Raw genomic sequence first — 72,089 nt, forward strand, 5'->3', positions numbered from 1 at the left:
TCCCATAGATCACGATTGTGCCAGGTATAGACGCTGTTTGATTTTCTGCACCAGATAACACAGGGCGTATTTGCACATCGGCTGCCATACTGTAAGTTTTGGCAGCCAACACAGATGCAGCACCATAGAAAGTATGGCTCAAGAGTAACAAACATATTTTAATTAAGTTTAAATTACTGATTTTATAGTCAATATTGCATTTGCTATGTTGAAGCCCGAAAGTCTTATATTGACCAGCAACAGCTTCACAAAACTCGTCATAGATACTACAGCGGGCAGTATTTTGGCTGTGGGCAGCCCTCAACCCAAACGAAAATTACATAGGATGTAAGCGGCATTGGTATCAACACCCTATGAGAAAATGCAACCTGCTCCCCTGCTGCTCGGGCGCCAATGCTTCATTCTGATCCATAAAGCCTTTTTTTTTATTTGCTGCTATTGGCAAACGTCATTATCCGAGCTGCTGTACAACCACAAGATTGGGAACAATATATGGCACGCTTCGCCCCCCCCCCCCCCGCTTGGCGTGCCCATAACAAAAAAAAAAAAGAGAAGGCCGTGATGAAGCCCATGTATGTGGAAGTTTGCGCTACTCTTAGTCGGCACATCACTGGTGCACTTTTTCATATTTATTTTAGTGCTGCCATACTGGGTCGCCCGCAATGCCAAAGTACTGAGGCTCTAGCCGACAAGACTATGTTGTCTAGATAAGAAGTTTTTGTTGAGGTAATAATATTACTTTGGCTCCTCAATTCACTGCTTGCAAGGTTTCCTTTATAATTGCTTATTAAGCAGTTATTTAAGATATCCTTATTATGTGCCATATTTTGCACGATATCGAGTTCCTATGGGTCACAAAGACGCATAACCTGCCATAATATCAAAAAATAACCGCAAATAATTCACCTTTTTATAAAATTCCGTGCAGCTGAAACAACACACGGTATTTGTGACAAGAAGTCACACAGCAACGAAATTATAAAGAGACGGTTAGCTAGGACTAGAAGAGAGTGTTTTTATTCCCCACCGCGAAACTGATACAAAACTGATAAATGAAACACTATACATACTGACGTTAAATACGCAGAAACAATTTAGCGAAATAAATTGCAACCTGTTCATTCCTACAATTATGATGTAGTATGTTGCTAAAGCTGCAGCCTACAATTCTCCGGCACTAGAAATCTGCTAAATCGGGTACATGAGCTCGGGCTGCTGGTTACCGGAGCTTTCTGTACCATTTACGGCCAGTCACGCCGGCGGAAAGAGGGGGTTTTCAGAAATATAAGACCCCCCCCCCCTTCCCGTTACTACACCACTGTCCAGCAAACCGCCAAATGGGATGCCTGCACAAATGTTAGTGCATATTTGTTTGTTCCTATGATAAGTAGAAGCAATAAATACAGTAATGACGTACGCATATCCTCGGCCGCACATGCATACGGCCTGTGAAGTACTGAGTGGGCTCAGAGGATTCGGCCCATATTTAAATTGAATGAGAAACTTTAATGAGTTCATAGTTCAAGATATCAGTCTACGAAAAAGCACCCGTTATTAGACATGCAGCCGCAATATGATGACAACGTCAAAAGTATCTGAGAATCGGACGACACACAACGCACACACCACATCCGCGACATCGGTTCATCGCACACTCACAAAGCCTACGCTGACGGCTACAAACATTACGAATCTCTTTACTGTTAGCTTGATGCCTGTTTGGAATCCGCTTGTCACTGAAGTCGTTCAAAGGATATATTGTTACAATTGTATCGGCGTTTAGATTTCTTTATTGCCGCAAAACTGAAGTAATGACAACTGTGAAGGCTGTCTTAGGATTGCCGATAGCGGTTACGTAGGTCATATCATGTGGTCAACAAATGCGGAAGTATACACTATGCGCGTACTAAAGCCAACAAATAAGCTTTAAAGCAATATCAGCAGTATACAACCCTGGTCGCGTAAACCTACCGTAGCTGCATATTATCCGCCAGTACCTCTGCTTGGTGTTGTGACTTCGGGGTGGAGGACGAAAAACAGACTCGTTCAGTAGACGACGAAGAAACGAAATACTTTATACAATACTTACAGATAGCGAGTGATAGCGTACAGTTAGCGGTAAGAGCGCGTCAGACAAACTGGGCGGCTGGAAGCGACTCTCTCTCCTCACAATTGGGCCGTCCTCCCTTAAATCCCTTCGGCGACACCTCATCGGCAGCAACCAGCTTGGGCGAGTTCTCGTCGGCAGGAACCAGGCTGGGCAGGGTGATGACGCCGCCCCCGTCAAATTCTTGATTCGTCGCGGAGATGGCTGGGCGCTTCTTGAAGTCGCCTCCGGTGTTGAATTGTTCATTCGTCGCCAAGTGGGAGCTCCCGTTGCCTCGTGGTAGCCACGTGGTGCTCGTGGCATGGCACAACAATGGTCACAGTGTACACGACCTGGGCGGAGATTAACAACTTTTTTCTATAGTCAATCTATAGACAGCATTAAACTTGAAACAATAAACCTTTTGCAGTATCGGCTGTTTTCTGGTTCATATCACGCCTTACCACAATCAGTATACGGGCTGTTCGCTCAAGGTAACATGACATTTGGTGAAGTCCCACCCTGTAGCCTTCATCGGGGGGTTACAGGAAACTGGGGAGAACAATAATAAATGCAAAGAAGTATGCATACAGAGTGTTTGATTTAACTTCAGCCGAACTTTAAAAATAGGCAAATGCTACGTAGTTGGACTGAGCCAAGGTAATGCTCTTCGTCGCTTTGAGATACTCAGATTATTTGTTGCATTTCACCTGATTAGATAATTAGTCCTAATAAATGAATTCCTCAAACATTATATTTAGATGAAAGTTTTAATCAGAAAGTTGTAGAGCGTCATGAAAGACTCCTAATACAGCTTTCTCTTCATGAATACGTGCGAATAAAAGTATATTTCAGAACGTGATAAAGCCCGCAAATGGACGCAAAATTCCCGCGCGACTAGCCACTCGAGGCACTTTGTGTGCTCGCGGGCTTTTTGAGAATATTTGAGAAGTTGAATAATAATTAAACTAAGTATGTAATTGGGCAGAATGAAAAAAAATATATTGATTATCGCCAAGCGACGGCAAACACCATTATCTTTGTTCTGTCTAGCTACATGACATTTGCATATTTTTTAACTCTGGCTAAAATCAGCCGGGAGAACCTGTATACGCTGGCAGTACCTTGCGATTTTAAGTTGCGAAGCAAAGGCATTCCGCACACTATATAATTACATCCACGCAACGCGTGGAGACGGTAATGGCCAAACTGTAGTCCCCAATGATGGCGTTCAAATCACTATTCTCCTGAATTAGGTGGTCGTACGGGGGACAAGTTACCAACATATGGTGTGACTCGTCTTTTTGACCACCACAAGCACACGATGCTGATTTAGCGCGTCATATTTTTTATAGAATGTGGATTGTGAAGGTATCACTTAGGAGAAGTTGATTAAAACAAGGTTCTGGACTCCTCGACAAGATAACAGGATTTCTTAATTTTAGTGCAGAAACCACATATCTTTTCGATGCATGGTCGAACCCTGCTGTCGAACATTATTCCATGCAGAGTTTCTTGAATATGTGTTTTCCGTCACTGATGAAGAGCAATGCATATTTCAGCTTGTCCCCAGTTTCATTCTGCTATAGCGTCGGGCCAGTCATACCCAGATAATGTACTGTGGCACACTTTCAGCACATATCTTTAATTGAGACAAGGAAAGATATATCCGTCGACCTTCGGTATTGCTGATACATATAGAACCGTCAACACTGCGAATGTTCTTGTATAGACTGCTTCCAGTAGCGATGGCCCCCATACTGAATGAGAGAGGAGAGGGAATGGCGGCATTCCGCGCATATGTTGGAATGCGATGATGGAAAATTGAGATCGCGGGAGACGTTGATTGTCCATCGCATCTCAAGGCTAAAGGTAAGGCTATCATTCCCCTTCAGCGGGGGAAGAAATGCATGAATAGTTTTCGTTACTTCTTTCATATAGTTGGAACCGATCACACACCGAACAATGCGCCAGTCAAATATATTGGCCGTAAGGACTGGTTAAATTCACAAAGTAACAAAAATGCTGGAACCACCGAACGCAACACTACTGCCACAAAGATCGAAAAGAAAGAAGAGGTGCAGTAAATGTTGGACAATTGGAGGAGTTACCAGCTGCAGAACAAGGAATGTCACTTAAGACAACGGTTCGACAAGGGTACGTGCTGGGTACGACAAGAGTGCTGCTGAAGAAAAGCCCCTTGTCAATGCTTCGGTTTCAATGCTATTCATTCTTCTACGACTGTTAATGTTTCGTCAGAGGATTGATATCAACAGGGAATTAAAATAAATTAACGCCCTTTATTTTATGAAGGACGCCTGGCGCAGTACATACAGAAGTTCCACTTTTATAGGCCTTCGTACTGATAAACCGGTAAGCTTTCAGAGGTGAATAGGTTGCTAAATTCAGCTGCTCCAGATTTCTTTTATAATACACTAAATCTCAGTCAGCTTAAGATTTTTATTTGCCTTATACTGTTACGATTACTCGCTTGTACATAAACAGAAATATGTGCAGGTATTTACGCGAATAAGCAGCTATACGTTTATCAAGGAGAGGAAGGCCGAAGTGTGATTGCCTGTAACAGTGGGCTCAGTATGGGTAACGGCCAAATTTCTTTCAAGAAGTATGTCAGCGGTGGATTTTGTAATTAGATGCCTCCAGGAGCAAATGTGAGCCAGAGTAAAATGACGTACGTAGTGGTTTGAGGCGACAGGCGGATGTCTTCTAGAGATCATAACTGTGGCTGCGTGACTGATGAACTATAGCAGTTGTGGGACAGTTCAAGCTCAAGGACACTAGACACGCAATCAAAGAGGGCTGAGCAGGATATTAAAAATCTAAGGCAAGTATAACGTGCTAAAGGCATTCTTCCAAGACGGCAAACAAAACAGTCGTTAGGCGCCCCGCGATGCCAGTGTGAGCGGTGCACATACCAAGCCCAGTAGGCGTTTCTCCATCGGCGACGCGGAGACTGTGTGATCCAGGGGGTGTGAGAACTTTGTTCAGGCGTCGGCACAATTGGGCACTCATCACGGATACGTGCGCGCCAATGTCAGTGTGTGCTGATTCACTGACGCCATCGACTACTACATCCATCAATTTGTGTTTGGTTTGCAAAGTTAACAGAGGGTTTTGCGGTCGAGTCATCAATGCAGCGCCACCTCCGAGAAGAGGCGTCGCTTAGGTTTCCGGAGAAGGGCACCTGGGATGCATCGGGGGCGGTGGAAAACGAGCCCGCGGCGATAGGGACCATAGTCTACGAGCTGGTGGCGAACGGGACTGGTGAAGTCGGGGAACCAGCATCAATGTTTGGCTGTTGCGGTGCCAAAAGAGGTGGTGCCAAAGCACGCTTGCTCTGTTCGAGGCGATAATAAGTCGTGAATAGCGTCACAGAGGGGAGGAGACAGTATGGTTGTTGCAGTGGCGCGCAGCGTAACTGATGCGCCGGCCAGCAAACCAGATTGGCCGATCGTCTACGGCTCGCTACTCGGTTGGATTTCGGTTGCATGCAGGATACCGTGGACCCCTCGATGGACCTCGTGCATGATACATCTGTGAAACGGCAATGGCAAATACAGAATAAACCCCAAGTTTAGCATGCACTTTGCCAACTATTGCCTGCAGAAATGAGGCTGTAGGCAAGTTCGGCTCAATGAGGCTGAAAAAAGAGGCTGAATTACTGGCTTCAAGTTCTCGCCGCACCATACGCGTCCCGTCATCTGACTATGATGATCGCTGCACTCCTAGCCTGTTGTCACAAGAGGAGGTTGCAGCTGTGTTCGGCCAACGTGCGAACGGCGTTACCATGCGGCGGTTCTTGACCTGCTGAAAGCGGTAACACCGTTATGATGTCCTGTGCTGCTACACACTTTTTGCACATGACCAGGTTCAAAGCATCGTCCTGGATCTCCTTGAGTACATTTCCAACCTTTACTGACTCAGCCATATTGCTGTCTGCCTTACGGCACAGAGCTACCACGTCCTGTATGTAAAAGACGTATGATTCAGGGGATGTCTGGGCGCGGGTCGCTACTTCTTTCTTAGCGGCGCTCTTCCATCCAGCGGAACAAGACCCTCAGCTGCTGTTTGCATGTGTCCCAGTCATTAGGCTCTTCCTCGTGGTTGTCATACCACACCGTCATATGCCTTTTAGGTAGGATATCATTTGATGTGGGCATTTACACGCTCATACTTGGTGACGCGATTCCCACATCGATGTGGTCGGTGCCCCTGAACGTTCCTCGATCCCGTGGCGGAGCCAGCACAACCATCACTTTTGTAAGCGTTCGTGTGGGCCTCGCCATTCCGGGTCTCTTTCGACCGTCATGTTGTCTACTCCGAGGTGACGGCACCTCTCACCAATTTATTACGTTGCGGAAGTCACACTAAAGACGTGTTTACAGTATTTACAAGAAAGGCAATGATGCATAAAAAAGATGGCTGTTGAGACCGATTCCAGCTCCCCACGTCAAATCCTCTTCTTCTGTTTGGTACCACTCTTAGTTGGCAGTAACAATATCACAAGCAATATTGAAGATATTAGAGGCGAGCTCCACCACTGGAAAAGCAAGCTCCACCGTCGGCGTGACGTGGCATGAGGGATCACGGGGACACAGCGGCCGCGTAGGCTGCTTCGGAAGCGCCCAAGCGAGCTGAAAACGAAATTTTAAAGTCCTACCTGCGCCGCGGTTCTGAATAAGTGGTGAGGCTTTACCGCCTTGGGTGTCTGCTTGACAACCTTTGAATGTACTATAATAGGCAGTGGCTGCCTTTGGAGGCGTGCAGCATGGTAGGCTACTGCTTGGTGCCGCAGTGCCGGACGTACGCAACGGAGCCCGGTGTCAGCCTCATGCGCACGTAGCCGCAGGGCAAGGAGCTGCGTGAAGCTTGGCTGGAGAAACTCAGAACCGGAAGACAGCCATCGGCTACAATTTGTGTATGCAGCAAGCACAGACGCGAGCAACATTTCTGCTACGGCGCCGGGACTGCGCGATGTTCGGTGTGTAGCAGAAAACGCGCACTGAGACGCTCGCCCGCGCCCGCTGTCCGGCTAATGGCACGACGGTTTGGTTTATGAACTTGTTATGCTAGATACTGGCAAGTTCACTGGAACAGAAAGGGAGGGTTGAGACGCAGATTAAAAACAGGCACTGCATATGGTCATGTTTGTATTATGAATTAATGCGCTGGATTACGAAAAACAAGCAGAGGGATATAGCACGCTTAGAAGACCGATAAACATATAGTGCGACGCAACTTGAGAAATAATATGGAAATGTCGAAGAATTTAGAAGAGAAAAAAGATTGAATCGTCGCGAAGGCACATCACAGTCGCCGTAGGTAGGCATCGAAGTCTATAACGGAATTATTTATGAACAGTTCTGATAGCGTCCACGCAACAATGGCTGCTAGTGTACTGTCAAATGCTCATAAGCTGCGGCCTTAAGCTCACGGCATGGTGAGAAAACGCGCTCACAGCGAAAGCAAAATATCGTGCGCGGACATGCATGCGGACGCGCAGTCGGTCGCTGTGAATCCGGGCGATCGCTGGATTGAGGCTCCCTTCTGTTATGCTCCATTCGGTTATACAGACAGCCCACTATAAGGACATACTTCACATAGTTTACTTTCAGCGTTTGGCTACCTTTCACGCAAGAAGCCGGATCGGAAGACTCCATCGCGGCGACCGCGCACAGTGGTGTTCACTGTACGTATTCGGTAAAGAGATAGCGTCTGTAAACAATTCTGTGCTTTCCATTTGCCCAAGTTTATTATATCGACAGTCAAAAATTTTCTCGTTTTGAGACTACCTACGTAAATGTCCAGGAGGGCTGCCGCGTGGTGTTTTTATTGAGCGCTGTAAGCGAAACCTATGAGGAGTGCGCCGCGTCATCCCTCATACTACGCAAGGGAGGTGCTTCCGACCGATGGCGACTACGTAATTCCTCGCCGCCAATAGTAAAAGTAGCATAAGAATTCTATACTGACCTCTACAGTATCTAGACATGCCACACTACCTCAATTTGAAGTACTAATGAACAGGATACATAGGCCCTTTCAATAACTATTGATAAAGTTAGAAGAATCTTAGGAGACATGAACCAGGGAAAAGTGGCAGAAGACGGAGTAACAGTCAATTTAATAAAATATGGAGGATCTACCTTTCATGAAAGGCTTGTGCCCATTTATACAATATGTATTATATATTCAAGAGTAATACGCACTGGAAGAATGCCAACATTATATTAATCCACAAAAAAACCACACATTCAAGAATGGAAAAATATTCACTGTCGTATAAAAGATTCATCAAGATAACTTCGAAGAAACTAATAGCAACAGTCGACATAAGTCAACCAAGAGAACAGGCTGGCTTCAGGGAGGAATACCCTACAATGAATCACATCCATCTCATCAATCAGGTAATCGAGAAATTCGGATAGTAAAATCAACCTCTCTATATGGCTTTTATAAATTATGAAATGGGATTTGTTCAGCATATATACCAGCACCCATAGAGGCATTACATAATCAAGGAGTACAGGAGGCATACGTGATTATCTTGGAAAATATCTACAAAATACGACTGCTCCCTTGATTCTCCACAACAAAACTGGAAATATGCCTATAAGGAATGAATTCAGACAAGGAGACAAAGTCTCTTCAATGCTATTCACTGCGTAATTGGAAGAAGTATTCAAGCTATTAAACTGGGAAGGCTTAGGAGTATAAGGATCAACGGCGAATATCTCGTGAACCTTCGGTTTGCGGATGACTTTGCCCTGTTCAGCAGCACTGGGGAAAAACTACAACAAGTCATTCAGGACCATATCAGGGAAAAAGTAGGAGTGGGGTTGAAGATTAACATGCAGTAGGCAGAGATAATGCTCTATAGCCAGTCCCGAGAACAAAAGGTAAGGATCGCCAGTCAGCCTCGAAAGTACGTGTAGGGGTACGTTTACTCAGGTCGATTATTCACAGGGGACCCTGATCATGAGTAGGAAATTTACAGAAGAATAGAAATGGGTTGGTGGCATACGGCAGACATTGCCAGGTCCTGACTAGGAGTTTACCACTAACATAGAAAACAAAGATATACAATCAATGCAGTCTACCGGTGCTACCATATGAGGCAGAAGCTTGGAGGTTGACAAAGAAGCCCGAGAACAAGTTAAGGACCGCGCAAAGAGCAATGGAACGAAGAATTTCAGGCATAACGTTACGAGACAGGAAGAGAGCGGTGTGGATCAGAAAGCAAACGGGCTTAGCTGATATTATAATTGACATTAGGAGAAAAAAGGGAGCTTGGCAGGCCATGTCATGCGTAGGTTAGATGACCGCTGGACCTTTATACTTACGGAATGGGTGCTAAGAGAATGGTAGCGCAGTCGGGGACGGCAGAAAACTAGGTGGGGTGATGAACTTAGGAAATTCGGAGGCTGAAATTGGAATCAGTTGGCGCAGGACCGAGCTATTTGGGGATTACTGGGAGAGGCTTTGGTCGTGCAGTGGCTGAAGATGGTGACAATGTTTTCCGCTGCATTTCTGGCAGCCCAGAAACAATTTTAACTCCATAATGTTTGACTATTGTGAGTAGCGTTGTCTTAGCAATTGGTATTTTGTATAAGTGGCGAAAGCGCTAGACTCAAAAGTGCTTCATTTCAGATATGAACACTCGAATTTACTAAATGCTTAGAATGGTTATTAAAGAAAGTTTGACGCTTGCGACACATTCCTCATGCTTCGAGGTTCCCATGGATTATTTAGTAAGCATGCTGCATGTGATTTGAACATCAGAACGCAGTTGGCAAGATAACGAAGATAGACAGGTGTGTAATGGAGGCAGCTTACGTTGGGCAAGATACGCATTCCTTCCTTTAAAATAAGTCAACATGTTCGAGAGCGTTACGCCCGTCGACACATTTCAGAGCAATAGTGGTACATGCATAAAGGTAAAACTAGCCACGAAGTCGTGAGAACGTTTAGTACAAATGGGCTTTGAGGGGGATTCAGCGGAACATAGCAGATGTACGTGCAGAGGAGTATAGTAACCAACGGAGGATACCAAGCGAATATCGGACTTGGCTACTTTGGTACTTAAGTGCGCCTTTGGTTAACGTACGTAAAGCTGAAAAAAGTTCGGGATTTTTTAACACCGAATTGTATATGAAATGTATTCACGGAAATAAACTGTAACCGATATCTTATTTTCCATGTACGTGGAAAGAAGGGAACGACCCCTCTAGATATCAATAAATTTTCTTACTTCATTTTCATCTCTTTTTCGCGCAGTTATTGTAGCAGAGGTTTTACTGTTGCACTCTGTTTTCTGAAGAGCGTTGCAAAGCTCTCTTATTAGGAAGTTATGAAAATGCAAAATTGCAGTAGAGCGAGAATGAATCACATACATCGCTGAAAAAATTTATGAGATCACGAGAGCAAAGAAAGCAAGAAACATAGTAAAGGAAGGCAGCAAAGTGCATTCTTAGCTACTGCAGTGAAATTGAATTCCAACAGAGTATTCTGTAACATTACAGGCCACAACCGTACAACTTATGACAAAGTTATCGACGACGACTAAAGCACCACCATCGCCGGTCTCTAATTTCCTTGATGTCACGGAGTAAAATATGTTTGGAGTAATTCGCTGAAAATACAGCTGCCGCAAATCAGGTTTCAATGAGAAGTATGGGTTTATACTGAAAGAATAATAAATTATCAACGAAGCCGTAAGTTCTTCTATAAAACCATGATAAGTTTGGAATGACATAAGAACCAGTTTACAGAATTCATTTATTATTGATGATGTAGTGATCACTGTTATTGAAACTAAAAGTAGTCATATTAAAATAAAGTGCTACGATAACGTGTTTCCTGTTTTATTTAGGTTGGAACACTCAAGTGTGACTTCCGTAACGTGGTAAATAGCATTTAATTTGCAGCACCGGGATCGTCTTCGTTAACGAAGGAGTAATTCGTGCTGAGTACTTTGTTACAAATTACCATAGCAGTTATTGTAAAATTTGCCTCCACGAGTTCTTCATAATCACTATCTCGGCTTCGTTTGAGCTCGGCAAGTAACTCGGCAGATTCGTGGTGTTACAGGTCATTACTGTGGTGGTGTTGCTTGTATTAGGATGTATGCCCACAATCCGTTTTCTTGTTGTAGTAATGTAGCGTAGTAATAAACAAAACAAAAGGGACTGTTGGATGTGTCTTAGGCATTCTACGTTCTTTTTCGTTTTGAAATCGTTCCCATTACAGGCTTTTCTTTTTCGTCTCATACCCTTCATTTTCGCGGTCTTAAGTTCACTTCATTAAGTACACCAACCCCCGGTGGCGGGCCTGCGATTACACTTATCCCCTTGAAGGAAATGAATGTCGCCCTCCTGCGCCTGCTCCAGCGTAGGGCAGCTCATTGCGGTCATCTAACAATTTTTTTTTGTGTTTATCATGCTCAGAATAAGCCTCCGGAAGAAACGAAAAACGGATTGCGAAAATTAATTAAACCAACTCTAGATTACTCCCGTCGGTGCGCTCTTCCTGTAAGTTCCACTTATGCGTGGAGTCTGCATTTACTCTGAACCCTCAGTCCACTACTGCTTAAGCTTGTAATAACGTTTTGCGGGTGATGAGAGTGATAGAAAGAAGTGGCCTCAGCGAGAGAGCTTTACAGAGGCCGTTTGCACTGAACCAGGAGACCCAGTGCGGTGTAAGCGCAGGAAAATTACGGAGGCATACCACCATGAGTCTAATCCCTACAAATCCCAACGTATCAATTTTGTTACGCTGACATTGATACCTCGAACAGCGGATTTCACCTAGGCAACGTGGGGCTCAACCCATTCATGTGTTTTTTGGGGCACGCTAAAGAAATCTTTCAGTAGTGGAGAGCTCAGCAAACCAATAAAGATATTACTTAGAAGAACTATTATTTCAATTGGTACCATTGATTTAGTACGGCTATAATCTACAAGGCGACAAACAAAGATGACCAAGTTGTCCTAATATTGTTTGATGTAGAAAGCCTTCCGGGCTTTATGGAGTTATTTCGGACGTTTGCAACTATTTCCACAATTTTACGAACCAGGTACCAAGTTTCTGCTCAATGCCAAATAATTCTAGCTTCAAGAAAAACAGCTGTACGTGTTTTATATTGATTCATCTGCTTGAAGTGTGCCAGATTGGAGTTATTTAAACACTGGTGTATCAAGTCTAGCTGGAGCGGAAGTATTGGCCATCTAGGATATATACCTTGCTAACTTCTCAGAAGTTTTCTACCGTGTCTTTCTAGGCCCCTGCCTTCTGCAATGCGAAAACCCTAAGCGTAAAAAAAAATTAGATGAAGTGGCCTAGCTGGTAATGTATCTTCTTACTGCAAAGCTACACCGTGGAAACGCGCAAAAAAATGCAGGGTAGTAATGAAGAGCGAACTTGTAAGGAAACACATATATGTGACCGAGGCTTGTACAACCACAGGTCAACTTATTATTTTGTCATTCATCGTGCAGAGCTGGTGATTCCAGCACCAATGGCGATATGGTAGTGTCTCAGGCAGCCACAAAAGAAAAACTTGTCGCCAGTTTCCCCCAAAAAGCCAATCATCGACTGTGATAGCAAGTTGGAGGGAAGGTATACGAAGCAAGAGTAGTAGTTTGATCGGCCGTACAAACTTGCAAACGTTCTCAAACTTACTAAATTAGCAAGAATGGTGTCATGCGCGCACAACGAAAACATAAACCGATCTCACTCGATGACCGCGGAAACTCGCGGTCGGACTGTGTCCCCTTGCAACTGGATTTCAAGATACGCCCGCCTGCGTGCGCCCGCGGCCGCGAGGGTTGCCAGTAGTAGAACGCGCCACCCCCCCCCCCCCCCTACACTCCCCCAGTGGCACATATTGAAGAACTAGAAGGCACAGCGCCTAGTAACCGACGTTGAACGCTATTGGCTGAAACGCCACCGGCGACACTCTGATGTCACACCGTAGCAATGGCGCGGTACATCAGCACCATTTTGTGCGTGGTGCCCATGCCGCGTACGCGATTTCATTTCCAGTCTGGTGGCTGTCACATTTCCACCGCGGACGCTGTCGATCTGTGCACCAACGCCCTTCCGTTTTACCGAGGAGGATTACTGCACTTGAGTGTCTCGCCCTGCCGTTTTAGAGGAAATTATTGCCTTTGCGTGTATCTGGCAGGTGAAGTGGTAGCCAGATGTGAATTAGTGTTGTTTCATTAAACAGTAATAGTTGCTTAGCTTTATGTTATGAACTCTGCATGGTGTACTTCACAGTTAGTGTTATGTTGACATTGTGTGTATATTCGTGTTATATTTGTTTTCCTGTTTCTTTTTCATTCGCTGCATGGTCAATCAATATTCCTGCACTCATCCCCCCCCTAAGGTACCTTTATATAGATAATACATATTGATGTACAGTGTGTTGCATAAATATACAAACCAGTGTTATTACTTTTGGAGTTTGGCGTTGTACCATCCTGCTTCAATTATTTCTTACTGAATAATTAAAAAAACAATTTGCCTTTCTTGCTATGCTGATTATGCAGTAATACAGCACTGCATGAAAAGCATTTTACTTTTTGCGGCTATAGACTTGAACTCGGGTAGTTACATATTAGGCTGTTTTCTTTGGTATAGTCAATCAGGTATTTGATTGAGTGAAGCAACCAATCCACATTCGCTGCAACCTCTAACATCATATGTGTCTTTCACTGACTCCCTTCAAGCAGCATGGGAGTCCTCCATTTCATGCGTCATTCCTGACTTCGTTTTGTGCCTACCCTTGGAAAAAAAGGTAGTCAGTGACTGAAAAAAGAGAGTCGAGGTAGTCGTGACCATCTTTTGATTCTCTTTTTTTTTTAGAGTGAAGACTTCCATAAGTATTCACAGCACACACACCGCGATAGACTAATGAGGCTAGCGCTAAAGTTGAAGTTCACAACACCATGTTCAGTAATCGCTCACTGATCTATTGGGGCTTCCTTCAGGGGCAGACGTGAACTTTCAGATTGGTGCTTGCAGCTACATTTGGTGCAAGAATAGGACTAGGTACAGGCACCACTTACGCGCAATCACGATAAATAGACACACATTTCTCCAGCAATTGCCGCTGAGCGCGGGAAGAGCGAGGATCTTGTTGTGCTGTCACGGCCACTTTGTTGCAGCGGCATTTCGAATACTGCATATGCGTTGAGGGTAGCTATACGGGCTTGTTGATAGGTCATCTTGCAATTTGTTGTATAGCGCGCGCAGAACGACACGGACATTAAACGCATACGAGTTAACACAAAGCGCTGAACGACCAGCTGCGATTAGCTGTTTACGTCCGCTTTGACTCCCCGCATTCAACTTGAGGAACCACTGTTGCGCACACCAAAATAAATTCAAACGTCGAAGCGTTTTAAAATTGCAAAGGGCACATTATATTGGCTCCTATTATAAGCTGGCCGTTAATATTGTGGCGCACACGCTTTCGTCATTGCACTTCAAAAGCACGTGGCGCATATTACAAAATTTCTTAGCAAGGGAAAAACCTGTGCGTTACAATATTATTGACCAGTCTATAATATGAGCGAATAATACGCATGCTTTGAAATTAAAAATAAATCATGAGTCATTCTACTCTGTGAAGGTGGTTGACGAGCGAAGCTGTTTAGCACACGACATGGAGGTGACACAGAATTTTGAACAAGGCAAGAACTCATTTATTGTCTTGATGGGTGGTCATTATGACGAAAGGCACGCGCACTCATTTATTGTTTTTATCAGGGGTCATTATTTCACTCGCAACTGCAATCACATTCTTTGATAATGTCAAATCGATGCACGTACGCCGCTGAGTAGCAGGTTGGGCCGGATTGATGTGGCACCGCAAGATATATGTCTGCACCACGGAAAGCGTAAACCGCTTCCTTTGCGGTACCCACACATCCACATCGATATCACCAACAACGACTAGAGGAGTACTGTCATTGCAGCTAATTCACGCGAAGTGAGTAGCCACGAACCTTACGGTACTATGAGTCATCGTATTTTTTTGCTACTTACGGGGGTATTAAACATTGATCAGGGGGTTTATGAACCTTTGATGATGGCAGTTTTCGACATGCTTTTCAGTATGTTGTATTCGTGATTAGAAAGAATATAAGCCCTCTTCGCTTCACTTTGCTGAGTGCTTGTAGCCTCTGCCTAACGGCTTTATGAGCCATTGCATTTTTGCTTGCTTACGGTAGCATGAATGCTTACGGTGGTGTGAGCCAGTGATGCATATAGTTTTTCTTCACGGCCTTTGAAAGGTTCAGAAGGCGTAAAAGCCAGCACCACAATTTTTTAGGAGCTGCAGGGACTTGTGTATGTAACATCACAGCAACAGGGCATTCTAACAGATGGGCGTTGTCTTCTTTCTCGTCCTGTGTCTCGCGCTGTTTCTTGGTGAATCCGTATCAAGAAGCTTAAATCAATATGCTGCAGTATGCAGCGCGGCGGAATAGCACCATTGCAAACATTCAATAGTTTATTAGGTGTAATTTGTCTGTTTAATAAAAAAATTAGAGCATTAGAATTTTGGGTCCGTAGTGGCAAGCGTAATGTAGGAACGCAATCGTAACTCTCGGCCAATCTCATTGATTGATCGCAACAGAAACGTCCTGTTGTGACAAGAATTCTGTAGTCACAACAGCTTTCTATCGTGACTGCGACTTTGACGTTACGACAGCAATTCCGACGTCGCAATAGAAGCACTCGGTCGCGACGGCCAAGAGTTCTGTAGACGCAACAGAAACGTTCTGTCGCGACCACAAGAGTGTATGAAGTCGCAACAACTTTTTATCGCAACAGCGATTCTGACGTCGCAACAGGAACTCTCTGTCGGGACTACACAAAAATTTGCTACTTTCTGTCGCAGCGGCATAAGTTCTTACGCCTCGACAGAAGAGCTTTCCGTCGCGACGCTTTAAAATTGTTTGTCAGTTTCGCATAGGTGGTGTACAATGTACTTTTCTCTTGCACTGTATTCAATCGTGCTTCTCTGAAGCCGGCAATGCTGATAGCACCGACACCGGTATTAAAGTCGACGTGGCCAATTGTTATAATTGTGCCTTAAGACGAGGTACTAGAAGCGCCATACCGGCCTCATCAAAATCATACCATCTGCGGGAGGCTGCGTATACGTTTTACTTTATTTGGTAAGATGTGGCACACAGGCCTGTAGACTTACATGTGCCGTAACAATGACACATTAGTTAATTTCCCAGAAATATTGCATAAGCTTTTGCGAAGCGAAAAGGAAGTATTGGGTTGTTCCTTAAAGTTGCGTGAAAAGCTGTCTCGCTCTGGTCTCATTATTCTGGTACAGCGCTGCCGTGAGAAGCCAGTATCCTGTCAGAAAAAACACTCATCCACGAATGTTCATGTAGCTGTTTTTCACTGAACACATGAATTATATGCGTGCTCGAAAGTGTAAAGAATGAGCGGGAACTGTCGAAATTAGCAGTAACAAACCTAACAGTCACCGTTGTCTACTTCTGAATTTCTTATTTAATATGGATATCGCACATCAAAATTGACGTTCTAGCACTCCACGATGTACCTGTCGATGGCAACAACACTTTTTCTCTTCTAGAGGTGCGGCAGTTGACGCGGTGGAGTAATAGCGGAACTTCGCTCTTAAAATGGAAATATAAACATCAGCGCATCGTACTATTGACACGGCCAAAATGTACACTCGAAAGACATGTTGAACGAAAGAGATTAGTGCGACTGGGAGCGTACCAGTCGCACTAATCTCTTTCGTTCGGTTAAAAATGGAGGATTAGGTCTGGCATATTTTTTCATTATGCAGATTGTGTCGAGGTTTGTTTACTTACGGGACCAAAATGGCCCATTTTTTAAACTATGTTTCAAACAAGGCTGAGCGAAGCTATACCTGAGTTCACTGTATCATCACATCGGTGCATTCAAGGAAGAGCGTGTGGTTTTCTAAAAGAGGTAGTCTTGGCTTTTGAGCTGTTAAAGGTTGGGTTTTCCATGGAATACTTAATAGGGTACCACGAAAGCGCTTATATAAGGCACAATGTTGCCGGTGCCATTGTATCGCTCGATGTTCTGCATTGGACCTGAAAGGGACGTACTAAAAAGAGTAAAACGAATGCCAGTACGCTCGTCGGTAAAGTCCTTCTTTTTCCAGCTCCACACCAATACTTTACCTGTGAAACCATGGCTAGATGAAAAAGGACTTTCCGTGCCTTGGAGCGTCAACTGTTTACTATGACGGAAACCCGAAACAGTAGAACACATTTTTCTCGACTGCTGGGACGTGGTGTTTCATTGGGACATCTTACACAGAACACTAAAGAAGGACTTGCCGATTACACCATATGGGATTCGCTTCCTGCCTACCCTAAATGAAGACAAAGTACCCTATGACATGTTCATGCTGGTGTCCTTACATAGTTTATGGAAAACTAGAATGGCCGTGAGACATGCCGAAGTAAACGCCCGGCCTGTTAGAGAATACTGCACTGAAAGCATTTGTCATATTAAGGAAATGTATAATTTGCAAAAAGAAGAACCAACATGGCTCAGTGTGATGACTGAGCTAGCGAATTTCAAGCGCTTTTAGCCCTGTGACCGCCAACCAATGGCAGAGATTTTGTCGTGACTGTTGTGTATTGTTAAAATGTCTTGTTTTGTATGTTGTCATGTCGGTAACAAAAAAAACAAAAAGTTCGGAGTGGTGCAGTGGTAAGAAGCCGGGTTCGGAATCGTGAGGTCGCTAGTTCAAATCCTCGGCGGGGGCGTTTTTTTATTTTTTTTTATATTTTCCTTTTTTGTACTAACAAATTTACACAGCCTTAAGTAGGTCTCTGTCAATTTTTAATTAAATATTGATCAAGAACTACGGAACTCTCTACTACAAGACGTCACGCTACAGAGAACAGTACTACAGTACTACAGACATCAGAACTACAGAAACAACGTCCCAAAATACGACAGACTGAAATTTCCTGTTGTGTTTTTCAACTGGGTACCTGCTTCAGCAGATTATCGGAGAGTGGGTGCTTAAAAGCGAACTTTACCAAAACCCTATGCAGTTGGAATAGATGTTATGGTCCCTTTACTGGAAATTATGACAAGTATCTCAATTTATTAGGCTAGTACTGAACCTGTGTTAGACCAATATTAGATCATGCTAATAGAAGCCACTTCCAACCAAACTCTTCGACAAAAGAAAGCCTTAGGAAAGCGTCAACATACAATCTAATCAGATATATTCGAACAGACTGTATTAGTCAGCTTGTATGCCTGCGTGAATTGCCTGCGTGATTTGACTGCATTGACAATATCTCTACGCTTCTACATTAGCTTTTTTCATGAAAAATAATGAAATAGTACTGCTTACCTTAGCAAGTTTCAGAATTCGAACATTGTGAAATTTTTGAGGACAACGCAATAACTGTCTAAGCTATCGACAATAAAAAGTGGGCCTAGTTAAAGTACAGAGTGAGTACACTTGAGTGGTTGAGTGGCCGGTTATGAAACGCGACGGCATGCCTAGCTGCCCCATTGAGTCAACAGATAGGCCCCATGCACGTTTCTGCTATTTTCCATAGACATGGCGGGTGGCATGAGCATCCTCGGTCTCATTGCAGTATTTGCCTATGTTTATTTTGGCAATAGATGGTGGTCAACTCGGCGAAAATGGGATTCCCTCTTTATCAAGTCTATCATATTATCAGGATGTTTTTGTATGATGTTGTCAGTTGTACTTCCAGTGATGTGATTTTTTTAATATACTGTATCACACTGATTTTATTTAACTTTATGTTGAAATGTACAAAATGTGGCCACTCAGTAATGGCCAAGATAGCCAGCACCAGCAAAACATATGCTACGCAATGTTTGCTTATGCACCGCACCGGTCCCAACTTTAATGTCATGTAATGCATACATGACATAGCTTGGCGAACTCACCCAAAAGTCAGCTAAGTAACACTTCGACCGACCAATGAGGCGGAGTTCGTGTGAGCCTGGCTAAGTAGAGTTTTGGTAAATATGAGAAAGATCGAGCTTGGCTGCGTAGAATTTTGGCGGATATGATTCTAAGCAAGCTCCACTGAGCAGAACTTCGGTGAATAAGAGTCGGAGCAAGCTCGGATGAGCAGAATATGTGTGAATTCTGACAAGGTTGCTCGACCAACCTTGTCTGAGTCTGGGTGGCCTAGGCTGAGTAGAATTTTGGGGTGTTTGCACACGCAGGCCAATTAATCCCACCATGGAATAAAACATTAAGTGGTTGATGCTCACAATGTAGAAAAATAACGATTCAAATACACAAATGTAATGCTGTCTTTGTATATCTTGCCAGTTACATGATACTTATTCCACAGAGACAGTAATGACGGCACATGGCTATACGATTTCATGCAGTGGTACATCTCATTGCACGCTCATTAGAAACATCCTCTCCATATTGTTGGGCACGGCCTATGCCTCTTGATGCGCCTGCGCATTTTATTAGCTGCGGACACGCAAGAAGCATCCGCACTTGAATATAAGCTATCATTCACAGGAACGGGTACAACCTGCTGACTTCACTGCACAATATCGATTTGTCTTTGTTTATTGTGTTATCTGCTATTGTAGAAACAAGGAGTTTGCCTGTTTTCGCGATGCTGCATGTGTTCTACAGGAGGAATAAAGATAGAGAGAAGCAAGAAAATGATGTTTTTGGCGAAGTAGTTTCTTATTATACTGCGATACGTTACAGCCAGCATAAACAAAAGAAATTCAACGCGTTAAAGTAAGTGAAATGTGCAATTACCTTTTAAACTAACACTGAAAAAAAATTTTCCTTACTTTACAGAAAATTTGCTGGTAATTTGTGACCGAACACTCTTCCGTAAATTAAGAACGGTCATTTCCGTAGAACGGACAACTGTAAAAAAGAGACCGTAATACAAGATACGAGTGCTTCTGTATCTAGAAAACGGAAGACTCTGTATTCTGAATCTGTACTATAACCGTTAAAGTACGGTGCTTCTCGTATTCAGAAAACGGAACACACTGTATGCTGAATTTGTACTATAACCGTTAAAATACAGGTGCTTGCCGTATTCAGAAAACGAAAGACTCCGCATGCTAAATCTGTACTATATCCGTTAAAGTACAGGTGCTTCCCGTATTTCATCTTGCAGAGCATATCCATTGTTCAAAGAATGTGCCATTGGGGACAAAATTGCTCAGGACGTGTGAGAGTCGACCGAATTTTATGGTGCACTATTTGCTGGGATCAGTCGTGCTACCATCTGCGTTCGGAATGTGCATACGTGACCCACTGTTTTCAGCGGTCTTGAACAGAAATGCAATTTGGTCAACGCTCGCACTTCCAGGGTACTTTTGTCCACGATAGTACATCGCCTTTAATGCAAATGTCATGAAGGCAGCTCATAGACAAAGTAGCAGGTCACCATTGAGAAAATTGTCTTGCCAACACACTGACATGGCTGCAGAGATAAAACAGTTTGCACTTTGTGATATGAAAGCACTGCATAGTATATGTACACAAAGGTGCAACATTTCAATCCTCAAGTTCTTAGATCACAGAAGCAACTTTATTTTCTTCAATCACTCGTCTTGCACTTCTTCCTGGTGAAAGTTGTTCTTGACCCAAAATGCTTGCAAGGATAAACTTGCTGCTGTTAGGAGAAACAAATAGTATTCGTGAATATCCATCCTAAAGAAAGCGGCAAAAAAGTATAATCACAGAACACGACAAAGCAGTAACTTCGGTGTTAGAAAAACATGTAAGTAGACCAACATTGTTGGAACAAGGGATGTTGCTATAGCCAACATTTCGACATAGGTGCTTGTCATTAGGGTAGCAAATGTTTTCCTTGGCTGTGTTGTTTTGGATTGTGCATAGCTCAGTGGCCCCTAGCCTCATTGGGGGAGAAGAAACTGGTGCATATAATAGGTCAAGAGAAGCCAAAGTGTTAAAATAAAGGAAGGAAGGGTGTGCTTAGCAGTGGTGATTGTGATGGAGCGGGTATGAGCACTACTGTCAGTTCTTGCAAAGAGTAGGGGTGACCAAAACAGAAAATGATGTACACATGTAAGCAGTCATTAATCCAGTAGACCTAATCTTCCGAGAAGACAAAATAGATATCAAGATAAACAGTTTGCACTTTTGGAAAAGGAAAACGAAGAATTAAGGAAAATAAATTTTGTATCAAGATGCATCTGGTTAAGATCACTGTAAATGGTAAATGAAGGCACATTAGAATATATATCTTGTTAAAAGCCGATGAAGATATATTAACGAAATATTAAAAAATAGGGACATTAAAATTAAACTGGGTATGACCATAAAACAGTAAAGAACAGCCTGTGGAAAAAAATGGGATGGACAATATGATAACCAGGTGCAAGATTGCAAAACGTCGAGCGCTGGTTATATTCATGCTGCTGTTGACGGCTTCAAGTTTCTGTCTTCCTGTGGAACCTTTGTCTTACTTGAACAAGGAAATGGGTCATTTTTTAAACAAGTCAGTTCATATGCAGTTCAAAGCTTCATCATTATTATATTGAAAGAAAATATTATGGTCAGTTCTCCTGGGTGTGCTTTCATTCACCAGTTATTTCCACCGGTGTAAGCTCAAAATTTAATGGTCTAAATGGACCTTAGCTCCTCGCAAACCATTAGCTGGTCTTTTTTTCAACACAGATGCCTGCACATTATATGTGTTGGCAGGAGTGCTAGCGAACTACATTAAACTTGTTGCCACAAGCAAAGTGAAACTTGGTAACAGTGATTGAAAAAAAAAAAAAACCAGCATTCCACAATATTGATTCAAGTCGTCTAGAAAAGTTGCTTAAGTTAATGTACACCCCCCACCCCACCAGACACAATTATACACCACACTGTCTCTCATGGTGTCAACCATGCTATTATAGCACTAGGCATCAAGTAGGAGAATTAGAAGAGGGCACAATGCTTTTTGTTAGAACATCAAATGTGCTTTACATAAATGCTACATTCCAACTAACAAAGGAGCAGCCGATAGTGACCAATGCATACGAAAGCTAATGACATTCTGTGCAGCAGAATGTTGACGCTGAGGTGTTATGCGCACAAGTGCTCATTCACACAAAATGACATCCTGCAGACAAACCTTGTGCCAACATTACAGTTTGAAAAACACCACAGTGGAAAGCAAAGAGTACTAAATTTGTTGAAAATTACTAAAACTTATTCAATTATTCATTATCCTTACTGTTCGTTAAAGATTCAGATTGTTCCCTACGGGTGCTGTAAACTGCTTTTATAGTGATAGCAACAATGATCTGTGGCACAGACAAGAATAAATGCTCATGAAGTTTATGCAAGAGTATACCCTACAAATTACACCCCATTTCACATTCCAATGTGGTAGAAGAGGAAGACGAAAAAAACTACTTTCTCGTGGAGGATGCATACCCCAGAACAGAAGAAACAAGTGTACCCTAACCATTAGTGCTGCCGATGCCTGTGCACTAGCAGTTACATATAATATGGCAGTTACAATTGTTTTTCCACAAGCACTGCAAGCTGCTGCCAGTTTACCAGTAAAGAGCTGTAATAAATTTAGGGCAAGTTAAAGCTCTCTAATGGATTCATCTCATATGACACAATTGGAATGCAATATTCTGCAAATAAGTGAAGAGCGATGTGCCATCCCATACAATGAAACACCTCTGAAGAATCTGAATCACCACCTGCCCTCTTAGGCAGTTACACCCTTTGGAATGCCCCTTCTGCCACACAACAATAATCATTATCTGCCTTGATGTGTTTCCTTTCTTTAAAACGCCACGGCCGCTACTTTCCTTTCCGGAATGCTATCATGCTGATAACGCGCATGCCGTTCGTTACTGGAAAGTACAGGGCTCGCAGCGTTAATGAAAGGAAACGCAACAAGGCAGATGACGATTATCGTTGTGTGGCAGAAGGGGCACTCCAAAGGGTGTAACTTTGCCTAAGAGTGTGGGCAGTGATGAGGTAAAAGAGTGTGTTCTGTGTAAAGTAGTGCACCTGTATAACCTAAAGCAGTGGAGAATGCATTTAGTATCAGCTGTGAAGGTTTGTAATTTTAATTGCACACAGTAAAAACCTCCATGCAGTTTTGCAAAACGCAAACCCCCTACCTTTTTGTTGTTCAAAGGCAATGACACGTAGGGCCATAACATACATGTACATTATGAGTTTTGTTCCCAAACAATCAAAGTGAATAGCACCACCTTAAGTGGTATGTGCCTTCTGTCTCACATTTTCTGTCAAAAATTGGTAGTGTCAAGTGCTGCGATCGGCAGAAAAACGGATTTCTGGAGCAATATAAAGTATTAAGTACCGTGATCTCAGTTCTTTCACTGCTGTTTAAGCATTATCGGGTCTTAAAGTAAAGAAACGAGGAATAAATACACGCATATTTTACGACACAACCCTGATGAGGCATTTAGTAGTCTGGATTATAAAGGATTCCAGATTTACAATGCAGGACAGATTTTATTCCACTGAAAGGATGGCATCATGCCAATGATTCTGCATTTGGTGCTATATTTATTTGTATTTAGTTCCGTTGGAATGTGTGTGTACTGTCAGCGATATTGCTTGACATGTTTTAGATTGACTGTTTTCTAAATTTAGGCAAATTCGTATTCGCAAATAACCTTGTATGACACCAAGAACTTGCTTAGCAGGAGTATTTCTAAGATTTGCAAGATATTAGGCTCTTGAATGCATATCTAAGCCTGGGGTGCACGCGGCCCCCTAATCTCATCAGCAAGTTTCTGGAACTTGCTGATGAGATTACATTTCACATTTATCACATTTACATTCATCACATTCCATTCATCACTTATCACTTTACATTCATCATAACATACAAGGTATGTTATGATGAATGTAAATTTGCTTGAAAAGGAGAAATAGGAAATTTAAACAGGTGAATTATGCAGCATAAGAATGATGTCAGCAAGAAGCAAGCATCAAGAAGCACTGTCACTCAATGCGCATAGACTATCAAACGCAAGAATTATTTGGGATGATTTAAAATTCTGGCATTGGAACGAAATGTCTTTTAATCTATATATAAACTGATTATTCACTCTACTACCACTACCTTTACCAGAAACATTCATAATCATTATCCTATCTATGCCACATCATCCTAGCTAATATTCAAGCCTTCATAAGCTGCTTCTTTTACTGCTAATTCTCTGTGGGAAAGAGGTGTCCGTATGAAGACCATATCATATACTTATTACCCATTTTTTTTATAAATGATAAGGGAAAAACTTCACACCAAAAATGCGTTGAGCTTGAGCAAGTTCTACGTTTGAAGCTGTTGATTCTTTTTTCCCTTTGCCATCATTGACCCACCTGGTTAGCTAAGTAGACAGAAAAGCTGCAGGAGAAAGGTAGGGGTGCCAAATTAGACTTGTGCCCCAGGGGACCTTTTCACGGTCACTGGAGGAACTGCCTGTGGCCTTGGCATCTTCCTTGAGGGCCATGGCCATGTCTAAGAAACCTTGTCTCCACAGGCTGCATAAAGAAGGATAATTTTCTGAGCCAAGTATTTTTCTTAAAAGAACCCATTTAAGGTGTATTCGTGGCTTTGCACCACAAAACTGACACATGACTGGCCACTCAAGACACTTTATGTGTATTCGCAGGTTTATTCCTTGGAAAAACACTTATGTAGCACACAATGAGTAACAGTAACAAAAAAGTGTATAAGGAGGCTTTCATATTGCTCTACAACTTTTCATTGACACATTTCATTTAATTATTTGATATATTTATTAACTAATTAAGAATTATGTAATTAGGCAGAATGCAAAATATAATCAGAGTATCTCAAAGCGACGGCAAACAACATTACCTTCATTTTGTCTAGTTACATCGCATTTACATATTTCTAAATCTTGGTGCACGATAGTTAAGACACCCTGTAGATCAAAAAACAATATTAAAATTTTCATAATCATCTCTTGCGCGTTATTGGTGGCTATGGCTGCTTCAAGTTATTCTTTCAGTATGGTACAAGTAGGGAAGAATTGGGGATAAGAGTAAATGGAGAATACCTTAGTAACTTGCGCTTCGCTGATGATATTGCCTTGCTTAGTAACTCAGGGGACCAACTGCAATGCATGCTCACTGATCTGGAGAGGCAGAGCAGAAGGGTGGGACTAAAAATGAATCTGCAGAAAACTAAAGTAATGTTTAACAGTCTCGGAAGGGAACAGCAGTTTACGATAGGTAGCGAGGCACTGGAAGTGGTAAGAGAATACATCTACTTAGGACAGGTAGTGACTGCTGATCCAGATCATGAGAGTGAAATAATCAGAAGAATAAGAATGGGCTGGGGTGCGTTTGGCAGGCATTCGCAGATCATGAACAGCAGGTTGCCATTATCCCTCAAGAGAAAAGTGTATAACAGCTGTGTCTTACCAGTACTCACGTACGGGGCAGAAACCTGGAGGCTTACGAAAAGGGTTCTACTTAAATTGAGGACGACGCAACGAGCTATGGAAAGAAAAATGATAGGTGTAACGTTAAGGGATAAGAAAATAGCAGATTGGGTGAGGGAACAAACGCGCGTTAATGACATCTTAGTTGAAATCAAGAAAAAGAAATGGGCATGGGCAGGACATGTAATGAGGAGGGAAGATAACCGATGGTCATTAAGGGTTACGGACTGGATTCCGAGGGAAGGGAAGCGTAGCAGGGGGCGACAGAAAGTTAGGTGGGCAGATGAGATTAGGAAGTTTGGAGGGTCAACATGGCCACAATTAGTACATGACCGGGGTAGTTGGAGAAGTATGGGAGAGGCCTTTGCCCTGCAGTGGGCGTAATCAGGCTGATGATGATGATGATGATGATGGTACAAGCAGTTTTGAAGTGAAATGGTTTTGCATCGAGGGTGGTAATCTAGAAAATCAAGCAAAAAGTCAAGTTGTGTTCACTATTCAGATGTTTAACTAGGAAGCTGCAGGAAAAGGAAACAGAACACAACACCTAATAAACAATGCAAAATTTGAACTGAACAAGAAACCAGTTTTTGAAAACAGAAAAAAAGCCAGCAGCTTACGTCGAATACACCCTTGCTATGTACTCCAAGTGAAGTTGTTACCGCAATGCTTGGGCACCATACGAATGTAACAATCAACAACTTTGAGCAGAATATTAACACCACTAAATGAACTGGCCTTTGAAGATTCTTGATCTGAAATCCTCAACGACTTGTTCTGGTGTTTAATCTGTCGAGCTCAATCTGTATTCTCAAAAGCTGGCTCTCGGCCATAATTTCTCTAAACGCAACATCAGCTTAAATCTCAAGATAGGGTTGACCTGTAAATAAAGTGGATAATGCATGGCAAACATCATGAACACTCTTACATGTTAACCAGAGGGTTCACTCATGCAGCCATGAAATTGTGATGCAGACACAATATATTGAAGCTGGTTTTGTGAAGTGTTTCATGCTTCCAAGGCTTCTTCTCCAGATGAGAATAAAAAAAGAACTTCAACATGCTCACAATACGTTGTCCATTTGCAAGTAAACAGCAGCCTTTTTGGGCGCACAGGTTGCCTGGTGCAAATATACTATGCCACAGTACTTGCGTTACCCAGTACCAGCCACTTTAAAATGCAATGTGTTCAGAGCCCTTTCCCTCTGTTTTTTTGCTTTGGAAACAGTTTACCATGTGTTCAGTAGGTGTCGAGAAAGGGGACAGAAAACACTGTGCACCAGTGATTTCTAATGTTTTGCTGGATGCAGCACACCGCACCGGATGCAGGTGAAGCCAGTGGAAATGCGGTGTCATGCAGGCGCTTGTCCTGGAAGCAGGGCATATTTATATGGTGGACTAACTAGTGCGTGCGATCAGATAATATTGCTGCCGAAAAACTTTTCTTTGTGGTTTTTCACATTTTAGGAGGTCTCTACATGTCTGGTAAGCGCTTTTATGACAATCTGAACCCGTATACGATAGTGTTCTCTTACATCAAGTTTTTTCTCATTTACCAGTGTTTCCATTGCACGCCATTTATGTTAGCTACACTGTAGACACTGCAATGGAAAAATTCTGGACACCTCGAAACACTGCTTGGGTAGTTTATGGCACATCAGGCGGGCATGTTAGGGGAAGAAATGCCACACACCCGTGCAAACGAAGTGCTGCCGCAAAGTTGTGAAGCACCAACTTCCGGGACAAGGTTGGCTTCAGTCGAGGGTGCTCGATGTGCTGTCCATGCCCTGTAGTAGAGATCAGTGGTGTGGACCCTTTTATACTGGCTGTCTTTTCTGGTCGGAACCTTGGCAACAGCTTCCACCATACTTTTTTGAACCTGCAACATGTGCACAGAAAGTCACATCACTGTGCGTTGATTGTATGGCTTTATTGTTCTACACATTCCATCAAATCATTAAAAAATACAGTTCGCACATTTTTACTACTGTATATAGACAGTCTAGTTGCTAGACACGCGAAACATTACCATCCCTCTGACAGAATGCAACAATAGAAGCGTACACTGTAAAGCTACACTAAAATTTAAATTGATGTGACATCGTATGAGCATACAGTATGCTTACTGTATGCTTTAGCCCTGTGTCAAGTAAAAGTTAATCGTCAATCATTTATGGTGTATTTCTACTTATTCTGGGTCATCAAACTGTACAATCAATGTTCCAAGTTTACACATTGTTGGCTTTTGATTGCCTATGTGATCCGTTTCCTACTTACACATGCAGTAATCCCACTGTAATAAGGAAAAAGAGTTAGAAAAAGAAATGCCATGATAATCTTCCACATTTGCTGAGGGCAGGAACAATGGCCAATAGCATGTGGTTGAAGCTACATAAATACTCAGTTTTCACACAGCTTAATTGTTCAGCAAGTAATACAGAGGTACACTGTGCGCCTCTGCATAACCAATAAAATCTGACTACCTGACACTGTACTAAGGCTGCTGCTTGATAGTGTTCGGCAGTTCGGCTTTGGTTTTCTGATATACAGAACTGTTTAGGTACCAGTAGTTTACTTTGCGATAAAATGGAACTTGGAGCACTGGTCATTTGCACATAAATAATGCGACAGCAAATATAACACAAGGATAGGAATATGGGTCTCTTAGAAAAAGTACATACACATTATGAATATAATGTGATGTGATGCCACAATGGAACAGAAAGCAACGCATAGAAGTGGACGGCACTTCCATGCCACCAAGGTTATTGGACAGACAGTACTTCAGAAGTGCCCGCAACACAGTCAAAGAAGGCAAAGCAGCATTTCTTTGCGTTCAACACAATGCATTGGCGGGCTAGTTGGTGCGAATCCATAAATACTTTGTTTAGCGCAAAACAATGGACACAAGAAAGACGACCAGCACAAGGCGCTACTCTCAACTGACATCACTTCATTGCGTCACTCCTTTATAGATAGTAGAATCAAGAAGAACATGTGCAGTGAGCACCATGTGCAGGGACCACCAACAACCGATCACAAGAGCGCACTCATGCGACGGGATCCAAAAAACCATATTGAGCACCGCACAAGGTTAAAGAAGGCACACTAATGCACTGTGACCCTAATGACTGTATGAAGAAAGCTTCCGATAACTCTCGGGCGGTGGTATCACAGCACTTTTTCAAAATCATAGTATCACGAAACATGGCTTTGCACTTCCATATTTTACAATGTTAAGCCAAATGGGAACCCGTGCCTGTTGGTATGGATCGCTTATGTTCGCAATGTTTCGTGATACTACGATTTTGAAAAAGAGCCGTGATACCATCGCCAGAGAGTTATCGGTAGCTTTCTTCATACAGTCATTGGGGTCACAGTGCATTAGTGTGCTTTCTTTAACCTTGTACAGTGCTCAATATGTTTTTTTTTTGGATTCTGTCCTATGAGTGTGCTCTTGTGATCAGATGTTGGTGGTTCCTGCACATGGTGTTCACAGCGCATGTTCTTCTAGATTCTGCTGTCTACAAAGGAGGGACGCAATAAAGTGATGTCAGTTGAGAGTAGCGCCTTGTTCTGTCGTCTTTCTTGTGTCCACTGTTTTGCGCTGAAAAAGCAATTATGTATTCCTTGTGTGTGTTTGAAGACAGCTCCACACGCAGTAACGATTCCAGTATTGCTGCCCAGTGGTTTAGCTCGCCGCAGCTTGAAGTGCAACAAAATATAAGGAGAGAAACCTGCGTTATAGTTTTGTTGCAAACAAGAATATAACGTGAAGTGCATTCTGAGGCCAGAAACTATAGAAAAAAATTTCATGATGCACCACTGTGCAGGGTTTTATAGCAAAGTCAAATACATTTAGTGTAAATATCACACTATGATGGTACACAATGGTGGTAATCTGTAATAATATAAAAGGTGCCTTAATGTTACAACAAAAGTTGACATTACTTAATAATAGCCCTGTAAAATTTAGCATGCAGGGGCACCACTTGGTTAAACAATAGTGATGTAATGTCTATGTACACAAGTATTGCCCATGCATTTCTGCCATTGTCCAAATGGCATAAATGAATGGGTAATACTTGTATACATAGATATTACATCTCTATTGTTTAACGAAGTGGGTAAACTATGTCTGCCTCATACAAGATTAGAATTAAACCATAAATTATGTATAGTCACCCTAACAGTAACACCTCATTTGAACTTCACAGTAAGTAGACGTCACCTATTCAAAGGTTATATGTTGAATGTAACGAACCCTCATTACAGCAGCGCAGAGCATTCCTCACATTTCCTTACGTACTCAGAATTCAAGTCATCGCCGCAACACATATGCTACAACATCGTCACACAGTGCAACTCACGCTTACACTACAGAAATAAACCAAACATGTTTAGGCCACTTGTACTGCAGTATGAGCAATAGTGTCGGGATTATGAAATTCCCCACGAAGTCCTCCAGGTTGCCAAGAAACCAGAACGGTTGGCCCCGTGGTACGATTTCACGCAGTTGTGCGACTGGACATTAACACATTTAAGGAAAAGGGACACTCCTCACGACCACATTATACAAGAATTCCGTGCTCTTCAGGACCAATATCAAAATCACACGCAATTCTACATTGATGGGTCCAAAACAAAACAACACATGGGTGTAGGGGCCGTAACAGAAAATTGGGAAAGAAGTATTCGTCTACCAAAACATGCCCTTGTTTTCACTGCTGAAGTTTACGCTTTATGGGTTGTAGTGAAAAAGATTATCACTGGCAAGCACAAAAACACAGTCATTTACACTGATTCCTTAAGTACACTGAAGGCTCTAAACCTAAAATCTGAGTGTGAACCCCTGTTAGGGGACATACTAAACATGGTCGCACTTAACAAATATGGGAGATCAATCCACTTCTGCTGGGTACCAAGTCATGTTGGGATACCGGGTAACGAAGCAGCCGATAGATATGCATCGATGGCAGCGAACAAAGAGATAACAAACACAACACTTCCATACAAAGATAGCATCCGCGCGATTAGAAAAGCCTTAACGGCGAAATGGCAACGCGAATGGGATCATTGTGCTGACAACAAACTACATCTCACGAAAGCCATAGTTGGCGAGTGGAAGTCATGCTACCATCAGGAGCGGTTCATCAATGTAGTTTTACGCCGACTACGCATTGGGCACACACACCTCACACACAATTACTTACTTACGAAAGAAGACACACCAACATGCGAGAAATGTCAACAGCCACAAACAGTTATGCACATATTACTCACATGTACGCAGACTGAAACACAGACGAACACTTTTGCACAAATTATATCAACTACACATACCTTTACACCCTGCTCTAATTTTAGGTGATGATCTGCTAGTCCCATTATGTGATGTTCGTAAATTTCTAGACGACACTGGATTTTTACATAAAATATAGATTATTAACAAAGCCTTTTCCTTCATTAACTGGATTTTAAAACACCTCATGTTTGGCGCAGCATAGCCTTAGCCGCTTTTGCGCCATTAAGCCCCATTTAACTAAGTAAGTAAGTAGACGCCTGTTGATGCAAGCCTCCCCCAATGCTAAACTGAGCTGCATGCTTTACAGAGAAATTATAGTGGTATCACTAAACTCTGAAGCTATTCAGGACTGCAGCATTGTAGAAGACATCTACAAATGTCCCATTTCATGTGTAACAGCCTGAATTGCTTGCACATCTTACCGAGTGCAAATTAAAATTACTTCTCCTTGTTTAGCATTTTTGCCTGCTAGACCACAATCCAATGTCATCAATATATTAACATATTACCTCAAAGAACCTAATTTGGCTTATAGATTAACACCTTTGCATACTGCCACAGCTACACTCTGTCATATGCGTTGCAATCATAAAGGAGTGCTTGTCCACCAGCCCTCCAATGTCACTAACAGTGATCACCTACACAGCTTGATTCAGGTGGCAGGTGGCAGTCATGATTCAGGTGGCAAATAGCTAAGAGAAAAAAAAATCCACTCACTTTGAGAGCTACAATACTGCGATAACTTGAGAGAGATGGACCCATTGCAGGCAGCAGACCTCTTCTCAGCTCCAGCACAACAGCAACTTGCCTTTCAGTAAAAGAAAAGGATTGATTAGTAATGATAAGTTACCTTGTTTTTGCTGAGTATCAATACAATCTGACTTTCATGCATATCCACTCTCCGCTTTAGTAATACAACTGAATTATTCGTAAAATAAAAGAGTCAATGATGATACCATTCACTTCTCTTGTATGTCCAATTTTTTTCGCACCGGTACCCCGTTTACTGCTTGCTTACTGACACGAATACCTTGACTGCCCAGACATCATTCGAAGCAACACGTCTTGCTGCACTGCAAAAAGTTGCACCGAGGAAACACAGCAGAGCAGCCAGAGGAAAGAACTTTTTTTTTTTTCTGGTCACAATTAGAACGTGCACCCAAGCAAGAAAGTAACGATCACAGGTAGTGAACGACTGCTATTGCCTCGAACGTTTATTTCCGTATTTTAACAGAAGTTCTTGTATCGGATACAGTATGCTCTCAAGCCAATACAAGCGTCAATACAGTGCGCAACTGAACGCAGTTTTATTCTACGCTTTTAACGCGAGTGAGCAAAAGGTTAGAAGTACCTCACGGAAATTGCGATCGAGCCGATCGCGCTACCACTGGAATCGATCTGAAAAGATAGGGTGATCCCTTTCCCCATTCATGCGTCAGCTTTGCCCTAAGACGTTGCATAGTGGTCTTTTGAAACAATATTTCTGTTCGCGACACCGGCTTACCACACATCACTAACACCTACCTTATGCAAACCAAATAAGATTAAGATGGGCTTACCTCATGAGCAAGTTACGAGTGCGCGTAGACTGTTGAACACCCGTTGAGAGCAAGCAGGATATATCCGTGTCCAAGCGCATACGTGCACCCAAACACAGGACAACTTCTTCGATGCCGCAGCGTGCAGAGTTTTGTACACGAAGTGAAAGACATCCAGCGCAAATATCTCCGCGCGATGACGGCAAATGACGAGCGCACAAGCGTACAAAACACAGCGACAAATTCGGAACTTTGCCAATTCGAACGTGCCGAGACCCAAGCAGCGTAACCATCCATCGTTTCTGTTCTTCGCTCCCGATGCGTCAATCTCTCTTCCTTGGAGTCTTGCTTCACTCTTGAGTACAAATCAAGAGATATTTACGGCAAATTAACAACTTTTACAACACGACACGAAAAATTCCGGCTGACTACACATGTGCAGCTCCGTCTGCCACTCCTAACGGACGTGCAGCGCGCGCTGCCCCCTGGTGCCGCACTCTGTGAGCGCGAACAGAATCGGTTTCGTTTTCGCATTTGTGCTCTAGTTACTGTATCGTATCAGTTCAACGAGCACAAGCTATCTCGGCACGCTGGAACGACACGTGCCTTTCCTTGCCCTCTATTTCCACTACGCCCTTTCCATCGCTCTGGTATAAAATGCCCAGCGCAATAAACATAACAGTTCACTGTTGTCTTGAAACGCCTGCTGTCGGTTTCTTCGACCGGGACCCGGTCGATACAGTTACTGGAACTGCAATATAATTGCTTGACAATTAATTGAGTTCTAAAAGAGGAGAACACTTTCTCTCCCACAAGTTAGTGCGTTTTATACAAAGAGAGAGAGAATGCAAGAAGCAGAAAGGCAGGGAGGTCAACCAAAGCGTTCGCTACTGGGGATAGCTAACCCCTGTGCTGCAATGAAGTGCAAAGCAATGCACTGCGATGCGTCCATAATCTCTAGTATAGCGATAATTTGTGCTGGTTGGTGCATGTAATGAACGGGTAAATAATGAGTTGTGTCATAACATTACCCATACATAAAGCACATGGAACTAATGGTGTTGCATTCTAGGTCAAAAAGAAATAAAGCTTGAATCGTTACATCTCGGCACTGGGCATTCTTTCTTTCCGTATTATTTTTTTCTTCTTTTTCATAGTACACACAGTACTAGCACGGTAATAGGTCCTTCATCTTCAGTCACCTTCCAGTAGTTCACACACATGTCGGTGCATGTTCGCGTTCTTTATTCTACCGTACAAGAACAGCGCGCTTACCGGTCTTGGTTCAAGATGAAGCGCGAAATGTTTGCGATTACATCTTAACGCAAGAATTAACACATGAACAGTGAAGATTATGCGTAATCGATTTGTCTCAATGAATGGGCAGTTATTGTCAGAGACGAGATATTTTGTAAATATTATGGGAATGAGTTAAACCAACTACATTGCAGTTCAGCAATGCCCTTTGACACTTGTGTTAATTGCTTGCCGCATTCGAAAATTTCATGCGACCGTTGTACTTGGATCTATAGGCCGCCAGCCCCCTTCGAGACCATTTGTTGCAAAATGTAAATGCCGTTACGGTCATTATACCACTCCCTGCGTTTCGGTACTGATTTAGAGTGCACACAATTTTTGGCGTATACAGAGCACCAATGTCATTCCCAGTGCACCAGCACCTGAATGCTGCAAGATTGTTTACGTATGCACGTATGTCCACGGCTCTTCGTTCACTTAAACTACAACTATTAACTACAAAGCGCTTAATTTGAGAACATTGCGAGAACACGCATATATTTGCGCATATGATCAGCGAGGCCCATATGCGCGGCAAACTGCGACCGCAATAGAAGATGCGTATATATTTATACGATCTGTTATTGCAGCTTTTGGTAGAAGGCTAGCTCTCACATTTTCTACGCATCTTCATAATGCGTACAGTTTGCGTGTTCAATAAAATATTGTTGGCTGAAACCTTACGAGTACGAGCGCTCATTCAGACAGCTTAAGCTTTCTCACAATAATATGTATGTTCGCATAACAAAAATACGGAATTCTGTCTGTTTCGTCCAAAACAGTGTATAGCCGTACATATGATTACAGTGAAAATGTCCGTAAAGCTGAAAACGGAGAGCACTTTCCGTATATTAACGGCAGATTTTGCCGTATTTTTGAAATATGACATAGTTTCCGTATTTTTACCCTGCAGTTCTCCGTATAATGACGGAAATCCCCCGTATAATTACGGAAATTTTTTACAGTGTAAGGGGTAATACATGTGCAGTATGGATACCCAGTCTACAATACATTGAAGGTGTATTGGTTTGTCTGAAGGAGAAAAATGATGCATCAATGATATTTATCGGCCCTTGACATTCAAAAAACAAACTGGCGACAGTGTTTATTTCTAGCCGAAGTGGTAAATATGCTATTGTGAAAAATTCATTATGATATATAGTATGCACGTTCTTTTTGCGAGCTTGATAAGCAGTCTCGTTTCGCAGCAGAAGTATGAGAACCTCGGAATGAGATAATTCACAGGGGAAAATACGCGTGAAAGCCGAAACCAGCAGAGTGCAACTCAATGGTGGTTCTTTTAGTGACCTTGAAACATCGGATACTACTCTGTTCATGCTATATCCCCTAGACACAGCTCTTCTTCCTTAGTTGCATATCCTTTAGATTGCTCTGTCCGTAAAATAATGCCGCGCTACAACTGTGGTGCTTTCGTATATCGCGGGTTGCTTGCACACAACAACCAAGAAAATTTAGACGACATACGAAGGCCATGTCTTCTCGTGAGGGACACCTCATAGTATTTACAATTTGCAGAGCGTGTGAATCACGGAAAGGCACGCAAAAGCACGTACAATCAGCCTCCGAATCCAAGATTTAAAAAGAGAGATAGAGAGAGAGAAGCGTCGCTTGATGGGCTAGGTATCGTGTTAACAAACGCCTCGAAATCGTGGAACTGAATCTTATCTGCGAATTTTTATCCGCCTTGTTGCCGTGTCGGCGCTGGTCGTGCGTACTACTTGCGTAATCCACGGCTCCGCTCAAAAGTATTTGTAAATATTGTGTTCTGCTACCGGCGTAACTTCCCAAAACAAATAGCGAAATAGCTCGCGGGTATAATTTCGACGGAAAATCGTAGCAATATGTGCAGCGTATACTATGCGGCTTGGGGCTCGCGTTCGCGCAAAACAGACGTTAGGCGGCGCGGCAAACTTTCCCAGCGGTTGCTAAAGGGCAACGCAGCGCCGAGGGAGCGTCGGCTGGCGTTTCAGCGAATCGCGTTCAACCTCGGTTGAAAGGCGCTGCGCCTTGTAGATTTTTGAATACACGAATACACGACCCCCGGTGCCTTACGTGCGACGGAAGACGGCGCGCTTCCTACCCACGATCGCCGGCTCACCCTCGCAAGCTTTAACTTTGACGTACTAGTACAGCCTATACGGCGCAGGGCGACGATTTCATCGCCTTTGAACTTCATACGACAGATCATGGCGATGGCAGAAATACGTCTGGAGTGTCCATATAATTGCTACGGCGATCAAACATGCTCGCTGGTACTGTATTTCTAAGGAGTCCTCTGTTTTGATTCTATATCAGACGTCACACAGCTGCCAGTTCTGATGATAGCAGGGATGTAGTGCGAGGACTTGATGAAGCGAAAACGGAGCGGGGAGCTTAGCCGTGTAAGCACGCAGCAGTGCCGGAAAGAACTGATACAAGCTACTACTCACAAAACTGCACTTACTAAGCACATATTATTGTGACTGGCGTCCTACAGATCGCTCGTGGGTCGCGCTGCAGTACAGGCTGCGAGAATAATTGCGTGCCAGATAGGACACAAGTAGTTCGCCGCGCACTGTATTTGCTTCCTAATTGTTGCTCCTGTTACGACCATTATTTTGAGCACAATTCTCATATCTGAAGAGAAGAATAGCCGGCGCACTGTGTTAGCACGAACCTATACTTGAGTAAAAAAACTTTAAAAAGGCAACCTGTATAAAATAGTGCTACTGATGCAATCTGTTTTTGGTACACGAGTTGCTTGATATGTGTGGATGGAAGTGCGTTGGTTGTCGTTGTTTTTGTTATTGCTTCCAGTGGTTGAGACAAGTGCCTATTTATTAAAAGAGCGTGAAGGAATGCGATACCTCTTGTTTCTGTTCCATACTTGGAACTCTATATGTGACTGTGATGTCTGGAACATGAGTCGTTCTTACGTATGATGATTATGAGCCATTGTTCTGCGTAGTATAATGAATGCATAACTGTCAGACGAACCAACCCCGACTGCTGCAGTGCTTTTTTTGCTCCCTCACGGGAGAGTCCTGGCATTTCATATCAAAGGGGGCACGACAGATTAAAGCCATTTTTACTCTATGAGAGCCCGCTTACGATTTATCAAGCACAGTTAATCGCAAACGTTACCCTACGACATCATACCGCGCTTGAATGTTTCCTTAGAACGTATGCCTGCCAAACACGTTATAAATATTTCCTTCGTGCATGTGCGAACGGAAATGCCTTAACTGCTGGTGCGGCTGAATGTGCGTCGTCAGCGTCCTTTTTGCAAGCTACAGAAATGTTTTGCCGTAGGATAGCACCTTTAGAGCGCATCGCACTTATTTCGCGAATGATTCTTCCTTTCCTTTCAGTGTCCGCAAAGTATGTTACACCTATTTCATAAGGTATCATTGGATTGGACAATGTGACTTAGGATGTTCTGTGCTCTCATTCTGCACATTGTAATTTAGGATTTGTCAATTTATGTTTGCTGTCTCTAAAGCATTTTCCCTTCGCATTGCTTGCATGCAGGTAATAAACTCTGTAATTATGAGGGGGATTTTCGGCTTCTCAATTGCCCGCTTATACTCAGCAATCTGTTCTTTTTTTTGTCTACCTTTGCCTAAGGCCTGTATTGTAGGCCGCAGTGGGCGACAAAAGAAATAGGCAAATCAATCAATAAATCATTTCGGCAAACATATTTAAAATTTGATCATGTACCGCTCAGAAATATATACCACTAGTTAGAGAATAGAACTTCTGAAAAACACAGGTAAACACTAACATATTCCCGTACTATGTTTGTTTATATGCTTTACTTGTCCGCTTTAGAGGCTCTAAAAGATGTAGTTGAAAAAAACTGCGATTTCATTTTTTGTGCGTGTCTACAACATTGTAATCTCGTGGCTCAATATTTGTTGAAGCTTACCCCTTTTCAGAAACATTCGCTGAACGTTTCAGGCAATAATGCTAAATTATGCTTCTTGAGTCCCTCTAATTTAGCTTTTTCACGGCAATGTTACAAATTTCCTTCATTCACCCAGTGGTTGACTTAAAATAATTTTTTTTTTTTCATTTTGATATATTGGATATGGAATCTGATTGGCCCCGAGCTAAAGTTTCCTGTTAAGAAAGACTGCTGCATTTGAACTTTCTTACCGCCGTCTTTTTGACGTAAGCTGCAAACTATTTTCATATGCCTTCTTTGGGGTATCACCACAGCGAGATTCGTATGTTTTAGGAAATGCTATAGGTTAGGTTTGGAGCTTGCACACCGATTTAGCATTTATTTCCTTTTTATAATACGTCATTTATCCGGCTGTTCTGTGAATATAACGTAGGCGACTAGCTATGTGCGATGAATATTTGTATAGGGTCGTATTCCAGAGCAGCCCTATTCGGGGCATGGGTATATTCAGTTTCCGTACGTTGAATGAAATATGTGTTCAATAACTCAATAAGGCAGTTCACTCAATTACATAAGTTGTTTCCTTGATGAGGAATGACGGCTCGTACGTTGAGCTGTCATCTAAGACGCATTTCAAAAATTTCTCATCTGATTGTACACATCTTTTTGTGCAATGTGACCCCTAATCGAAGGTTACAACTTGGTCAACTGTATGGCGTGTATCTCTGCGTACGGTCCATATTTCAAAAACAGCCCCGAAGGAATAGGATGCTGTTGGGTGCAGGAGAGACTAACCTTGAAATGCATGCTGGCAATTTCTCTAACCGAACGCCTTCTTTGAGGACGGTTCGCCATCGTTCACAAGAGTAGCACGAGACGGTTGAACAAGACGACGTGCTCAGTGAAGCGGAGCAGGACTAAATGGGCCTAGCCGAGCCACACACACATCGAGGCACAATGTCGTGAAATGAATCTGCCTAGCGCCACTAATCTTTTTCTGAGTGATCATTCCCTGAAAACTTCATGAGTACTTGGGATCCCTCACTTCCAGATTAACAGTGTCGCTATGTTGTCAAAAATCATCTCCCGTCCTATCATAGGTGCCATCTGCTGGTGTCTAATATGCGCAGCATATTTCCCAGAAATCGATCTTCTTCACTACTCGACCCTGCAGAGCATAGATGAAATTTACTGTGGCGGAGACAGTCGTACTTGTTTCGTGCCATAAAACATTACATAACTAGCACACTTCGTAAAGCCTAAAAAGTATGCCATTGGCGCTCATGCTCCAAAGTGCTGGAAATATTGAACTTTGAATAACAGAATGTTCATGCAGCTTTGGTTTTAGAGTAGCTCTCCTATGCAAATGCGTAGACGTTATTGTGCAGTATATCACCAAATACCTCATAATATGTCATGCATCTCTTATTCGTAATAGATTCGCATAAGAACGTTAAGCAGATTATCTCTTGTAATTAGGCAAACCACGGGGAATGCGGGAGATCGAAATTGAAGATGAGGAAAATGAAAACGAGTGAAAGAAGGAGCTAACTTTTGGACAAATGGACTTGTTTTTTTTAAGGCGGACTCGAAAAACATACTTGTGGAAATGTTGACTCCTGATTTCACCTTGTTCTCACTTTGCTCATCATCTGTTTTTGTCGGTCCTATAGGATAAAGACACCTTCAGCTGCAACGCTAAAGAAGAAGTGTTGAGAAGTCCCCGAAAAATACTAAAGACGTAGTCCCCGAAAAATACTAAAATGCAACATATATAACGTTATTATGAAATCAATCTGCACGGGAAAAACTAGCAAAAGACAAGGAGAAACACGACGACGACGACGAGCTCCCGTCCTCATTGTCTTCTTAATTTTTTGTATCTTTATTTTCGACCTCACACCCCACATACTATATTTATTGGTTTAAAAAAGGCGCTCCACAACAGGTTTTTTTCCTCTACCTAAGTTATATGTCACTGTGGGGACGTGGCAAAATTGTAATTCGAGGCACTTTTTGAACGATGCAACTGTTCAGCAATACGCAGTATGTCACCGCTTTTTTTGTGCTTATTTCAAGAACATTGAGTTTTAAGACATACAGCATGGTAGATTAGCAGCTGTGGTGTTGTGCTGCTAAGCAAGAGCCCGCTGCATGGAATCCCGGCCCCTGTGGCCGCATTCCGACTGTAGTGAACTGCAGATATGCCCGTGTTACGCAGATGGGGGTCACATTAATGTCCCTAGGTGGTCAAAATTATACCGTAGTCACCCACTACGGCGTACCTCACCATCAAATCATAGTTTCGGCACATAGAACCCCAGGATTCAATTCATGCGCTCTGGTATATGGAGAAACCATAAATTTTATAGCCGAATAATAAAAATAAGTAAAGTTATCAGCGCCAGTGCACAATGATCAATGAGAGAATTCTATAGCATTGTAAGGAAAGGAGAACTGGGACTGCGAAAATCCCCGGGAAGCCCGCTCTGTTTCCAATTCAAGCCACCACGTTTTGACAGATAACCCCTTAGGGATGACAAATGCGTCCAAGTTGAACTCGAACGGAAAAACGCGATGAGCCAAGGCGGCCGTTCGGAGCCAAAATCTCACTGTATTTTTCCTCGGCCGAAGGTAGAAGGAGGAAGGAAATAGCATAGAGCAATGGAAGCGTCTAGCTGCGGGTACTTTCTAGGAGCTATAGCAGTTCATTTCCCTGAGACGTGGTGGCTCGGTTCGATGGCAATAAAATAGCTTCACAACGTGAAAACGCATAATCCACTTTTGCAACGCACGGTCATGCACTTCGACAGCCGAAGCACAATTAAAGCAAAAGTGCAAAGGTATAAGTAAAGCCCCATTCTACTGGTGTCATCATCGTGCGTGGCAGTAGCTGAGATACAGAAGTTATTTTACGTTGCATAAGATATATAAGATCTTCACCAAGCTATTATATTCACTTCAAGGAGAATTTTGCAGAAATATAGGGCCCATATATAGGCTCGAACTAGAACCTGTTCCTTAGCATGCGCTTCGCTCAATGAAACGCCTGCTTGTCTTCTTTAAGTTCCGGTCCTAACCGTCACTCGATGGCGCTGAAAACGTCACCTCAGGCAATAAAGAATTGCCCGCTGTTACAAAATTTCATCGCAAATAAAAACCTTGCATGTTGCTCAGACGGACAATCAAAGCGCCATTTTAAGTTAATGACAACAAACGGCCATCCGCATAAAGTGCATCATGCCGCTCTTTGTTATTAGACATCGGTCTTCTCAGGGATTACAAACACTACTGGTCATTCACACATGGAGATTGCATTTAAATTACTGCCTGCAATATATTTACACCATGTAAGCGAGCGATTAGCTTACCGTGCTCTCTATATATAATGCCTTGTGGTCGCAGCGTACTGCCGCCGAAGCTCTCACAGCGCGTGAAATAAATAACTAATTGTTGTCCTTTTTCGGGAATGTTTAATTCCAACTCTTTTCAATGTGTGAAGGCGTTGCACAACTCAGGACTCATAAGAAAGAAAACGAGACGAGTTTTATGAAGAGGCTGTCCAATTTACTATACGCAGGCAGCATTTAGTAAAAACGAAAGACAATTGCATTGTGGCCTTTTTTGAACGTTGCACTAGTTCTTAGTAGTGACGATTTTCTTGAACGCTTGGCACCTTCGTTTGCCTTGTTTTGCCTTCGTTACGCCATCGTACGGGCTTCCTGTAGCACTCGTTGTTGTCGCCACGATATAATGCAATATCATATTCATTATTCTTATTATTGTCATATCTATGTCGTCGTCAGATCGCCGTGCCGCCTTTGTCATCTAAGTGGAGTCGTAGTGAGGTCGTCGTAACGTTGTCATGATTTGCCCTCCAGCCTCACTTACCTCCATTACTTCGCGTTGCAGCGTGGCAGTAGACCGTGAACGAAATAATAAACTAGACACACAAAGCGGTGACTTCAAAATATATTGATTTAGATATTTCCACGGAAATGTGAAATAAAACGCGAGCCCGTTCCCTGGGAAAAACAAGAAACAACAGAGGCCAATATTTAGCAAATATGTGTCAGCTGAGAAACTATATCAGCTCATCGTGAAGTGCACGCTCGCGGTTTTGCGCAAATTCCCGAAAATGCAAACCTTCTAAAGTACAGCGACAGCAAACTCAATTTCCCGTCTCCAGAAATTGATGAATTTTGGCCCTTACATAATTTGTTGAACATCAGAACACGTCAGCCAACCTTTTCCAAAATTACAATTCAAAGCGTCTGCCGTGTTTAATATATTTTGTTGCCAACTTCTAAAGGCACTTTGTATCACTGCTGTTTGAGATATTCTGTTTTGTTTTTCGGTTTTATGTTCTTCGTGTAACACAAGCGCACCAATATTAAGGGGTAAAACTGTTCTTGGGCACTTAAAAAAATACATAAATAAAGTTCGTGTTATTGCCATACGTATTTTAAGGCACTTATGTGGCACTTAAAGCGGTGTTGCTGACCCTTAAAGCAGCAATAAGTGCCCACTAAATGCCGTAAACACGCATGTTATCAAAACGAAGTATCGTGTCGACGTTCCTAGTTGGAACTTGAAACTCCGCGGATCCTCTGGCACACGCGCGCATGCAAGTATATATATATATATATATATATATATATATATATATATATATATATATATATATATATATATATATATATATATATATATATATATATATATATATATATATATATATATAGTATATCAATTATATAATACATTTAATATATTATATGTATTATATGTTTGGACACCTTGAATTCGTGCTATACCAACTCGCCACTAAGTGCTCAACATAATGCAACATTACGTCTTGAAATAATATCGAATGATAAGACCAGAGGAAAACTGTCACATGTAAGTCTTCAAATGTGATGAAATGGAAATCGTGAAAGCTATGCTTTCAACATGGACGTTATGTACATATTACTTCTTTTAAAGAGGCACCAGATAAGAGGAAAGAGAAAGTAGAATGCATAGTTTCTTGGAGGCCCATCTAAAACCTACTTATTCTGCGAGGAGGAAAACGACACGGAAAACTCAAGATCAAACCTGCAGGAACTGAACGTATGCCGAGCAAAATTAACGGAAAACTCAATATTACCCATTGGGACGTTAGCACATAAGTGTTTTGTTTTGTGGACGAAAGATCATGCTCGCACCACTGAAATCAAGGAGCGAAAGAACAAGTTTAACTCTCATGCGTGGAATATATTCCTCATGAATTACCAGTGGAACGGATTTTTTTCTTTTTTACCACAAGAGAGCTTTGTCGAGGCAAGAAAGAAGTTACGTTGAGCGAAGAGATTGGACAAATTGTGAGTTAGGCTGCATTCTACATAGACGCAGAGGGAACGAAATGGTAGTTTTCATGAAGAAGCCTTTCTTTTTAGCAGTTGGAAAGATTAGGCCGTAAATTTCAAAGGGTATTGTGCTTTTAAAATATGTTATCACTTTATGTTTCCGTTTTTTTTTCTCGTTTTCTCTATTGCAGAAGACGCCAGTGCGCAAATAAGTCTGCTTTTGCATAGAAAAGCTAAAGTGGAGCAGCTGGCGTTGCATGGATGAGAGAGCAAGGGAAACGAGTCCATGAATCAAAACTTATCTTGCCTAATTTTCTTTTACTAAGTCTATTGCTTCTCTTCACTCACTTTCATCATCTCTACACTCCAAAGCCATGGGTAGGCCGCTCAAAAGATAAGAACGTTCCTATCGCTAAAGCAAGCCAAGGACCGGCCGCACTCAATAACGCGGTTGCCTAATGTGTATTGCAAACCGTGGCATAAACGCTCTCCCGGTTCAAGCCCCCGCTCTCTCTTCATCAAAACCTGAACTTTGGCCCATTTTGTAGGCACGTATGCTAAAAATAAACCGGAATTGCTACGCCGGCTTGTTGCCAAAGCGCGTAAATTCAAGAGCCACGGCGCACAGCAGCCGGCAATTCATTGCAGCGATTCTACAGCACCCATAAATATTCACTCGACCATGGCAGCGTAGCCGGCGTAAGAGTGCAGAAAGTCGATACACACTGGCAAGTATTAGGCTGGCTGATTCATGACCGCTTGCGCCCAAATACCGAGTACTGAAGCTAGCGTTGCACACAAAGAGCCGATCGTTTCCTTTAGCGCGTCCGCTGCCATTCACATGGAGAAGCTTTCAACTTTTGGATGAACTTTCCTTTGTTTGCTCACAGTTGAGTAAGCCACGAGTTCTGGGACACCCGCCGAGGAAAAATTAAATAACGAACCACAAGCTTCGCAGAACGGTAAAAAGAAGGGCTTTTACATAGTCTATAGAAGTTTCTTAGAAAAAGTACGTATTTAATAGTTGATGTTTTTTATAACCAATACGCAGACCGCGATGTCTTGATTCTACAGTATCGGCTAATTCAGCTGTCTTGCCTATGGTGCAGGGTAGAGATTACGTCGCTTTCAGTGAAATGTGGTTGTGCTTATGCTTGCTACGATGGATTAAAAGCGTTTGCATATTCAGAAGGACAAGAAAGTAGGCGGCATTGCTGAAGTGAATTTGATGTACATCTAAGAGTTTCCCTACCACTTAACCACTTTACTGACTCGCTTTTTTGTTGCCGCCAATATTTACGTTTCCCAATGGATTGCGCAGTATCCAGAAATGTTTTGAGAGAAACACACACAGTCCCCTGCAGTCTGCAGTCTCCAAAAGTCCGTTCCTTCTGTTGATTTAGAAGCTGTTGATGGCCGAGTGCGGCTTGTGTTCTGTCAACTGTCGAGCAGCTGGCGCAGGAAGGTATATGCTGTCAATGACAACGGTCTTCACGTGGAACCATTTAGTGTTGACACCTGAGGTCGTCATGGTACCCATGGAAGCGGAAAAGTTGCGCAGATTGCCTTCGCTCGTTCCTCCGTTGTATGCGCTTTTAACACCTACTTGGCAGTTTCCCGCTTCATCGATAGAACGCAAGCTCCCATTGGGGCCGCCTCCGGTGTTTCCCCATTGATCGACAGCACGATCGATTCGCGCCCAATACAAAAGTTCCATCGATTACCCGAGCACCTTCATTGGGCATGATCACGCGGCAGAAATAATGCCCATTCCTTCTGTTGATGCAGGTTGGTAACGCTGTTTCCTGTTTCTGTGAAAAGTCAAGCAAGGTATTCCTCCTGCTCGTGCCATAACCTGCTAGTCTTTGTGCAATAGTCAAATAATGCTTCGATGCCGTATAGGTTTCCTAATGTGTGGTGGTGTATAAATTAACCCTGGTCCGAGTGACAGTGCTACCGGCCTACCTAAAGAACTTAATAACGGGGTAAAAGCAAGTAATGCGCATGCCGATGGACGCCATGATGAGCTAAAAGGAACCTTTAATGATGCCAAATGAAGTGAGGCATTGCTGGAACGAACAGTGATGGTATTAACACGACACTAGCGGCAGTCTAGACCAAAGTGAGCACTCTGGTTCAGTCCCAAGTAAAAGAACTTCAACAAACTGTGGCTGATGCTATTCAACAAGAAAGTGCTTCCCTCTTAACACGGCTTAATTACTTCGAAAATAGGTGGCGGCACGACAAACTTATTTTTTATGGTGTAGCCGATGGCGCAAATGATTCTTGGGCTCAATCTGAAGGGAAGAATTCGGTCGCTTGTCGGTAGCTTACTTGGTGTTCAGATTCCTGAAGATGGAACTTCACGGGCACATAGGTAATTATGTCACTAAGAAGTGTCGGCCAATAATTTTCAAGTTGAGCTCCTTGAAAGCTAATGACTACAATCTTGCGGATAAAAGCAATTTAAAATGTACTGTTGTGGCAGCAGGTGAGGCCTTTTGCAAGGAAAGACACAATTCTCGCAAAAAGCTTCTTGATTTAGGTAAGTCAAGTGGTGAGCATTATGCTTTGTGTTACAATAGGCTTTTCATTATTAAAGAAAAATTATTTATGTGCTTCGCACAAACCTGTAGCTTTTCTGAAATAAATCAGAGAACTCAACCAGAGCCTACAAATGTGCGCGCGTCCAACCCGTGAGCCAATACCGCACCGTCATCATAAATATCCGGCGCAACTACGCAATCTTCAGAAGCTATGTTCAATTCATTTTTACCAGTATTAGAAGTGTTTTACATGAACGAGGTGAATCGTCCTTACTGATAGACGACTGCTCGGCTGATATAGTCGTACTAATTGAAACTTGGCTATTGAGCAAAATTCGAAACAGTAAAATTTTTCATTGCAAAGAAGCGCACTTTGTTTCAAACAAGCGCACAGTTCTGTTCGCGCACTAAAGAACGGGTGGTGGTGTTCCGATTGCAGAATCTTTTCAGTTGCGATCCAGTCTCATTCTCACAAATTATGTGTATCAAGTTGTCTAGGCATGTGTCCGCATAGATCTCCGTGATATAATTTTGTCTGCTTGCTGCTAGCCGAATCTTTTTGTAATGACTTGCATGATACCGTATACAACCTTGTCATTCGGAACTTGAATTTATCTATATTTATGTTTGGTGATTTTAATTTCTCGAACATTGTTTGGAAGAGTGACGGTGTAACGTGTAAAAGCCGCACATTCGAAAGTGAAGCATTTACAAATCTCTGCAATGCTTTTAACTTGTCTCCGATTATCTATATGTTTACACGAACTACTGGTACTTGCTCTAATATCTTAGATTTTGTTTGTACTGCTAATTTTGAATTAGCGTATTCAGTTTATTAATTAGATGGGTTAACTGACCATAGTGTGATACACTTTATTCGTCCCTTACAGTCGAAAGGACGAATATTTTGCAAATTTTGAAATTTAGTACCAGTCTCAAGAAAACACGAAATTGTACTTCGTGACGATCAGGGAAACGCTATACCAAGCAACAGGTGCTGTGACATATAACAAAATGTATTCGAGTCATCATTTTCTAACGATATTAGTATAATCTTGCCTAGGTTTGATTGTCCTATTTTACCCATTATGGATACAATTGTCATTGACGCATTCGGAATATTTATTCTAATACAGAAACTGAAGAACTCTAAACATGGTGCTGACGCAATTACCTCTAAGTTTTCGAAACCAACCTCTAAATATTGTTCTATTATAGTCACACAACTCTGTTAGCAGTCTTTAGAATGTGGAGCGTTAATTGCGACTGGAAGGCCGGGAGAGTGATACCTATCTCTAAACAAGGTAACATAGCTAACCCATTCAACTACAGGTGCACATCACTAAGCAGTGGCCCATATAAACTCTAAGAACATGTTATTTACTTTAATCTACTTGCCTTTCTAGAATCAAGCAACATCTTCAGACGCAGCCAGCATGGTTTCAGGAAATACTTATCCTGCAAATCTCAAAATTTACTTTTCACTAGAAACTGGTTTTGTTCTGTTCAAATTTGTTCTTTGATGGACTCCATATTTTTCGATTTTCAGAAAAGCTTTCATACAATTTTGCATCCGCTTCTAAGATCGGTACACTTAACACTAACCCCCATCTGCTGAAATAAATGGAGTGCTTTTAGACTACAGAACCCTATACTTAAGTGCAAATGACAATGACTCGCATATTTGTTCCGTAAGTTCTGGTGTGCCACAGGGCACTATCCTGGGGCCACTATTATTTCTCATTTATATTAATGACTTACCTGCATGTGTTTCCTCAAGTATTGGATTATTTGCTAATGATTGCGTAGTTTACCGTGTACTGATTAACCCTGACTAACCCACATGACTGTACCGCTCTTCAGTCATACTTCAGTATATCAGATTTCAGCAGACTTCAGTTTTCAGTCAGTATTTCTCCATGGTGTACTGACTGGTCGATGGAGCAAAATATTATTAAATGAAAAATAATGAGGATTTCGCAGAGCATTGTTCCTAAGTATTCGTTTTCGTACTCTCTTAATACCTCGTAATCAGTTTCCATCCCCCGAAGCAAATATTTTGGCGTCCACGTTTCAAAGGACTGAGCCTATTCATTAAGTAATTAAGAGTGGAAACCGCATGCGTGGCTTTTTGCACCGCAACTTTTCTTCCGCACCCATTTCACCAAAGCTAACGCTCTACAAAACATTAGTTAGGTTCAAACTGGAGCACGCATCATCAATCTGGAATCCCTCGTCGCCAGGGCTCATTTCCTCTCTTGAGGCCGCCTTAAACCGTTGAGCTTGTTTTGTTTACTGTAATTATTCTGGCGTTTCCAGCGTGTCTGAAATGAAGTCTACCCGTAACCTTCCTTATCTATCTTGCAGAAGAGCAGTTGACCGTCTCTGACGTTTTCTTACATTCTTTTTTACTACCATAATCTCAAAAACGCTCGGTTTGCCGCTCCTTACCACATCTCATCACATGTTGATCATCGTTTCAAAGCTCAAGTGCCAAGCGGCGGCACCAACTTGTGATTTCATTCGTTCGTGCCAAAGACGTCATCGCAATGAAAGTAACTCCCCGCCCCCATGGCCAGCAGCCCTGATCATTTTGCATGCAATACCTACAACTTCAACAATGTACCACAACTGGAACCACTTATCTCTGTAACGCCGCAACGGCATTGAGAGTACTTAAAAAACATAAATAAAGAAGTTAAATAAATAAATAAATAAATAAATAATAACATATTGGAGACCAAGTAGATCTAAATATCTGCAAACAAATATCGAAGTAAATTTTGTGTCTGGTCGGTCACGGGGCGCGGTTAGACGCGGCGCTTGGAGTCGAAGAGATATACCCGGTGTCAGTCATCTGACTAGTGGTTTAGGGTGTCTGGATCAGGCACAAAATGTCACACACAGACTAAATAAAGTTCGCCAAAAAGTGCGCGCGAACGTTGTATTTGGCGCTCGGAATAAATTGTTAGTAGTCCAACAGACAATATAATGTGATACTACAAAGTTCAGGACGTCAATCAGTAGTTCTTATATGCAATATGAATTTTCTAGCATTATGTAGACAATGCCACACATCTGCCAGCATAGTGAGTGCCTGAACATTTCCCTGCGCCAGGTGGTAGTATTTTTAACCAAGTGCTTTATGGTAAATTCGACCCCCGGTGCTGCATAGGCAGGTGCAGACCAGTCTTAGATGGCATTTGTGTCTCTATGGCATGAGTACATTTACATCAAAAGGTTATAGCTACATTAGGTCTTAATCTTCGACGTGCCCTGCAGCAGCCCTGCGGTGTGCAAGGTATAATAAGTTCAGTCTTCCACCATTGTTGTTGGAATTCATATGCTTGTAAACATCATGCCATGTTTATTAAAATTAATTTGTATGTTCGCGTTTGCTCACGTGTTTCCTTATTGTACCTGCTCTCTGCCTACAAATGAACTGTAGAAATGTTTTCATATCTTACAAGGAACTTTCCCAGAGTCCCACCAGAGCGTACAGGAAAAAAAAAACTGTCATTTACTGTGTAACCCTGACATATGAATACCTCAATCTGCGATGATTCTTCATCGACTGCAAACGCAGTTCCTTGCTTAGGCAGCTGTTCGCCATTCAAATATGTCATATTTAGCATTTGTACTCGTCTGAACAACATCGGCGTATTTGCGGAAAGAGTAAGCTTGTACGCGTACAATTTGCATAAACTTCCGACTAACTGATACAACTCCTCTTTCTGCTCGATTGGTTCAAAATCGTTAGGCAAAGTGACGAGGCTACCCATAAAATGGACGTGGTCGTGGCAAACGTGGTGTGAAATTGACGCTAGCCGATGGCATATTACGTGCACAAACATGACCAAGAAGGTGCCAATAATGACCTGACAGGAACCATGTCATTTTTCTTGCATTGCACTACACGAAGGAAGCCAGTGAGTGTACAGCCAGTGGTGTGAAACGATAGCTATTTACGCCCTCCGAAAGATATTTTTCTCGAGGCGTCCTGCTGCTGAAAAGTTGTGCTGACTAAGCCCATAGCTTTGATGGGATTAACGTCAAACTTGTTTACTGTGCGCGGCATAACACATAGTCCCTGTAGCTCTCAACATACTTAAATCGTGATGAGTGTGACGTCTCGACACGAGCGTGCGTGCTTCATAGGCGTCGTTGCACTCTCTTATTTATAGAAGTGACGTTTCTATACCATATCGGGTTTTCTGTTATATACCGCTGAAGTGGGTGAAGTTCGTGTATAGGGATTTATTTGAAAGCGTGATTGACGGTGGCATGGAACCTATGCCTTTAAACATAAAGCATTAATTTTCTATCCACTAGGACATTATCGCACGCCGTTTCTCTTACTTCACATCACTCTTTGAAATGTAGTGCATGTGTGCCGTGTGCCAGTTTCTCGCATTGTTCCCTCGTGGCCACTAGGGCTTTGAGTCTGTACTATACTGAGCTGTTAGACAGCGTTTGACTGACTGCTTTCCGACTCAGCGCCTAATTTTTCTCGCAGGAACATGTTGCCTTTAAATTGGATGATGGCTATCTATAATGCTGCTGTATTGCAAATATTTTGCACTTCGCACCAATTTGAGCAACTGCGCAACTTACACATCAAATACTCTGCGGAAAGTAAGCGAGTAAGCTGTACGAGTGAGCTCTCTGACATTTTGGAAGAAATAGAAGTGTGTTTGCTGGCTGTTATTAGTGATCAATCATCACAGAAGACGCTTACGTGTTCCCAACTGCGTCCTCGTGAAATTGCAACTTTGTAGTGACACTGATTAATAAAACTACTAAAGCGCCCGCTGAAATGTAAACTCTTTATTTGGCGAACTTGTTCCCAGCAAGAGAAGTAACAGATACAAAGTACAACAATATGCACCATTCAATGTGGCTTGTGACATCGCCAATCACCTATCTGCACAGAAACTCAGGCGCAACTTGCGGGTATTGGTGAGTGTAGAAAACAGTTGTAATGTTGTGTCAGCTGCAGTGTTTGCTTAAAGGCAATATGTTCCGCGGATATAACAGTGAGGTGTTGTCCCATGACACATGTCCTCATGCACGCGACTAATTATGACAAGCGCACGCGTTAGTTTACAGGACACGCGATACTGTTCATATTGTTGACAATGCCAAGGTTCATGTGAGTGAAAGATGAAAACCCATTTTCATTATTCAGTGCTCATGAAAAGCAATAAATACCAGAATTTGCCAGCTCTTGTAGGGGTCAGCGATCTTGTTCTGGGGAGTGCGGAAACAATCAAAGTACCCAACCTACCGGTTTGCAAAGCAACACTTCTGGAGCAAGGTCTCAATTGCTAAGTAAATATGCATAGATTTATGCTGATTCAGTAAAAGAAGCACTCAATTGCTCAATAGGGGACAGTGGGACATGTAATTACATTCACGAGCAAGCACGGAAAGGAACACCCAAACACCTTCAGTCTCTACTTGCGTCCAACTTCGCATGCCTGCAGTTCAGTAGCCGAAAATTCCAACCAACTTTCTCAACACGTTACACCAAAGCAGTCTGCGGCTAGGATCCCAGGATTTCTACGTGGCGTAACTCCCACAGAAAACAACGGTGGACCGATCCCGGCGGCAGTGCAGGACAGAGCAATTGCTCATGCCCCCGCAAGACAGAGGCTACAATGACTAAGCAAAGTGGAGCGAACAGTGCATAAATTATATGGAATAACACATGGCATCATACGAAAAGGCATAGGTTTCCATAAAGAACAAGCTAAAAACAAGCATGTATTCCGCATAATTGAAGATAAGGTGCTTCTCATAACAATTAAAAGCACGTACGCTTTCCGCATACATTTCCCGGTAAAAGTTACTGTTTCGCAAGCTGCCGCATGTAGCGATGCCGCAAGCGAAGACAGCTTTCAACGTTTGGAGTGGCGTCCCTAGCATTTGGTACATAATATACCCATCCTAGCAATTGATTTCAGTGTTGTAGCACCGCTGTGGGCCGTGGCGTGCTGTCAAAATTCCATTACTCCCAATATTGTCAAATAGCATCACTACCATTTTTGTCAAGACATAAAGCATTGTATGGGCTGTATAACGTTAAACTATTCCAATGTGTTTTTTTTTTTTCAATCGCCTGACGTCAAATTTGCGTAACCGCCGACGCAAGCATCGGGCGGTCACCGGCAGGGTTGTCTGAACAAACTAATCAAATGCTCCCCTGATTCATAGGAGGTCACTTTTGTTTGCTTGAAAAACAAATAACGTTGCCTGTACTGAGAGGCTTGTCATCTCATTGGCTCAGAAGAGACGAAAAGCATGCTCAAGTGGAGAGGGATCCGACGGGGCCGAGCCACTGCAGTGAACATCGATAACCAGATGAAGAGGATGGTGCCGGCGTCTGCGATTGGTCCGCTTTCTCTTACTTAGCTTGCGGTGGCTCGTCGACAATCGCGGTGGCATTCAACGGAAGCTTAAGAATGACGCTAAAACTGATCCTGAGCGAAGAAGTGTTGGCAGAACGAGGTCGTAAGCATGGCGAAAGTTCTTGAAAACGTTCCACGGTGACGCAAAAAGTTTTATTACACGCAAATTAGCCAACGCTCTCCAGCAGGGGCGAGTAGCCAGTGCCGGAGCGATGGGCGGTAGCCATCTTTTACTCCTTTCGGAATGGGGCAGCCTGCGGCTATTCAGAAGAATATTCACTTTTTTTCGCCATACTAATGCATCTTTAACGCGTACGTGTCACTTTGACGCGGTAGGTTTTTGCGGTTTTGTGACGTCACGTGCGAGGCAGTTGAAGGGAGTGCAGCTCGAAAACTTTTGACCAATAGCCGAGGGCTGATGGCGAAGAGGCGTCGAATCATAAATAACTGTTTCTGTTTTGTTCGGTCAAATTATGCATAACCAGTGTGTACACGTCATATCAGATGGTGAACTATCGCGGTTTTTGTGACGTCACGGGACAGATAGGTGAAGTGGGGGTGGTCAAAAAAAGGTTTTGAGCAATCGCGGTGGGCTGACTGCAGACTTGGAATAGAAAAGTTTGGAATAGTTTTACGTTATAGCGCCCCATATCCCCCTCGGCAGTTGTAGTAGTGGTTTTCAAAAGCTTCGCTGGACATACAATGTCGCAGGGCAAGGATGGCGACTCCATTTCTTATCGGTATCATCGGTGGTATCATTTAATAAATAATAATAATATATGGGGTTTTACGTGCCAAAACCACTTTCTGATTATGAGGCACGCCGTAGTGGGGGACTCCGGAAATTTTGACCACCTGGGGTTCTTTAACGTGCACCTAAATCTAAGTACACGGGTGTTTTCGCATTTCGCCCCCATCGAAATGCGGCCGCCGTGGCCAGGATTCGATCCCGCGACCTCGTGCTCAGCAGCCTAACACCATAGCCACTGAGCAACCACGGCGGGTCGGTGGTATCATTTCGAGTGAAGCGATGGTTGCTGCGGCGTATTTGAATGGATGACATACTAAGCTTTTTCTGAAGTTTTTGGAATATATTTGTCGGTACAAGAGACACGTGGTCTTTACCCTAAAAGAACGAGACCTAGCGTCCGCGTAGCATGTGCAAGCTTGAGGTGACTGACAGCATAAGCCTCATGGGTGTTCGGAGTTTCTTATGGGAATAGCTTGAATCTCCTTCTCTGTGGGAGTAGCGGATGTGGGAGCCGGGCGGCCGCGGCCCACAGGGACTGCTACAGTCTGTTTAGTAGAGCGGCGTGTCACCGCATGCTCCGAAATGGTTTGGGATGGTGGGTCCCGTCAGCTCGGATGCTATGTGCACCGAGCGGGGTATTGGGGACGAGCTCCATCACTGGAAAAGTTGGCGCTGCCGTCAGCGTGACACGTGGTATGAGGGATCGCGTGGATACAGCGGCCACGCTGGCTGCTTCGGAAGCGTCGACGCAAGGTGAAAACGAAAGTTCCACCTTTGCTATGGCTGTGATTAAGTGGAGAAGTTTTCCTGCTTCCGGTGTGTGCTTGACAACACTTGAAAGTGCTAAACTAGGTAGTGGCTGCGTTTGAGGGCGTCCAACAAGGTAGGCTACTGCTCGGTGCCGCCGTGCCGGACGTACGCAACGCAGTCTGGTGTCAAGCTTCACACGTACGCGCAGGACAAGAAGCTGCGTGAAGCTTTGATCGCGAAACTTAAAGCCATCCAGCAGCCATCGGCTACAGCACGGGTGTGCGTAAGCGCATCCCCGAGGAAGATTTCTGCAGCGGCGTCAGGGCTGCGATGTTCGGCGAGTAGCAGAAAGCGCGCACGGAGACGCTCTCCCGCGCCAGGTAATATCATGAATCTTTGATCTATGAGCGTGTTGACGCTATGTACTGGCAAGTTGACTGGAATGGGTAGGAAACTGTGAGAAACAAATTAAAAAATCATGGCATGTGCTCATGTTTCTGTTAGCACCAAACAATGAATATGCTCGATTAAGAAAAAGAAGCAGCGGGAAATCGCTCGCTGAGAAGACCGATAAACATAAACTGCGATGTAACTTGCGAAATTGTCATGTTGAAACGTCCAAGAATTTACAAGAAAATAAAAAACATATTGAATCATCGTGGCGGCACATATCGCAAGTTGCCATAGGTGTCGAAGTCCGTAGTTATAATAGAATTACTTTTGAACAGCTCTGAAAGCGTCCACAACACAATGGTTACATCTATACTGTCAGATGCTCATATTCTGCGGCCTAAAGCTCACAGCATGGCACGAAAACCCGCTCGAAACATTGTGTGTGCATATGCATGCAGACGCGCAGTCGGACCCTCCAAACCTGTGCGATCGCTGCATTGAGGCTTCATTCTGTTATGTTGCATTTGGTTATATATGCAGCCCATTATCAAAACATTGTTCACATACTTTTTTCTCAGGCATTGCCAGTGTTTTATGCAGAACACCGGTTCGGGGGACTCCATCACGATGACCGCTTGCCGTGGCCGTTCACTACACATATTTGGTAAAAAGATAGTGTCTGTAAACCATTCTGCGCTTTCTGTTTGCCCAAAATACTTCTGTTATTTCGAGAGTACTTACAGAAATGTCCAGAAGGACTCCTGCGTGGTGTTTTTATTAAGCGCGGACAGCCAAGCCTACGAGGAGCGCTCCGCGTTTTCCCTCGCTACGCCAGCGAGGCGCTTCCGACCGATTGTGACTCCGTAAGTTTTTGCCGACAATTGGCTACCTCACACAGCTGACATCACATATCAGTTCCTCGTTTTGCGGCCATTTTGGGTGTTGTCAATGGATGCCAGTTCTTTTGAGAGAAGCAATACGTTAAGCTTGAGGTTTTTTTAAGAGCTACCTGTACCAGGTGGAGTGACACAAACTGGTGAGCAGTGGCGTTATGGTGTCACACTTTGCTTTCCTCATTCTAGTTAGCCTAGCACAAATTAAAATTACTCCTTTTACTAAAGAAAAGAAGCCATGTTGTCGTGAACGTAGCATCAGAGTGGCCACCTCTTATATTATTGGCCGAATCGAACACTCTGCCACGTGGTCGAAGCACATGCAGAATTGTTCTTCCCTGCACTTCTTTAGTGTTCGTCGAGTGCATTGTGTGTATGCAGCGTGAGCAGAGTGCTACCTGGCTTGCTATCGTCTGAACTGCCGCTTGCTGCGCCGGACTACGATCAAGCCCCCCTCAGACAACGGAGGTGCTCACGGTAATTTCGGTGCAATGTCTGGCTGTGCTGGCTCGCAATCCTCGGCAGCTGGGACAGCAAGCAGCAGATAGCAGAGGCTACTACTGGGCTCTCGGCGGGAAGGCGTGTTGGTGTGAGCCACGCTTGCTCGTGAAGCCCACCACATCACTGTTTCCGGAATCCTGCTCTGGAGTTGCGCCGTCGAGTCTCCACAGTTGCTGCTTTGAGCAGCGTACGCCGACAGCTGACCCCATATATATTGCTGGTGCGCATGTTATGGACAGCACTGGGTGGACATTTCCTCGGCGTGGTCACTGCTGCATGTACTTCCTCTTGTTACAGAAGCACGTGATGGTGTCAGACAGCTGGACACGTTTTGCGGGGGTATGTAGCGATATACGGTTGGGAGACGTGGTACAGCCTTGACATTAGTTTTGGAGCGGGGCGCCTAGATGGGTGAACACGATCGTTTCAACGCGCCACCGTTAGTTTTACTTTACACGTCAACAATTAGGCGCTGGTATATTTGCTCCATATCCTGTCATGGTGCGTGGGGCTTCCTTGATTTCTGGGCGCTAATCAGCATGTTCTACTGGTAGTACTTCGCCTGGCTGGTATTAGTGTATGAAATGCGCAATAATGACTTTGTGATTGTTCGTACTTCTGTGTTGTTCTTTTGTCTCAAAGGCACGTTTGAGTCCTCACAACTGTTGTGTTGTTTTCCGAAGTTCTTCGGGCCCTACCTGTATTGTTCTATTAAATAGAGAGTATTGACTGAGCATATTCACAAGAAATGCCATCCATTTGTCATCTAGGCGTTCTATCATGAAAGACGGCTGAGTAGAGTCAAAAACAAAAACGTAAGCCACAAAAATTATCTCCTCTGGCTGCTCGACCTGCTTAGCATCTCCTTCCCATAACAGACCGTGATGTCATGAATACGTAGATTCGAAAGGCGTCTCAAATTGCATGCAAATAATTTTCCTCTCAAATGATGAAGTGAAATCCTGGACGCAAGAACAACAAAGATAAACAGGCTCCAACCTTAGCCAAGCGCACACGTTGCAATGGCTCGTGCACTTGTAACTGCTGCCCTGGCGAGGCAGACTCTGGCCGCATCACACCAAAAGAAAGGAACTGAAAACACCTAAACACCTCTATTACTTGCACGTGGATACTGAGGATAACTTCTGCTTTTTCGTGACATTTGCTGCCATTGCCTTCTGTCTGCAGAAAATGTGTCCAATGCAAACGCTCATCAGCAATTCATATGCAGAAGAAAAGTAACAAGACCTTTGCTCGAGGGTTTCTAACCGACAGGCATGCTAGCGTGACAGATTTGTGAATGGCGGTTACAATTTCGAAATTTCTATGTAACCATTCGCTCCGCTCACGCTGCGTAAAAACGATACACTAGACAAACACTAAAGAAATGTAAGGACGAACAATTCTGCATGCGCGTTCTGGTTCCCCTTTTCCCAGTGGGACTTTAGAAGGAGCCTTGAGTTATACGTAAATGTAAGTTATCACCCCAAGCAAAGTATAGGGGCATATCGTGCTTCTGAAATCATGCAACGGAAATTCAATAATTTTTAGGTCATACTTTGCGACACTAAATCTGTGTTCTTCCTACCATGAACCAAAACTATAATTTAGATCAAGTGCACAATTTTACTCGCATATCTTGTAGACGGTGTTTGCTTCTCATGCAACATAAAAAAACCGCAATCAGTTTGTTTTACCTATTATCCTCAAAGGTAGCAGCAAAAATAAATGCGCCATCTTTTAAGCATACTGTCAATATTCTGTTAAGTATCCTCGCTTTCTGAGTGCTAATGATTTATCACGAAGTCCAAGAAATGATTTGCATTCCAATTAAGAAAAATGCACACTTCGTAAGTCTGTTCGCATGCCTTATAGAGAACCTATATTTGTTGTCGTGTGCAAATTATTGTTTATGAATGCCAGTTAATTCACTGCTTTAGATCTTCTCCAAAATGTATTTCCAATTTTATGCAAGCATTTGTATGTTCAAGCATCAAGATAAACGTCTCCGTGTAAGGTACACAAGGTTAGGTCATTCGCCACACTAGGACCGGTTAAGATAAATGTACCTACTTCTCTCCTGTTCTACACTAAACAGCACAGAGCTGTTTGCAAGTTACCAGAGGGTTGCAATGTGGGCTTGTTTGTAATGCATCTTGAATAGGTGTACGGTAGCGCGATCGAAAGACAGGAGAAAGGAAGACAGAGACACGCATAGCGCTGTCTTTGTGCTTGTTTGGCACACAGCGTTGTGTGTGTATTCTTTATTTCGGTCTTTTAATCGCACTACCGTACACCTATTCAAGATACAAGTTACTAATAAGTTGCTGAGCAAGAAGAAGTTGTGAAGAAATGCTGGTTTCTTCGTGAGTGCTTGCTTGAAATGGCAACTCGCGCTGCTCAGGATATTCTCTCAATCGGAAGACAAACACGCGAAGGGAAGGGCTGCAATATTTATGCGCGAATTCAGTCAGTGGCTGCCGACCTCTGTAAACGTCAGACGAAGCTAATATAAAGAAGTCGCTTCAGAATTGTACAGGGCACCGGTTTGTTGTGAACGCATGCACTTATTTTCTTTTTCTGTACTTTGGAAACGTCTGCAACCCAATGCGACCAACTCATATTGAAATGACTGGGAAATTAACTTGCAAATTATTGTTGTTCGGTCTGGGCTACCACTTCTGACACAAATATCAACAGGCTGTACATACTGCAAAAGAAGGCTCTTCGCGCTATTTGCAATAAACCATACGACTTCCCTTCAGCTTATTTATTTCATAAACTTAACACACCGAAAGTACAGGCCCTTTTAAAGTATCGTTTAGTGCTTGCGTATAAAAATGAACAGAAAAAGAACATCAACTACATTATTTCTATGGCTAACTTAAAACTACACGAAACTGCATACAGCACAAGAAAGCCAGAGTACTGGCACGTACCAAAATCGCGCACAAACTATGGATCACAAATGCTGTGCTCCAGACTACCTCGGTTATTAAACGATCTTATTGTTAATAAAATTGATATTGCAACTTGTTCTCCTCCTGATATTCTTGATTTTTTCTCTCATATGTGAGTTCTACAATGCCTGTGTGCTTTTGAAGTGCAGTGATATTTCGTGTTTTTGCTTGCCTGCTCACATCTTGCTTTTGTTGTATTTTTTTTTTCCTCGCCTGATTGGCGATGCATGTGCATGATATGTTGTAATGCTTGAATATGTGTGTACTTGGGAAAACTGTATTTCCGCGCTGCTGCTCCCTTATTTTCTTTTTGTATTTTTAAGGGTATTTGGGGCTAGTCAAGCTGCTACGAGCAGCTTTTTTCCCCACTTTACCCCGCAAAGCTGTATTTAGTTTTTGTGGAAATAAACATACATACATACATACATACATACATACATACATACATACATACATACATACTTATTTGCAACCCTAAAATGCATAAAAAGTATTCGCCATTCAATGTGCAGGATTGAGGCGGGCAGGATAATAAAAATTTTCATATTAGACTCCGAAGAAGCGTATGAGAATGTAGGAACGTAAGGAAGTAAGTCTCTGAAGTGTGAAACCGACAGGAATAAATATGAGCATATATTTAAGTTAAAGAATACTGCAGCGTGAATATTCTTGAGGCAGTCAGTATTTCCACGTTGCACATGGTTAAGCGACAAAGAGGAGCCGCTCGCAGAAAGACATCCTAAATATATTTCCATGCCCGATAGTGTTTGGTGGGCCGAATGCTTTTAGAGAACATGGATCAGACGATGGCGCACAATTCGAGTTGAGTGCTACCGAGCGCACCAACCTGCACTCCCGCAGGCTCCTTCCTTGCCGCCGCAGCTCTTCCTGGATGCAAGCATATCTTAGAACGCTACAATTGCCTTTGGAAATAAAAAGTGGTACTTGGGCAACAAATTTTTGTATTTTTACAAGGTAAAATCCAACGGAAAGCAGGCTGTCCGGGACGAAAAATATTTTGATGAGAAGCTTATTTCCGGCTTACCCGTCAAGTACACCATGCTGATGCGCCTTGTACGCGACGTGTAGTGTTGTTTTCCCGATCGAGGGTACCAATAAAGCTGAAGGTGTCATGACCGCATTAACTGCATTCGGTGTGCTGTTTCAACTTATTTATTATTGGAGGTCCCTCCCCAGTCTTTGTCTATGGGACCTCGTAGAGTTACTCTTTCTGTACAAAATTTCAATCGCATCAATAAACTGATACTGAAATTGAAACAATGGTTTTCACCAGGGGTACAGCTTTACATCGGTTATGGTATGAAAAATATGCTTACCAGTCAGGTCAGTTACTCGCCGTAGGAAGGAGACGGCCAAGAAATCCATTGCTACTACTGCCGGAGCGACGTAAATAATTGTGTTTGCACATATAATTTTAACAATCATTTGTCTTGTTCACCTCTGACACTTCATTTACTGTAAATGAACTGCGACACGTCTCAGTAAGGCGCCTGGTGGTGGTCTCGTACGGACGATGCCCCCTCGGTGAGCGCAAATTTCCCCTCATCTTTTAAGAGGTTCAATACTTACAAGCATCTGTCTCGCAAACCATATTTATTACTACTACACGCAGAGATAAAGCAACAGCGCACGCATACGATCCCATAGATGAGATGAATATATATATATATATATATATATATATATATATATAGAAAGCTATCAGTCATAGCTCTCGTAGTATAGCCCTCTGGGCCGTTTCCTTTTTTTTTGCTTTCGAAAGTAGTCCTATTAGTGTTATTATAATTACACGCAGGTATTTCGCCCTCGTCCGCAGCACTCCTTGAGATTGTTATTCTGGCGGCTAGCTTCCCACGCTATGCGTGCCGCCATCGCATCTGGTTAAGCTTCTCCTAGACGCTAGAGTTATACTATGTCCACGCAACCTTGAGCGATCGGAAAGCGCGTTTCCCCCTCTTGGCCGGCGGGGACGGGAGGCTTTGTTCCGGCCGCAAAGCTCTCCACGTCTCAGTAAGGTGCCTGGTGGTGGTCTCGTACGGACGATGCCCTCTCGGTGAGCGCAAATTTCCCCTCATCTTTTAAGAGGTTCAATACTTACAAGCATTTGTCTCGCAAACCATATTTATTTCAAGGAAATTTTCTACGTCTCAATAATTTCTCTCGTCGTATTCGAGTGCTGATTGCCGTGTTATAGTTTGTTAAAGAAGCTTTCCCTCAAGTCTAAATATTTTAAGGCAGTTTGTCGGGTGCGTACCATGGCCACGTACGCTTATATCGCCTTCCGTTCCTCTACCACGGGTGCGCTTTAAAACCACGGCGCTGCAATTTTGCTTCAGAGACTTTCCTTCCCTTCCTTCTTCGCCTCCCTTAAACTGGCTCTCTCAACTACTACACGCAGAGACAAAGCAACAGCGCGCGCATTAAATCCCATAGATGAGATGAATATTTACAATTATTATTAGGGTTATAATTATATTCGAGTGCTGATTGCAGTGCTATCGTTTGTTAACGAAGCTTTCCCTCAAGTCTAAATATTTTAAGGCAGTCTGTCGTGTGCGTATCATGGCCACGCACGCTTATATCGCCTTCCGTTTCTCTACCACGGGTGCGCTTTAAAACCACGGCGCTGCAATTTTGCTTCAGAGACTTTCCTTTCCTTCCTTCTTCTCCGCCCTTAAACTGGCTCTCTTAACTACTACACGCAGAGACAAAGCAACAGCGCGCGCATGCGATCCCATAGATGAGATGAATATTTACAATTATTATTAGGGTTATAATTATATTCGAGTGCTGATTGCTGTACTATTGTTTGTTACCGAAGCTTTCCCTCAAGTCTAAATATTTTAAGGCAGTTTGTCGTGTGCGTATCATGGCTACGCACGCTTATATCGCCTTCCGTTTCTCTACCGCGGGTGCGCTTTAAAACCACGGCGCTGCAGTTTTTGCTTTCCTTTCCTTCCTTCTTCTCCGCCCTTAAACTGGCTCTCTTAACTACTACACGCAGAGACAAAGCAACAGCGCGCGCATGCGATCCCATAGATGAGATCAATATATATATATATATATATATATATATATATATATATAGAGAGAGAGAGAGAGAGAAAACTCAGTCATAGCTCTCGTAGTATAGCCCTCTGGGCCGTTTCCTTTTTTTTTTTCTTTCGAAAGTAGTCCTATAAGGGTTATTATAATTACACGAAGGTATTTCGCCCTCGTCAGCAGCAGTCCTTGAGATTGTTATTCTGGCGACTAGCTTTCCACGCTATGCGTGCCGCCATCGCACCTGGTTAAGCTTCTCCTAGACGCTAGAGTTATACTATGTCCACGCAACCTTGAGCGATCGGAAAGCGCGTTTCCCCTTCTTGGCCGGCGGGGACGGGAGGCTTTGTTTCGGGGGTAAAGCTCTCCACGTCCCAGTAAGGTGCCTGGTGGTGGTCTCGTACGGACGATGCCCTCTCGGTGAGCGCAAATTTCCCCTCATCTTTTAAGAGGTTCAATACTTACAAGCATTTGTCTCGCAAACCATATTTATTTCAAGGAAATTTTCCACGTCTCAATAATTTCTCTCCTCGTATTCGAGTGCTGATTGCCGTGTTATAGTTTGTTAACGAAGCTTTCCCTCAAGTCTAAATATTTTAAGGCAGTTTTCCTTGTCTCTAAAGCCGCTCGAGTTCGCTCTTCTCCTCGGGCAGCCATTTTTCCAAGAAAGTATGCCTTCCAAACCGACTATCGCGGACAACATGAGTCCCTTTCCACGTAAGTGTGAGGCTCGAAGCAGGAGCTGTGGCGCTTGAAAGTAGCCTGGGGCCTGACGAACCAACCGACTGAGCTATCTTTCCGGGCAACATCGAAGGGTCACGAGTTCAAATCACCTGTTATGTTCCTTTTTTTCGCCCCTTTTTCTTTCTTTCTTTTTCTTTCTTTTAATGTCTTTTCCTTTATTTTATCACTGTACGGGAACCCTCCTAAAATAAAAAAAATGAAAGATATATATCTTCAAATATGTATGGCCTCACATGTGCAGGTCATAAATACCAGGTTCTCTAGCCGAGTGCCATCCGTGCGGTATAACCGAGCTCAGATTGGTTCACCTTGGCTGATCAAATAGGGCACCACTGTATATTAAATGAGGCGTACAACTCCTGCGGGACCCGCCGTGGTTACTCAGTGGCTATGGTGTTAGACTGCTGAGCACGAGGTCGCGGGATCGGATCCCGGCCACGGCGGCCGCATTTCGATAGGGGCGAAATGCGAAAAAACCCGTGTACTTAGATTTAGGTGCGCGTTAAAGAACCCCAGGTGGTCGAAATTTCGGGAGTCCTCCACTACGGCGTGCCTCATAATCAGAAAGTGGTTTTGTCACGTAAAATCCTACAATTTATTTTTAAATTTAACTCCTGCGGGGACGGTAGAGTATCCGCCTCCCGTGCAAGAGGACCGTGATTCAAATCCCGGGCCGCACAATTCTCCACCGGAAAATGCCAGAAAAAAAAAAACAACCGTGTGTTGAGAAAATTGCACCAACAGGCCTGGAGTGCGCCCTGATCCGGGCGACCAGAACCGGTAACGCACTCTCTCACCAGAGCAGGATTGGCCACCCTGGTGCAGTACTTGGCCACAACCTCCTATATGAACACAACAATCAAACCCCGGCCCTCAGTCCCCAGCAGCTGCGAAGCAACTGACCACGGCGGCGGTCAGACCTGCGACGCTGCAGAGGGTGCTAAGAATGCCTGGCTCCGGACAGGCCGCCATTGGAATATGAACCTGGCAACGTTTAACGCTAGAACGTTATCTAGTGAGGCGAGTCTAGCAGTGCTATTGGAGGAATTAGAGGGCAGTAAATGGGATATAATAGGGCTCAGTGAAGTTAGGAGGCCAAAAGAAGCATATACAGTGATAAAAAGCGGGCACGTCCTGTGCTACCGGGGCTTAGCAGAGAGACGAGAACCAGGAGTCGGATTCCTGATTAATAAGAACATAGCTGGTAACATACATGAATTCTATAGCATTAACGAGAGGGTGGCATGTCTTGTTGTGAAACTTAATAAGAGGTACAAAATGAAGGTTGTACAGGTATACGCCCCTACATCTGGTCATGATTACCAGGAAGTCGAAAGCTTCGATGAAGACGTGGAATCGGCGATGGGTAAAGTCAAAACAAAATACAGTATACTGATGGGGGATTTCAATGCCAGGGTAGGCAAGAAGCAGGCCGGAGACAAGTCAGTGGGGGAATATGGCATAGGCTCTAGGAATAGCAGAGGAGAGTTATTAGTAGAGTTTGCAGACCAGAATAATATGCGGATAATGAATACCTTTTTCCGCAAGCGGGTTAGCCGAAAGTGGACGTGGAGGAGCCCGAATGGTGAGACTACAAATGAAATCGACTTTATACTCTGCGCGAGCCCTGGCATCACTCAAGATGTAGACGTGCTCGGCAAGGTGCGGTGCAGTGACCATAGGATGGTAAGAACTCCAATTAGCCTTGACTTGAGGAGGGAACGGAAGAAACTGGTACATAAGAAACCAATCAATGAGTTAGCGGTAAGAGGGAAACTAGAGGAATTCCGGATCAAGCTACAGAACAGGTATTCGGCTTTAACCCAGGAAGAGGACCATAGTGTTGAAGCAATGAAGGACAATTTTATGGGCATCATTAAGGAGTGCGCAATAGAAGTCGGTGGTAACGCCGTTAAACAGGAAACCAGTAAGCTATCGCAGGAGACGCAAGATCTGATCAAGAAACGCCAATGTATGAAAGCCTGTAACCCTACAGCTGGAATAGAACTGGGAGAACTTTCTAAGTTAATCAACAAGCGTAAAACAGCGGACATAAGGAACTATAATATGGATAGAATTGAACAGGCTCTCAGGAACGGAGGAAGCCTAAATGCAGTAAAGAAGAAACTAGGAATAGGCAAGAATCAGATGTGTGCGTTAAGAGACAAAGCCGGCAATATCGTTACTAATATGGATGAGATAGTTCAAGTGGCCGAAGAGTTTTATAGAGATTTATACAGTACCAGTAACACCCACGACGATAAGGTGAGAGAGAATAGTCTAGAGGAACTTGAAATCCCACAAGTAACACCGGAGGAGGTAAAGAACGCCTTGGGAGCTATGCAAAGGGGGAAGGCTGCTGGGGAGGATCAGGTAACAGCAGATTTGTTGAAGGATGGTGGGAACACTGTCCTCGAAAGGTTGGCCGCCCTATATACACAATGCCTCATGACCCCGAACGTACCGGAATCTTGGAAGAACGCTAACATAATCCTTATCCATAAGAAAGGGGACGCCAAAGACTTGAAAAATTATAGACCGATCAGCTTACTGTCCGTTGCCTACAAAGTATTTACTAAGGTAATCGCAAATAGAATCAGGAATACCTTAGACTTCTGTCAACCAAAGGACCAGGCAGGATTCCGTAAAGGCTACTCAACAATAGACCATATTCACACTATCAATCAGGTGATAGAGAAATCTGCGGAATATAACCAACCCTTATATATAGCCTTCATTGATTACGAAAAAGCATTTGATTCAGTCGAAACCTCAGCAGTCATGGAGGCACTACGGAATCAGGGTGTAGATGAGCCATATGTAAAGATACTGGAAGCTATCTATAGTGGTTCCACAGCCATTGTAATCCTCCACAAAGAAAGCAACAAAATCCCAATAAAGAAAGGCGTCAGACAGGGAGATACGATATCTCCAATGCTATTCACAGCGTGTTTACAGGAGGTATTCAGAGACCTGGAGTGGAAAGAATTGGGGATAAAAGTTGAGGGAGAATACCTTAGCAACTTGCGATTCGCTGATGATATTGCCTTGCTTAGTAACTCAGGAGACCAATTGCAATGCATGCTCACTGACCTGGAGAGGCAAAGCAGAAGGGTGGGTCTGAAATATAATCCACAGAAAATCTCAAGTAATGTTTAACAGTCTCGGAAGAGAATAGCAGTTTACGATAGGTAGCGAGGCACTCGAAGTGGTAAGGCAGTACATCTACTTAGGGCAGGTTGTGACCACGGATCCGGATCATGAGACTGAAATAACCAGAAGAATAAGAATGGGCTGGGGTGCGTTTGGCAGGCATTCTCAAATCATGAACAGCAGGTTGCCACTATCCCTCAAGAGGAAAGTGTATAACAGCTGTGTCTTACCAGTACTCACCTACGGGGCAGAAACCTGGAGGCTTACGAAAAGGGTTCTGCTGAAATTGAGGACGACGCAACGAGCCATGGAAAGAAGAATGATAGGTGTAACGTTAAGGGATAAGAAAAGAGCAGATTGGGTTAGGGAACAAACGCGGGTAAATGACATCTTAGTTGAAATGAAGAAAAAGAAATGGGCATGGGCCGGACATGTAATGAGGAGGGAAGATAACCGATGGTCATTAAGGGTTACGGACTGGATTCCAAGGGAAGGAAAGCGTAGTAGGGGGTGGCAGAAAGTTAGGTGGGTGGATGACATTAAGACGTTTGCAGGGACAACATGGCCACAATTAGTACATGACCGGGGTAGTTGGAGAAGTATGGGAGAGGCCTTTGCCCTGCAGTGGGCGTAACTAGGGTGATGATGATGATGATGATGATGTACAAATGACTTCAACTGTATGGCTTGCAGTGCTAACGGCAATTACCAATATATTTTATGACAAGTAAATGCAGATGTATACAAACGACAGGACAAAACTTCTAGGACAAATACAGTCTGATAGGAAGCATCATAGCTTAAAGGTATATCCCAAAAGTTAGTGCGATTCTTGCATGAAGCAAGGACTGAGTTGTGCAAAGTATTATGACTTTCTTGCCATCGTAAGCCTAACCTAAGTGGCTGTGTTTTTTTTTTTTTACATTTAAGGCAATACACATATATAGTATACCTGAGGCACTTTCCCGTATCTGTGCACTATTATTAAATTCATGTCTCCAGCAGTTTCCTTGGGAACTGTAGTCACTGCATACACCTTAGCCTAACAGGTAGCTCAAAGTGCTGCTTTGCTGGGGCAAACGGGTTTGTAACAAGCCTTTGGCTGAACTCGGGTCACTGGGCATGTGGCAGCGGGTATTATCGCTCGTCAATTCACGTTTTGACGTAGGCTTCGGCCACTACTTTTGCACCGCAGGGTGTGCGGTACATATAAGTGAACCTGCTCCAATGCTGAGCGAAGGATGTTATTCGACATTTAGACGAATGCTCGACGTCCTAATGAAGTCACTTTTATTTATTCGTTAGCAGTGAAGAACTCGAACCTAAAGTGTTTGGCAGCTTTTCTGAATGTACTACGTGGCATAGATATATCAGGAACGCTCATAATCATTTGCTGCTGAATGTAAATACATAAGGTAAATGGTGAAATACAACGTAGTGTATCTCTAGTAGACTCCTGTAAACGGTCGAGCAGAAATATGTGGCAGTTTATTAAGGTTGACACATATATTTTTTACTACCCAAGGAAGCGTTCTACATCGAGCGGCCAGTGGTGCGGCAATTTCGCGTGCATTCGTGGGCTTCATTCACGCTCGGAAAAACACTTTTATGAAGCACGTACTAGGCAACAGTGAGCTGTATCGGTAGTTTTTACATGACGCTCTACATTTTTCTCTTTGACACTTGTCATCTTTTTATAATATTTAAGAAGTTCACTAATGATTGCGACTAGATATCTTATTAGGAGGAATTAAAAATTAATTTGAATATCTCGTAGCGACGCCAAATAACATTATCTTGGTTTTGTCAGGCTACGTGACATTCGCATATATTTAAAATCTGGCTAAAGTTAGCTGGGACACCCTGTATAACACGGACATGAGTTACGCCAGCATCTATGGGTCCTGTAGCGGGGCGTCAAGCGCTGACTTTCAGCTGATTGCATTATTATATTTGCCGCTATACAATACAAGATTAATACAAGAGAACTTATGAGAAAAATGTAGAGATAAAATAAGACGGCGAAGGCCACAACAACTACGGTATCTGTAATAAAGCCGATCGCCATGGACACGCTGTAAGGAGCGGAGGGACGGCACGTCGCTCCTTCTTGGAGATAATTCAACTATCGTGTGGCCTTCTTCTCCCTCTCGGTAAGCCTTTTAAATTCTGATTCGTTTTCGAGCAGGTTCAACTTGTCCTGCATTCTGATCGTGATCTGAGGGCTCGAGTAGGGAGTCAGCTTCTCGTTGTTCAGATTGAGCTGACGCTATGCGCTGGCCTCCGTCTGCAGCTTCAGTTGTCGTACGCGGGGTGTCGGGGGTCAGGCTCTCGCGCTGATGCTCGTCTGCTTACCGGGTGGAGAGGCCCCGTGCACTACCAGCTGTCCTCGGAAAGTGCTGGCGGCAGCCGGTAGTGATCGGAAACGAAGAGTAAAACGAACCCGGCTGATGGCGCGACGGATCTTCTCTTAGTCGTAATCAAGCGTCTCGGTGAATACCGCTTCGTAATCGTCATGGTCAGTAACGAGCTCTACGACGTTAGCGTTTGTTTGCACGAAGCGATGGTCTTCGTCATCGAGTTCGTTCAAGCGTCCTTGCGACTCGGTAGTCGTCGGTTTGGTTTCCTTGCAAGGCTTCGGCTGCGGTGGCGATGACACAAGTAGCGGCTTATCGAATGACGTCGCGTTGACGGCGCAGTCGGTCATTAAACGGTGGTGCCGACGGCAGCCTGCTTCCCGGGTTTCGGCAGCATAACTTGAGGAATGAAGAAACGGAGCGGTTCGTCGATTACAGTGGCTCGGTGGAACTGCCGTAATGAAACGCCGTGTCCCCTACCCGTTCGCGCGGTTATGACGCACTTCTCCTTCTGTTCACTACGCACGCTAGCGGCATTTCAGGAATTCCTCATGTCTCGCAGTCGCCCCGCGAAGTTTTCGATCAGAACACTATAAAGTTTTCGAGATACGACCTCCGAGGTACACTTTCTTGACTGAAAACTTTGAATTGCTTTACACAAGAATTTACTGCTTGCTTGCAGCCTTTGATAACAAATTCTATACCCTCAATCAATATTTGTGGCCGTAGGCGCGGAGTAGTGCGGACGTACCCACATCGGCTCCCGTTTTTCAAGGTTTTCTGCTGTTTTGCGAAGCCGACCCACGGAAACTGTACCTTTTATGAAGCGGCAAGTTCCGAGGAATGCGCAGATAGTGGACTCTTATCGGTGGGTGGACTTTTCACCATTTTATGACATCTTGAATCTCCGACCACGCCGCGAGAGCGCCAACCCTAACGGGCTACGCCTACTTACGGCGCGGCAACGCGAGAAGGCGTAGGCCTAACCCGGTTGCCGGCGCGGACGACCGGCGTTCCAAGCGCACTACTGAGCAACAGAAACCATGCCAGGGACCATAGTTGTCGAGGGGATGGAAATCGCCCCGGAGGAGCTCGATGAAGCGGGATGGACCACCGCCCTCGGCAGCAAGCGAAAACAACCAACGAGTACGCCGTCGTATAGCGGGCAACGTGTCACCAAGAATATGCCGGCTGGCAGCCGCACGGCCACCTCCCTGGCCAAAAGGTTCATGAAGCAGGTAACGGCAGCCTCGAGGCTACCTAAATTACCGAAGGACCAAATCAAGATCATCGTGCGCCCCAAGGGAGGCCTCGACGTTTCCAAAACGGATATCATACTCCTCGCCCAAGCCCTAGCCATGGCGGCGGCCCTGACGGAACAGCAGACTGCCGAGGACACCGTGTGCCCAAACAAGATGCAGAACATTTTGGTTATTTCTACCCCTCACGATCAAAACGCCAGGGCATATGCAAAAATCAGCAAAATACATACTAAACTCGGCGCCTTTGAGGTGTCAGCCTACATTTCTGCGCCTGATGACACGTGCAAAGGTGTAATAAGAAACATCGACCCTTCATTTGACGAAGCAGCCCTTAGGAGGATGATTCTGAACCCAAGAAACCCTACGGCATTAGAAGTCAGAAGAATTAAGAACATGCAAGTAGTTGTTATACTCTTTGACGGCATGCGAGTGCCCAACACGGTCACGTGTGGAGCCGCCCTCGTTCCATGCTTTCTGTACAAACGGCAGGTGGATGTATGCTACGCGTGTGGTCACGTGGGTCACAGAGCCGACGTGTGCCCCAGTAGCGAAGAGGAAAAGAACAAGTGCCGTGGCTGTGGGAAAATGAAGTCTTCAGAGTCGCAAGAGAAGGAACACCAATGCACACCCAAATGTGAAGCATGCGGCGGCCCCCATATCACCGGGGATAGGACATGCAAACAACGCTACCAGATCCCATATATCGTTAGGCGTCGGCGTCGAAGGCGACGGCAAATGGAGCGAAGAATACAGATGGACAGCGGCGAAGACATCATGATCTCCTACGCACAGAGCTCGGCGACACCTGCGGCAGCCCATGGTGGATCCACCCTGCGAGCCCGCTCACAATCGAGGGGGCGCTCTCGCTCCAGGAGGCGAACCGGCTCAGGGAAAGGCGGGAATTCCAGCGCATCCAGATCGAGATCCCGGTCCCGTTCTCGCTCCCAGCCCGCTAAGCGGGCCACGTGGGCCGACAAAGTCAAGGGCTCCGGCACAGCGCCGTCGATGGGAAAGAAGACTACGACGGCCAAAGGAGCAAGTGGTGAGGCACAGTCAGAGCAAGTGAATGATCCCCGAATCCAATCACTTGAGGCGGAAAATCAACAGCTCAGGCGCGAACTTGCAGAACTTAAGGAGGCCTGAAATAGCATTAGAGGGCAAATCTCGAACCGCGACGAGGATAAAATTAAAGCTCTAGGCCCGCTTGCTGGCAAATCCAAGCGTAAAGCTCCCAACCCAGAACCGGTGAGCGAGACAGAAGAGGAGGATGAGATGGCCGAGCCGAGCGAAGCCACAGCTACCGCCGCCGATCCTCCGGCCAAAATAAACAACAGAGGCAAGCTAGCTGCCATAGAAAAGACCCTAGGACGCATGATGGAAATGCTCTCCGGGATGGAGACGAGATTAACTCAACTAGAGAGGCCCAAGGTCCAAGCCAAAGGCAGGCTTACGGTGTCGACAGTGCAGAATCAGGCGAACCCGAACCCCGAAAGTAGGGCTAAAGAGCTAATTGATCATTCTCAGTAGACAAAATGGCGAACACAAATAGCAACAACCTTAAAATTTGGCAGTGGAACTGCGCAAGTTTCCAGAGGCGCAAGGCCCCATTGGGACAGCTTATCAGATCTATTGCGGACAAGCCGCAAGCTATATTGTTACAAGAAACGCTATGTACAGCAGAATTTTCACTCTCGGGATACCGCACCATAGCATACAGGAGTGAAAAGGGCAGAGGTATCGCTACCCTAATCAGAAAGAACATCTCGTTCGTTGAGCACGAGGTCCGCGCGTACAAAGCGGGCCTCGAGGCCCAGTTAATAGAAATCGTACCCAACAGAACAATCAATTCTAACATTTTCATTCTCAACGTGTACAGCGCACCATCGGACAGGAAAAGAGACTTCAAAACATTATTAGGCACCACGTCTAGGGCGGCGAGAAGCGCGCCTCTCGTTGTCGCGGGTGACTTTAACGCACCCAATACGGAATGGGGGTATGGTTACAAAAGTGCAAAAGGAACGAACTTAGCCTTCAACGCTGCAGAGCTCGGCTTAATACTCGTCACAGACCCAAGGCTCCCCACCAGATCCGGTAATTCGGTCAGTCGAGATACGACCCCCGATCTCACCTTCCTCCGAGGTATCGAAGGCACGTGGGACAACCTCCAGGAGGGGCTAGGCAGGGACCATTACATACTTGAAATTCTGTTGCGTGTCAAACCCAGACCACCCGCGAGATATGAGTATGTGGACTGGGACCTCTTTCGAAAAATCAGAAATGACACAGTCCCGCCAGACGAGACGTATGCAGATCTGCTAGAGAATCTGAACTTGGCAGTTAAAGGAGCAACCAAAGAAATCATTACGGATCTTGAAGTTCCTAAAATGGACTCGAGACTCGCTCACCTACTGGAGGCCAAACACGCCCTCTCAGCAAGGTGGAAGACCCAAAAGCTTAATCGTAGACTAAGATCCAAAATCGCGCTTCTTAACAAGGAGATTGAAACCTATTCGGCCCAGCTCGCGCGGCAGCAATGGGATGAGACGTGTACCGAAACGGACGGGCGTATGCGAAGAGGTAGCAAATGGAGCTTATTGAAAAGTCTTCTCAACGATAAACAGTCTAAGGACACCCTTAACCTTGCAACGGATAGGCTCATTAAGAAGCAAATTGTAATCGGTCTCACCGACATCGAATTAGCCAACAACTTAGCTCATACTTATCTCCCCCTCGCTAAAGATGCGGATCGCCCGGTAGAGCGTGTGAACTACATGGGATTCTCGGCACCTGATCTAGACGAACCTTTCACCGTGTCAGAGATCAGACACGTTCTCTTCAATCTAAACGGCAGGTCAGCCCCGGGACCTGATGGAATCACGAACAAACTTCTCAGGAACTTAGATGATAGGGCAATCGAGATAGTCACGGCCAAAATAAATGAGGTATGGAAAAGTGGACAGGTCCCGATAGAATGGCGTACCGCAAAAGTGGTACTCATACCCAAACCAGGAAAACCCCCACATATAAGTAATCTGCGGCCTATATCCCTTACATCATGTATCGCCAAGGTTGCGGAGCACGCGATACATAACAGGATAACCGAACATATTGAAAACAAGGAGCTCTTTAGACACAACTTAATTGGCTTTAGACAGGCGTTGTCCACACAGGACGCTATGCTTTTGCTTAAGAAAGCAATCTTTGATAACCCTACTCGCGACGTGAGAGGGATCCTCGCACTGGACCTCTCCAAGGCCTTCGACAGGGTCACGCATAAACACATACTGACGGAGA

The 72,089-nt window shown here is 43.8% G+C and overlaps 1 long non-coding RNA gene across 2 annotated transcripts; it reads right to left on the reverse strand.

Moving 5' to 3' along the window:
* Positions 1 to 20,699: 20,699 nt before the first annotated feature.
* On the reverse strand, positions 20,700 to 32,922 carry LOC140219412 (uncharacterized). 2 transcript variants are annotated; one of them, XR_011895666.1, is made up of 5 exons: positions 32,483 to 32,922; positions 31,641 to 31,731; positions 27,312 to 27,497; positions 24,528 to 24,689; positions 20,700 to 20,802 (listed from the first exon to the last, which is right to left on the reverse strand). It is a non-coding gene; the product is annotated as an uncharacterized lncRNA (long non-coding RNA). The 2 variants fall into 2 exon arrangements; XR_011895665.1 differs by having other exon boundaries at positions 20,700 to 20,805.
* Between the last annotated feature and the right edge of the window lie 39,167 nt (positions 32,923 to 72,089).

The sequence above is a fragment of the Dermacentor andersoni genome, chromosome 7, assembly GCF_023375885.2.
Source record: "Dermacentor andersoni chromosome 7, qqDerAnde1_hic_scaffold, whole genome shotgun sequence".
Lineage (NCBI taxonomy): Eukaryota > Metazoa > Arthropoda > Arachnida > Ixodida > Ixodidae > Dermacentor > Dermacentor andersoni.